This window comes from Melospiza melodia, chromosome 26, assembly GCF_035770615.1.
Source record: "Melospiza melodia melodia isolate bMelMel2 chromosome 26, bMelMel2.pri, whole genome shotgun sequence".
Lineage (NCBI taxonomy): Eukaryota > Metazoa > Chordata > Aves > Passeriformes > Passerellidae > Melospiza > Melospiza melodia.
This window is the reverse complement of record NC_086219.1, coordinates 7,337,585-7,400,521: the sequence shown is the minus strand read 5'-3', so window position 1 is coordinate 7,400,521 and position 62,937 is coordinate 7,337,585. Positions and strand designations below refer to the sequence as shown.

General features: G+C 50.6%; 3 protein-coding genes across 6 annotated transcripts; all 3 read left to right on the top strand.

Moving 5' to 3' along the window:
* Nucleotides 1–33,498: 33,498 nt before the first annotated feature.
* On the top strand, nucleotides 33,499–52,713 carry FHAD1 (forkhead associated phosphopeptide binding domain 1). 4 transcript variants are annotated; one of them, XM_063177077.1, is made up of 28 exons: nucleotides 33,499–33,772; nucleotides 34,184–34,390; nucleotides 36,309–36,579; nucleotides 37,581–37,672; nucleotides 37,940–38,164; nucleotides 39,465–39,588; nucleotides 39,939–40,069; nucleotides 40,783–40,848; nucleotides 41,246–41,338; nucleotides 41,748–41,855; nucleotides 42,238–42,321; nucleotides 43,054–43,206; nucleotides 43,539–43,734; nucleotides 44,054–44,124; nucleotides 44,426–44,563; nucleotides 45,387–45,494; nucleotides 45,669–45,758; nucleotides 45,930–46,155; nucleotides 46,644–46,725; nucleotides 47,124–47,239; nucleotides 47,869–48,028; nucleotides 48,356–48,464; nucleotides 49,646–49,781; nucleotides 50,050–50,177; nucleotides 50,504–50,599; nucleotides 51,193–51,413; nucleotides 51,819–51,984; nucleotides 52,261–52,713. In XM_063177077.1, the coding sequence occupies exons 1-28, from the start codon at nucleotides 33,677–33,679 to the stop codon at nucleotides 52,369–52,371; spliced, it is 3,804 nt and encodes a 1,267-aa protein (XP_063033147.1). In that variant the 5' UTR covers nucleotides 33,499–33,676; the 3' UTR covers nucleotides 52,372–52,713. The 4 variants fall into 4 exon arrangements, with proteins under 4 accessions (XP_063033147.1, XP_063033146.1, XP_063033148.1 ...); XM_063177076.1 differs by having other exon boundaries at nucleotides 37,937–38,164; XM_063177078.1 differs by lacking the exon at nucleotides 41,246–41,338 and having other exon boundaries at nucleotides 37,937–38,164.
* A 1,237-nt stretch (nucleotides 52,714–53,950) lies between these two features.
* EFHD2 (EF-hand domain family member D2) lies at nucleotides 53,951–58,563 on the top strand. Its single transcript, XM_063177080.1, has 4 exons — nucleotides 53,951–54,147; nucleotides 57,001–57,148; nucleotides 57,280–57,414; nucleotides 57,553–58,563. Exons 1-4 carry the CDS (start codon nucleotides 53,951–53,953, stop codon nucleotides 57,685–57,687), a joined length of 615 nt encoding a protein of 204 aa, XP_063033150.1. The 3' UTR covers nucleotides 57,688–58,563.
* An 88-nt stretch (nucleotides 58,564–58,651) lies between these two features.
* Nucleotides 58,652–60,862, top strand: LOC134429763 (chymotrypsin-C-like). The gene is made up of 7 exons (XM_063177081.1): nucleotides 58,652–59,500; nucleotides 59,589–59,686; nucleotides 59,768–59,893; nucleotides 60,012–60,148; nucleotides 60,232–60,377; nucleotides 60,545–60,697; nucleotides 60,791–60,862. The coding sequence occupies exons 2-7, from the start codon at nucleotides 59,664–59,666 to the stop codon at nucleotides 60,806–60,808; spliced, it is 603 nt and encodes a 200-aa protein (XP_063033151.1). The 5' UTR covers nucleotides 58,652–59,500; nucleotides 59,589–59,663; the 3' UTR covers nucleotides 60,809–60,862.
* The last annotated feature ends 2,075 nt before the right edge of the window (nucleotides 60,863–62,937 follow it).

The window sequence follows — 62,937 nt, the reverse complement described above, 5'->3', positions numbered from 1 at the left end:
GCAGCTTGAGGCTGTGTCCTCTGGTTCTGTCAGTGCTGCCTGGAGAAAGAGCCCAACCCCACCTGACCACAGCCACCTTTCAGGGAGTTATAGAGAGTGATAAGGTCACTCCTGAGTCTCCTTTTCTCCAGGCTGAGCACCCCCAGCTCCCTCAGTTGTTCCTCACAGGGCTTCTATCTATGGTCCATAGGATAAAAATGTGGTGATCACAGCAGAGCAGCACTTGAAAACCAAGGATTTTGGGATGTGTTTCCATGTTTATAAAGTGCAGAAGGGAAACAAAAAGGCTGATGGAAGTGGAGTTTACTTAAGCCAAAGGGCTTTGTTCAGAGATATCCCAGTCCAGGAGTTTGTGAGCTCAGGGGCTGCTGCAGCAAAGAAAACTCCATCATACCTAGTCCCCAAACTTCAGACAGTCTCATAAGCAAACAGGGGTGCAAATATTCCTTAGATAGCAGGGACACACACAGAGGATGTCTGGGACATCCTGAGCACAGCACTGTTAATATTTAATGGCTTTAAATTGTATTTGCTTTATTAATCTGACTAACTGCCCGTCTGTACCCTCACATCCATCTGGGTGACTGAGCTCTGTGTGGAACCCACAGATAAAAACCTGCCTGGTCATGGGTGTCATTGTCCAGAGGTGTTTCAGCCAAAGGAGAATCTCCCTGGGAATTTCCAGCCCTGGCAAAGTCAGGGCTTTCCAGCAGGGACTGGACAATTTCACAGCAAATGCAGCAACTTGTAACTGCCTGGGTCAGTGCTTACCCAAAGGGTTTGAAGAGTTATGGAATTCAACATTTAACCCCCTTCCATTAGGCACAGGAAGAGATCGTTAAAATGTCCAAATATCTCTTCCCATCTGCTTCTGCCTTTCCATAGACTTTCTTCAGCAAAACCCGTAATTAATGTGTGGAAAGGGAGTTTGTTCATGGGTTCACAGGCAGTGGAGCATCCTGTAGCACTCCCAGAGCTTCTCCAAGCTCCAGAAAATCTTCTGGAGCCCCAGACAGATGCAGCAGAGATGCTCCTTTCAGAGAACAGACAATTCCCTTGGGATGGAAGTGAAAGGAGGTGTGGGCTCGAGCTGCTGATGGGCAATGGATCCCCAAGGTCAACCTGCAGCTAATTCAGAGACCAACTCTGGATTCCCACTCTTTCTCCTGGCTCCAGCCATTTCTTTTACTCCACAATAATTATCACATTCCACATTTCCACCAACCATCCTTTAATTCCAAACTGATTTTAAAAATTAAGTGAAACTCAGCACAGCTATTTTCAGCCATAACTTGGCAAGAAATTTGCAGTTTCTGGTTAAGACTCAAAGAAGATGGTGAATTTTCAAAGCATTTCTCTTCTTTTTTCCAGTTTTATCAGTTGGTTTAATAAAATTACCTCACTCTGCAAATCTTCACTTGCTGGCACGGGGATAGAGAAAGTGTAAAACTTCTCAGGGTATATGATATTTTTCCAAATACCATTAATCATTAAACACCTTCTATATGATCCATTGCTAAATATTATTGAGTGCCAGAGGGTCTCTGAAGGAATTCTGGGGCACTGAGCTTGCAGGAGAAGAGTCAGGTGTGAGCACCCATTTATGGAATCATGGATTCATGGAATATCCTGAGCTGAGGGGGCCCCCATGGATCGAGTTCCACTCCCGGATGCTACAGTTGCATTGAACAGAAGCAGGAAAATCGAGTCAAATTAGGGGGGAAAAGGGAAATGATTAATCCAGAGCTCAAGGCAGCATCTGGGAAGCTCTGAACATGTCACAGGACCCCTTTCTGACACATCCACAGGGCTGTCTGGGGAATGTTGTTAAAAATGGGCTAAAATAACATTTCAGGGGTTGTTTGGCGTTCATGTGCTTTGTGATAGGAAATCTTTACCCTGGGCCCAGATAAGATGATGTTTAATGGCTTATTAACTAATAACTCCACAACTTCCTGGCAGGCTCTGCTTCCAGGGAACAAGGGGGATGAGAGGAAAACACCCTCAAGCTGTGCCAGGGGAGGTTTAGGTTGGGTATTGGGAAAATGTCGTCACAGAACAGCTGGTCAGGCACTGGCAGAGGCTGCCCAGGGCAGGGGTGGAGTCACCATCCCTGGAAGTGTCCATAAATCATGTGGATGTGGCACCTGGGGACAGGGGTCAGGGTGAACATGACAGAGGTGCTGGGTGATGGCTGGGCTTGATGATCTGAGAGGTTTTCCAGCCTAAATCACCCCATGATTCTGTGAGAAACAGACTTTGTGGACTAACCTGCCTGGTGTGAGGGCACAAACAATGCCGGGGGAATTCCTCACCCTTCCCTGCCAGAGATGGAAACCCTGCCTGGCTCTGGAGCTGCTGCTGCCCCTTCCCCATGCCCAGGGCAGCCACATGGATCATCCCTGCAGCGCCAGCCCAGCCTGCAGCTTTGCTTTGCCACATTCCCAGCAGCCTGGGGAGTGCCTCTCCAGGCACAGCTCCTCCACCCCAAAGCGCCACCGCTCCTCTCTCCCGGCCTCGGCCATGGCTTTGCCCTTTCCCACCATCCTCCATCCCCAGGTAGGAAGGATGCCACCCTGTCCCTTCCCACTGCTGCTCCACTGGAGAGGCTGCCCAGGGTGTGCAGGACACGGCTGGAGGGGAAATGTTTGGCCACTGCAGAAACTGAGAGAAGACAGGGAAGCGCCCCAGCAGGGACCCCAGAGCTGCTGAGGGAGTGACTGTAATTGTGCCCTGGAGGGCTGCAGCAAAGGTCCCACCACTGCTGAGGGGGAGGCAAAGTGTCTCCCCCCTTATTCCAAGGCTGCCAGAACTCTACAGGGTAAATAGAAGGTTCAAACCTGCTGTCAGGTGGTTGTTGGAATGCAAAGGGGTTGATCCCAGATTTTGAAAAGGAACATAAAAAGCTGTGAACGTGATGCAGCAGCTTCTGAGGGTGATCAGGCTGGAGAAGACCGACGCAAGGCTCAACTAAAGGTAAAAAAATAAAACACAAATTCAGAAATCCTGGTTAATGTGAAAACTGACCCCAGTGATGAATAAAAGAGGTTTGTAGAGATTTCAGCTGCCAAATCTGCTAGGTGCAGGGAGATCACCTTGAATGCACCTGCAGAACATTCTGATACTTCTGTAACCCCAACATTAACACAAAAGAAGCATTAACCTTAAACCTAATGTTGATCCTCACCAGAAAAATACCCCATAATGTAACCCATGAAACAAATCCTAACCCAAACATTGGCCCAGACCTTGGCAGAAGCACAACCCTAATACCAACCCTAGCTCTACCCCTAACCATAACCTTAACTCCACTCCTAACCCTCACTTGTCCTCCCAGAGGATGAGGGAGATGCCTGGGTTTAAGTTTGCTCAGTCCAAACCTCAGGCTACACTGAATGTTCACAGAAATCCTTTGGGGGACACGTCAGCAAAAATCCACCGAGCTGCCCATTAACCTCAAAAGCCAGGGGAAAAAAGGATTATCCCGTCAGAATATTAAAATCTGCTGTAATGGCATGGATCACTGTGCTATGAACCCTAAAAAAATGCTTCATCTCATGAAACATAAGGGAAAAAAAATTAGAACTTTAACAATTGGAATAAGGCAAAGAAATTTAAGGTGTGGACTAGGTTAGACAGTCCCAAAGCAGGTTTTGGGATCACTGAGATGCAGTTGATGGGCTTTTTATAACAAGCACAAAATAAGGAATACTAATAATGACCTTGGGCTAAAATTACATTTCACTTTTATTTAGAAAGATGTTCCACTCTGGGCACATGAATAAATCAGTGTGCAGCACATCTGCTTCACGTAAGTGTAACCTGACAGTTTGGAGTGGCAGCTTCCCCCAAATTAAGAGTTACTCCAAGCCCTGGTAATGGGTTCATCAACAGCCCATCGCCAGGTTGTGCATATTCAACCCACTGATTTTATGACAAACCATTTGTCAAGGTCTCCGAAGGTGAGAACAGATTCTGAGTTCTCAGCATTTCTGAAAATGTACACAGATGTCTTTTTTTTTTTTCCTTTAATAAGAAGAGTCTACTGGGGATGGTAATGATGTCACGGAAGTCAAAAAACAGTGAGCTGACAAGAGATGTTTAAAATTATTTTATCATGTGAATAACAACAAGCTCTGCCTCCAGAACTGGCAGCTGTGGAGTGGGTAAGCAGAGCAGGCACCACTGCCCTGCTCCCCAACACCCCCAGGGTCCCACGGCAGCAGTGGCTGGGTGCAATGGGAACCTTCTCCTCAGGGAGGACAAAAAGAGTTAAATTAATCCATGATCTCTCTGTGCCCAGCTGTAATGGGGCTGCATTCCAGGCACCCACCAAAGCCTCTCCATCACTGCCCTCCACAGCTGGACAGGGCAGAGAGAATAGGATCGAGGATTCCTGGGTTGAGATAAGGGCCAGGACAGACCCCTCAACCAACACCCTCATGGGCAGAACAGGCTGGAATTAGGGACATTAACTGAATGTATTGCTAACAAAATCAGAGCAGGATAGTGACAAGAATAAGCTGACCTTAAAAACACCTTTCTCCCACCCCTCCCTCCTTACCAGTTCTGCCTCCTCCCTCCATCAGCACAGGGAATGGAGCTTATGTTCAGTTCATTGCATGTTATTCCACTGCTGCTCTACCACAAGGACCCTCCCAGGGGAGACAGTTCTCCATGGACTCCTCCAGCTTGAGCCCAGCCCATGGGCAACAGCTCTCCACAAACTGCTGCCACGTGGGTCACTCTGGCACAGGGTCAGTCCTGCAGGAGCTGCTCCACTCTGGGTCCCCTGTGGGGTCACAGAAACCCAGGTACCAGGGCCACAGGTACTACCAGGAGCCTGCCCCAGCATGGGCTGCCCTCTCCATGGGTCTGCAGGTCCCTGCCAGGACCCAGCTCAGCACGGGTTTCCCACGGGCTCACAGCCCCTCTCAGGCACCCCCTGCTCGGGCCTGGGCTCCTCCAGTGGCTGCAGGTGCATCTCTGCTCCCCACAAGCCCTCCCCTGCAGGACGCGGAGGTTCAGGGACAACACACCATGATCCAGTGAAGCCAAATTTATTATCCTTAAAAAGACTATATTTATAATAAATCTCTACTGTCCACGTGTCTCTAGCTAATACATGATTGGTTAATCCTGGCTGTTCACGTGTCTAAATTAGAATGCTGATTGGATCACCTAATTTTTCACGCGTCTTGCTGTGCTTGTCAGGCCCACCCATGATTTACTTTTTTTTCCTGACTTTCCCAAACTTGCTGAGTCCTGATGATTCTTCTTCTTGTATCTCTTTCAAGGATATACCGACCCCATTTCTGAATATGTCCATTATTCATTGTTTGTGAATGTGTCCATTGCCCATTAGTACAAACAGGCTGGATTGTGCATTGGCTGAATATGGCCCTTGTCTAACAAAAACTCCTCAATCTGCGAAAAACTCTCAACACCCCATGGGCTGCAGGGGCACAGCTGGCTCCCCATGGGCTTCCCCAGGGAATCCCAGAGCAATCTCTGCCTAGAGCAGCTCCTGCCCTCCTCCTGCCCTGCTCTGGTGTCTGCAGAGCTGTTCCCCTCCCGTGGTTTCATCCTGCTCTTCTCTGGCCGCAATTCCAGCTGTGCAATAACCTGGGGGCTTTTTGCTCTCCGCTCAGTTATCCCCAGGGTGTCCCCACCATTTGTGCTGCCCTCTGCCTTGGTCAGTGGTGGCTCTGTCCTGGACACAGCTGGAATTGGCTCTGCCAGGCACGGGGGGAGCTTCTGGCAGCTGCTCACAGGAGCCACCTCTGCCACTGCCCTGGTACCCAAACCCAGCCAGGCCATCCCAACACCCCCTCACACACAGATGGCTGCAGAGTGACAGCTGAAGGGGCATGGAAAAGCCCAGGTGACAACCAAGCACAAGACACGCATTCACTCACTCCTCTCCCTGGGGAGATGGGGGAGACAATCAAGAAAAAAGGGTAAATCTCATGAGCTGAGATGAGAGCAGTTTAATGTCTGGAAGAAATAATAATAATAACAATAACAACAACAGCAACAAGAGACAGATAAATAAGCCCCAAATTAGATGTAATTTCAGCCCAATAAAGTTGCTCACCACCCATTAACTGTTGTCCAGCTAATCCTCAAGCAACAATGGATTCAATGGATCAGTGGATTCCAGCCCACTCTTCCCAGTTTATGTACTGGACATGACATTCTGTGCTCTGGAATATCCTTTGGCAGTTCAGGCAGCTGTCCTGGCCATGCCCCATCCCAGCTTCTTGTGCAGAGTATGGGACCCTGAAAAGTCCTTGAATTTAGGGAGCACAACTCAGCACCCACTGACACATCTGTGTGTGACCAACACTATTAGAGAGTCCCAGACTGGGCTTGAAGGAACCTGAAAGATCCCCTGGTCCAAGCTGCTGCCAAATGCTGGGACACTGCTCCCAGTCCCAGAGCCCTGTACCAGCTGCTCAGGAGAGGATTTAAACTCTACCCCAGCTGAAATCAGGGCTGAGTGTGAGTGGAACTCAGCTGTAGTGACCATCCTGCTCCCTTGCTGTGACAGCAAAATGCCCCAGCTGAAGGATCCCAGGCAGCTCTTGAGGGGCTCCTGGTGGAAAGGCAGTGATTGGAGCGGATCCCAGCGGAGCTGGTGCAGCCCTGGCGGCCCTGACACGGCACAGGGGCAGCCCTGCCCTGCTGAAACCTGTCCTCTGCCTGCAGGGAAGGCAGCCTGGCACTCCAGGAGCATCCTCTGAAGGGATTGGGAACTATTGATGACTTCAGAACACAACTGAAGGGCTTTTCCTATCAATTCAGGTTCCCTCCAAATGAGAGAAAGACAATGCGTTGAACAAATCCCTGTGAAAGCAGCTGAGCTTACAGCTACAACATTCCCTGCTCTTACAAGGGAAAATTCTGGTGGAGTTAAAACAACCTTAAGCATAAGGTTTGTGTTTCCCACCACCCACGGCAGCTTCTGCTCCTGTTCCCACATCACTGTGCAGGGTCCTTGGGCTTGTACTGACTCAGCCACCCCCTGAACTGGAACAGGAACTTTTCCTAAGATATTCAGACATATAAAGAGACATTTTGGACACAAAGTGTTCTCCAGCATGGACAGAGCACTGTGAGGCCCCACACCCACCATGTACCTTTGCTCCTGAGGCTTCTTCCCTGGCTTGTCAGGAAAACTGTCAGGTATTTATGGGGGGGTGTTCTGTTCTTTAGTCTTTGCCCAGTTAAGACTAAAATACTTTCAAAGTGTCCTACATATATTACTATATTTTAAAACTTTAAATTCTAAGGGTTTTTTTATTATGTAATACTACACATTTTAAATTAAATTACATATTTATATTTATAATTTAATTTTATTATTTAATTTTAAATGTTTGCTCCACAAGTTAAATGTAGTGGTTTTTTGAGAGTCTGTACCTTTCAGTATAGAAAGTCTAAAATTCTTAGTATCTAGAATTTTAACAGAAGTGTTTTAAAAGAGTCTTCTTAGAAGTTGGTTCATCACTGGCCCTTGTGTCATTAGTTTGTTCTATGCAAAACTTCATTTAGTGGGAAAGTCTCCTGTTCTAGGTCATTAGATGGTGATTTTTGGTTACCAGTTTAGTCCCCGGGGGTTTTTGCTTGTGTGGGTGGGCTTTTAGTTTGAGGCTTCTGTCCTTTTTGCCTTTTGGGTTTTTTGGGGGGTTGGAGCTTTTTCTTTTTGTTTTGGGGTCTGGGTTTTGTTTTGTGGAAAAGTTTTTTTTTGTGCCTGAATCACTTATGGATCTAAAGCTTTTGCTTTCGTGTACTCATATATACATAAAAAATGTGTGTGTGCATGTGAGTATACCCACACACACACATATATAGAGTTCTTATATATATATAAAGTTATAGAATAAGTTATTCTCTTGTAACTTCCTCTCAACCACTGCAGTAATGGGCAGAAACTCTCATCCTTGGGCCCTGCACTCTGCAGGATGAGCTGTTTTTCTGATACTGCTTTGCTGTTCCCTATTCCCTGGTATCAGTCCCCATTCAGTGCCATTGGAATGATGGTGGCTGATGTCTCAGCTGGTAGAAATACGGTTTGTGAAGGTTCAGCATGTTGGGAAACATTATTGAGGTGGGGCTGGAAACCATCTGATGCATCAAGAAAAGATAAAGAACAGTACAAATGTATGGGGTTGATCCTGAGATCATTCTGACCATGGAATGTGCATTTTTCTCAGTGGCCTTTCAAGGACTGGTCTTCCATGAGCTCTTCCATTCCTTTTTTAAACCCCTACAAATATCTGCCATCTGACCCTGCACATGACAGATCCACAGCTAATTATCATTTGTGGGAAGAGACAAATTCTTTAGTGTGTTCTGAACACACAGGTTTGTGTGGTGCTCTCCCATTCTTGTGTTAGAATTGAGACATCACATCCCATCAACGTTCCCCAAACTGATTTTTCTGCCTCTTTCCCAGACCCTCTGGCCTTCTCTGTTCCAGTGAGTTTGTGCCTGCCCAAAGCCCCACACAAAAATGCCATTTCATCTGTCAGTGTTTCATCTCCTGCTTGTTTTGTGAACCCTGGTTCCTCTGCTCTCTCAGTGCTTCTCAGTTAATGGCTGGACCCGATGATCTGAGAGGTCTTTCCAACCTCAGAGATTCCATGATTCCTGCACAGCACAGTCACCTTGTGCTCAGGAGTCTAAGCAGCAAAATCCTTTCTAACCGGTTGTAGTTTTTCCCCGCCTCTTCTAGTGGTTTTTCTTTTTCTTATCCCATCAAAACTAGGTCTTAACCAATTTCCCACACTTTCTGAAGGGACTCTGGATCAGGAGGGGCGGATCCTCACTGAACTGATTTTCCCTCTGGGACCAGAGATCTGGCAGAACATCTTTTTAAAAGCCTTGAGCTACATTCTGAGGACACAGCTCCTTCTTTGCCTGTGGGATTTCTCCTACAGAAAGAACAACACCCCAGCCCTGCCTCCCCTGCATGTGGGAGCTGAGCTCTCCTTGCTGCTCTAACGATTCAGCAAGGTGCCAATATTTTTGCAGTGATATTAATTAGAGCCCCTCAAGTGATATCAGTTCCCAGGGCTCATGAACAGCAGTTTAAGCTGTGGGTGCTCAGAACCAGGTGCTCAAGTGCTCCTGGAACTTTTACATCTGCAGGCACTCAACATCAGCCCCTGAGCTCTTTCTTGAGCACTTTGATGGCCTCAGGAGCCTGCGCTGAGCTTCTGCTTTAGATCCCTGCTATCATATCCCAGTTTCCTTCTTTATCCCAGCCTGTCAGAGCTGCTTTCTCAGCAGTGGCTGGGACTGGCACTAGACTGTCAATCTCCAGTGCAAGCAGACCTTACTTCAGCCACAAAGCTCTACATGGCACTGTTCAGTCTGGGCTGGAACTGGCCAAAAAACTCCTCCTGTGGGCACTGGATGCTGGGCAGGCACTGCTCAGGCTCCCCGGGGAATGGGCACAGCCCCGAGGCTGCCGGAGCTCCAGGAGCGCTCAGACAATGCTCCCAGGGATGCCCAGGGTGGGATTGTTGGGATGTCTGTGCAGGGCCAGGAGCTGGGCTCTGATCCTTGTGGGTCCCTTCCAGCTCAGGATATTCCATGATTCTAATTCCTTCCCATGAGTGAATCTCCTTCACTGCACATGGGGAGAAGGATCCACTACCCAACTCAGTGCTAACACCTGAAAAAGTTTGTCCAGCTGCTCCTCAGTGAGGTTTGTGGAATGAAGGAAGCCACTGATTGCATTTTCTTGCTGGCAGTGGACTATTATGGGCGGCATTTGCTGTCACAGAGGCTGGAAAGTTTCATTTGTTAAAGGATTGTTCACCCCTTTCACTCCCGTGAACAAATCTGGTCCCAGGAAAGGATGGGCTGAAGACCAACACAAGTGCAACACCTCATGGAACCATGGAACCATGGAACCATGGAATGGTTTGGGCTGGGAGGGACCTTAAAGCTCATCCAGTTCCACCCTGGGGACAACTTCCACTAAACCAAGTTGCTCCACCCTGGCCTTGGACACTCCCAGGAAAAATGGATTCTAAGGCTGCTCTTATAAAAGACAACCTCATTTAAGAGGAGGAGGCACTAAAAAATTCCTTTCTAAATCCAGACCAGAAGTGAGGCTCCTTCATACTCAGATCCCAGCAGATTTAGGCTCCATTGGCACCTTTCTCTGAGCATGGAATCATTGTGCTGCATCATCCAGTGGCCTCTGGAAATAAAATGAGCCTGTGTGTGAAACCACTTATTCCACAGTGTCAGAGGACATGGGGAAGGGTGAGGTGCTCCATGTGCTGGGCCCAGCTTTGCTGCTGAGCCTGCCCTGAACACTCCTGGCAGGATCTGTGGGAGTGCATCCCACAGTGGGGGAAGGCACAGCTGGGGATCTCCAGTGCCTGTGGGACACACAAGGCGCCGTGGGATGGACACACAGCTCCATGGGATGGACACACAGCTCCGTGAGATGGGACAGGATGGACACACAGCTCCATGGGATGGACACACAGCTCCATGGGATGGACACACAGCTCCATGGGATGGGACAGGATGGACACACAGCTCCATAGGATGGACACACAGCTCCATGGGATGGACACACAGCTCCATGGGATGGGACAGGATGGACACACAGCTCCATAGGATGGACACACAGCTCCATGGGATGGACACACAGCTCCATGGGATGGACACACAGCTCCATGGGATGGACACACAGCTCCGTGAGATGGGACAGGATGGACACACAGCTCCATGGGATGGACACACAGCTCCATGGGATGGGACAGGATGGACACACAGCTCCATGGGATGGACACACAGCTCCGTGAGATGGGACAGGATGGACACACAGCTCCATGGGATGGACACACAGCTCCGTGAGATGGGACAGACACATCCCAAGGCACAGGGAGAACCAGCTGGAATCATTGCAAGAATCTTTTCTGTCATTTTTGAAAGGTCACGGTGAAAAAGGAAGTTCCTGAAAAATGAACCGCAGCATCTCACTCATGTTCCAGAGGAAACTCAAGAGGAAGTTTGGGGACTACAAGCAAGTCAGCCTCACCTCAGTCTCTGGGAAAGTCCTGGAAAAGGATCCCCATGGAAGAATTTATAGCCATATACAGGAAAAGAAGGTGACTGGGGCAGCCAGCAGGGCTTTGTTAAGGAAACATGCAAGGGAAAGTGTAAAAAAAATCTTTTTTAATTATTTTCCTTTCAATTTTGAGTTCTGTTCTGCCCTTAAATGCATCTTAAGTCCAAGAGGAATGTTTCTGATTGCACTCTCTGGTAGGAAATAGCTCTTGAGAGCCTCTTTAACCTTTGTCAGGGAATTTCAGCTCATTTCCCACAAATGACAGGATAAGATTGCCCTCGTGTGGCTTACAAGAAAAAGAAAGGAATGGAAAAAATAAAATTAAAATTAAAATTAAATAAAATGCAATAAAATAAAATATTTATTAAATTAAATTAAATAGTTTGGCAAACTCTGGTTCCTGCTGTCCTTCTCACAGACATTACCCCTTCCATCATCTTATCCTTTTGTATTCATCAAGAGAGCTGCACCTCAGGGAAGACATACAACAGCTCCTGTGATTCCAGAGAGGACAAGGGTCCCTGGAGGGACAGACAAATAAGAAAGGACCAAAAAAAAAAAGCAGAAAATAGATATGATTGAGGTAAGGATGAAAGCAGTCCTTGGGTTTTAGGGAGTTGATAAAAGATAACACAGCTGCCCCATCCCTGAGGGTGTCCAGGGCCAGGTTTGGACGGGGCTTGGAGCAGCCTGGGACAGTGGAAGGTGTCCCTGCCCAGGACAGGGGTAGAACAAGATGGGCTTTAAGGTGTTCCTTTCTACCCACCCATCCTGGGATTCTATGAACTGCAGTAAAGGGTTGATTCAAAGAGAAAAGGTTTCAGTAACAGACATGGTGAAGCTTTGGACATTTATGAGGAAATTGCAGAATTTCCCAGGTCTGTCAGCCTTAAGAACAAGTCAGACAAGCACCTCCCAGGAATGACCTGGAAAGAAATGCTTCTTCTTTTATAGAAAATGTAAATCTGTAGTTCAGTGTAAATCTGTGTGGATCAAAAGAGCACACAGACCTATCAATGGATGGATCTACCTACCCATAGACAGATCTGTAGATCACCACAAATCTGGATCAATAGATCTGCAGCTCACCAAATGTGAATCATTAGGTCTTTATCTCACTATAAATCTGCTTGGATCAATAGATTTGCAGCTCACTATGGATCTGTCTGGATCAGATGTGTGGCCCAGCAGCAGTGTGAGCTGCTCTGGTTTCCTAGGGACACATCTCCTGTGGCTCCTGGTGGCACCTGCACCCTCTGTTTCTGCCCTTTCACTCCTAACGCACTGAACCAAGAAAGCAAAACCCACCCACAGAGCTGCACATTCCAAATGTGAGCTCTGGAGTCAGAGCAGAGGATCCCAGTCCACAGCAGGGGCAGGAATGAGATGGTCTTTAAGGTCCCTTCCAACCCAAAGCATTCCATGATTCTGTCTGCGTCCGGTGTACAAAGAATCACAGAATATCCTGAGCTGGAAGGGACCCACCAGGATCATCAGTCCCACTCCTGGCCCTGCACAGACACCCCAACAATCCCATCCTGTGCCTGAGAGCATTGTCCAAACACTCCTGGAGCTCTGGCAGCCTTGGGGCTGTGCCCATTCCCTGGGGAGCCTGGGCAGTGCCTGCACCCTCTGGGGGAAGAACCTTGCCCTGATCTCCAGCCTAAACCCCCCTGGCAGAGCTCCAGCCATTCCCTGGGTCCTGTCCCTGCTCACAGAGTAGAGACTGGAGCTGCCCCTCTCCACACTCCAATCTTTAATCTCACTGTGCAAATCTCTTCTTTCACTTTCCTCTGCCTTAGGTGCCTCTGTCACCAGCCCAGGGATTTTCTCTCCCAAGACTCCTTCTAGCTAGAGGCTCTTCTGATCCTCCCCTGACTTGTGTCCTGGAGAGACCCCTGTGACCCAGGTGTGGGACATGCCCTCCCACAGCAGGGAGGGATGGTGTCCATGGACTGCTGTGACCCACCTGGGGCAGCAGCACAGCTTCTGGAACACCCAGAGAGTATGTCACAGTCCTGTGCAGAGCTTTATCAGGCAATAAACATTAACATTCCCCAGCCCAACTGCCAGAGTGTTGCTGGAATGGATCTGTTATTTTTATGAAGGGAAGATGAAAGGCTGGTGGGAGAGAAGGCCCCAATAACCTGGATGCCACCTGACTGTACACCCATAAAACTTCACCACAAAGGAAAGTGTTTTGTACCTGGCCCTGTGTTGGTTTTGAATGACACAGTCTCAGTAACCAGGATCTGCAATTGCCCCTATTTCACAGAGAACAAACATCATTCCTGCCATAAACTCTTTGAGGCAGGGCTCCTGTTTCATTTGCATTCATCTGCCCAGGCCCTTTTCCAAGCCAGCTCCTGCCATCCTGTACTCACAAACCCCACAAGTGACTCTCAGAGACAGTCCCTGACTAATTTAACTGAGGGCTCTTTTCTGATGCTGCTTCTCATGGGGAGCTGCAAATCTGGGACCCCAACAGAGGCAAGGCTGCCACAGGCCCACCAGGCTCAGCAACACAGAGTGTGTGTCTCCAGTAGCTGCACATGAACCCAGCAGCTGCTCCTGGATCTTCCCCACTGACCCCTCCAGACCCAAGACCTCTCCAACAATTGGCCAGAGCCCTCTGAGCCTCTGGCAGCCAAATCCCCTGGTTTTCACACCCTCACACACCTGCAGACTGCTGGCCCCCAGGGCTCTTACCCAGCTGGTCACTCCCTGGGATCACATCTCCACACACCCACACAGCTCCAGCCCCTGGCACAGCAGCACTGCAGCCACTGTCCCACTCCAGGGGGCTCTCAGACCTCCCTGCAGAGGGAATAAACAGTCCCTGACCCAGGGAAGGATTTAGGAATGGAGGTTAATGAGAAGCCACGTCACAGTGGCTGATCAGGATCAGGATCACACTACCCAGTAAGCTCTTTATACAGCACTGGCCACTCTTGTCCCCTTAGCCTTATTTTTCTTCTCTGTGTTTGTTTCTCTCCAAATTCCATCAACCCCTCCATTTCCCCACCTTTGCTTCCTCCCCTGAACATCCTCCAGTAAATCAAAAGGGATCCTGAACGTGCCTTCCCAGGAACTTCAGAATGTTTCCTACATCTCTACACAGGGAGAGAAGAGAGAAAATTCTGTTGGACTCATGGCGATGGATTTCACACCTGGACTACAGAATAGTGGAATATCCTGAGCTGGAAGGGGCCCACAGGGACCATCCAGGCCATCTCCTGGTCCTGCACAGACCCCCCAGCAATCCCACCCTGTGTCTGAGAGCATTGTGCAAAGGATCTTACAGCTCATCCCATTCCACCCCTGCCATGGCAGGGACACCTTCCACTGTCCCAGGCTGCTCCCAGCCCTGCCCAGCCTGGCCTTGGGCACTGCCAGGGATCCAGGGGCAGCCACAGCTGCTCTGGGCACCCTGTGCCAGGGCCTGCCCAGCCTCACAGGGAACAATTCCTGCCCAATATCCCATCCATCCCTGCCCTCTGGCAGTGGAAGCCATTCCCTGTGTCCTGTCCTTACATCCCCTGTCCCCAGTCCCTCTCCAGCTCTCCTGGAGCCCCTTTAGGCCCTGGAAGGGGCACTGAGCTCTCCCTGGAGCCTTCTCCTCTCCAGGTGAGCACCCCCAGCTCTCCCAGCCTGGCTCCAGAGCAGAGGGGCTCCAGCCCTTGGAACATCCCCATGTCCCTCAGAGGCCTTTGTTGACTGGCGGTGACAAACAAGGTTTTGGTCACATCATCCACATGACACACCTGAGATGCCCAGAGTTACCATGCGACAGTCCCTTGGCACAATCTATTTTCTTCCTGGAACAAAGAAGATAATTCTCCATGTCATGTTCTGTGAATTCACCGCTCTCTGTGATGTTATCTCTGCTGTTGACTTATGAGGGTTCAGACCTTCCACCCTCCCCAAAATCAATCTGTTGGATTGCTGGAGTGGCGCCTTTGTTATTCCTGCAAGTTCCGTGTTGTTCTCTGTGCCTTTGTGTGCTCACTCAGCCACATCTGCTCCTGCTGACCTCATTCAGAGCCAGCACAAGAGCTCTGTCAAGGTCTGAGTCAACAAGAGATCAAAGAGAAGGAGCAGCTTTAGAGCACACAAAGGCAAATTACACCAGACAGGGGGAAATTAGCAAAATGATTGCGCAGCAGGTTCAGAATAATCATAAATATTTCTTTTTCACCTACAAATACGCACCACACTTGGTACAAACTTTTTACTTTTTCTTAAATCTTCCAGAAGTATTAATAACCAAGCAGTTCATAAGCAAACTGAGACATGGATCCTTGAAGGTGTCAGAGAAGTGTCACTGGATATACCTTTCTGAAGGATCTGGAAAAACCAGACCCTCCCATGATTAACCTGTCCCTCACAGTTGTCCTCTTCACCCTTTTCTTCTCCCCTTTCCCAGATTAAAGAAGTTCATCTCCCTCCACTGATGTGCCACAGTCCCCTCACCACCTCAGTCACTCTGCACTGGATTTTCCAGGTTTTTTTCCCCAGGTATCTCCCAGGAGAGGGGTTGGACTTCTATCATGAGTTACCAAAACTCAAAACTGCCTGGGCTAAATCACCTGAGTGACACTTCAGGCCCCTGCTGGGACACACCAAACTGTAGGGTATTTGCTATTTAAAGCAGCTGAATGCTAACAGGAATATTGGGATTCACTGTGTCACCTCATCCACTGGGAGAGCAAAGCAGAATATTTACTGATCTGGTCAAACAGGGTCTTATCATGACAGGACAGAAAACAGCAAGAAAATACCTTTATCATTAATTCTGATTAGTGAAATAGAGTGGAATATCCCTGACAGTGAAATATCCCAGGCAGAGGAGAACATAGGATTAGTCTCTCAGACTCATGGGAAAATTAAAAAAATTAAGATCCTGGAAAGATCTAAGAGTATTCCTATCCCATAATAGATATCCCTATCCTGTGATGATAGCTTTTATCAGAACATGGCAGAGATGCAAATTATTTAATGCAGATTTTCCTTGGCTCTGCCGTTGCTTTTATGGCCTTTTTATTGCTTTTAAACCAAATCACATCATCACTGGTACCTTCTCTGACCTTTTGGTTAAATGTTACCCCAAGGACAATCTCATCTTTGTGTGCTCAGTGCTTGCTGAGCACTCCAGGATCCCTGGATTTGCATGGGGTGGGACCAGAGCCCCACCCAGGGGTGACACCAACCCCATTAACAGTGCCTCCAATCCTGCTGCATTTTTTCCATGAAAAGCACTGAAATTTCCTGAAAATGAAAATAATAAAAAAAGCTTCATTTGAAAGAGCAAAAGCTTCTGTTCTTCTATCTCCTAGGTGGGGGCAAGTCAGAAATTTACTGATATTGAACAAAAAGAAGGGTGAGTGAGTGAGTGAGTGAGTGAGTGAGTGAGTGAGTGAGTGAGTGAGTGAGTGAGTGAGTGAGTGAGTGAGTGAGTGAGTGAGTGAGTGAGTGAGTGAGTGAGAACTGAAATGGGCTGCTCAGAGAGGTGGTGGAGTCTCCATCCCTGGAGACATCCAAAAGTCATCTGGAAACAGCCCTGGGCACTCAGGTCACAGAGAGGTGGGACAGGATCACCCCCAGTGTCCCTTCCAACCTCAACCACTCCAGGATTCTGTGAAGAAATGGGTTTGAGCCTCCACATTTTTGAGCATTTTAAAGGAGGGAAATGTTTTTGATGGTAAAACAAGTTCTTCTCCTGCTTGCCTCAAATTCTGGATTTTTCAATCTAGGGAAAACAAAAAAGACAAAAAAAGAGGGGGAAAAATTAAGACTACGACCAAAAAAGAAAATTTCTGGATAGAAGGGATACAGGAATGGGACTAGAGGGTAATGTGGGTGGGAATTGGAAAGAAACTATGGGATTAGGATTTTAAAAGGATCTAAAGCTGGTTGGTTGACAACACTGGTGACTAGAAGAGGAAGTCAAAACACAAAATATGAGAAATATGTAGAAATTATAACTTTTAAACTAAGAAAGAATTGTCAGTCCAGGGAATTTTGAGCTTCAGCAGAATAGAGGGAGATATGGGCATGGAAATCCCAAAAGGACCAAGAGAGTCATTGGGCAGGAGTGAAAGAATAATGAAAGCTGGGGAAAGAGCCACATTATAGAATCAAGGAGGGGAAGAAAAAGCAGCCCAAACTCCAAAATTAAAGGAAAGAGTCTGGGGGTGGTCGCAGTAGGAAGGACCAGAACTGGCAGACAATAACTGAATACAAGGATGCATCAGGCAAGGCCTGGATGAGGCAGAAATTAGGAAGAGCTTAGCAGAGTGAGGAGAAAGGGAAGAGAAATCTGGGGGGAAAGATGAGGCAGATTTAAGGGAGAACAGGCACAAAAGTCTGTGCATCCAAAATAAGTGAGAAAAGGGGAAATCCCACCTTCCTGATGACTGTGGACATCAAAACACAGAATGACACAAAGGGACAAGGGGAATCAGGGGCTGGGAGTGTCCAGTGCTGGACAGAGGGAAGAGCTGTCAGTCTCTGCATTATCCAGCATTTCAAGAAGGTCTTGGAATTACAGAACTGATGGAATTTGTCATCTCAGTGCTCAACAGCTGGGGAAAAACTCCAGTGTTGGGAGTTGGTAATAAAGGAGTGTTATTTCTGCTGAGGTTCAGGCCTGGAGGTGTCAGGGCAGTATAGACCACACTGCTGTTCCTATGGGTCAGAAGGAAAGAGGGAATGATTCAGAAAGAATCCATAGATTATAAAGGCTAAAATCACCCTCTGCATGTGCCCAGTGTGAACTGGGATTTGCCATGTGCTAGAGAAAGCTGTGCATGTGTTAAGGAGGAATTCCTGTGTGGTTAAAGGATGTGGATGTCAAGTCTGTGGTTAAGAAAGATAATTCAGGCAATATTTAATCAGCAGGTGTTCAATCTCCCTTCAAAGCTGCTCATTATTTAATCACACACTCTGAAAGGAAATGGTGTGTAAAACTCTGAATCTACCCACCCACCATTTTCTTAAACCCCTGACATAAAATCCACCTTCTCATCAATCAGCTTTCCCTCTGTGCATACTTCCCCCTGTGTCAGGGAGTTCTCTTGTCCTGGCTGAAGTAACTTGTGTGATTCCCACACACATTCCGTGGGCAGGATCACCCAAGGAAGAGCAGCTTTGGGCAGAGCTGCCAGCTGTGGCTGCTGTCCTCATGGACAGCCTCTTGCTCCTACCTCTGCTCAGTGCTTCTACTCCAGAATTTCCTCCAAAGATCCACTCTAAATTGCTGAAGGTCATCCCCCCTCACCCTGTCACCACCTGCTCTTGTAAAAAGTTCAAGCTCTTCATCAGAAGAGCAAAGGGCTTTGTTCCAAAAATGACTATTTGCCACCATGATCACGAAAAGCCTTTGAAATCTCTAAGCCATTTTTTTCTTTGAAAATCTGTGGAAACCCAGGGCACTGGGAATATTTCTGTGTCTGCTCTGGGGTGTCCTGACCCCCAGGGCAGCACTGACTCTGACCCTCATTCATGGAGAAAGTTTCCCAGACTTCAAGATAGACTGGAACCCACAAAAGTGTGAAACAGATAACAGAGAGCAGTGCAGGTGTATCACTGGGTGAGAAATTGAGGTTTTGGGATTTTTAGCATGTTGTGGATGGAGGCAAGATAGAGGGCCCAGGGTGTTGTCCTGGGTTTCTTCTTCATGCTTCTTCTTCCTCCTTCTCCATGGGTTTGGGTGGCATTTTGTAATTGGGCAGAAAAGTCTGCACTGAGGGCTCTGTGGGATCAGTTATTGGGTTAAAAGGGGAAAATAATCCAAGTGTCAGCTCTTAATTAGCAGCTTAGTCTTAAAAGACCTTGCAACAATAGATAGCCATTTGTGCCTTGCTGCTGAACTCATGGTTGTGAGACTCTTTTACTGATAAGAAATAATAAACACCTGAGTCTGACAGGAACTACTGTCTCAAGTGCCTTCAATTCAGACCCAGAGAAACTGACAGAAGTCTAAATCTCCTAAATCTCCTTTTAATTCCCCGCCACACCTCACTGCTGTACCCAGGAATGGGGCAGTTTTAGCACACAGCAGCAGGAGAGCAGAAAGTTTCTTTTTCTCCCTTGCCAGCTGTACAATCTCTCTCCTGCAGCCCTGAGTTATCACCTCATATCAACAGAACTGGTTTGCATATGTTCTCATGAGCAAAGGGTACAGATAAATTTGTGCTGCTCAGTAGGGGCACTGTTGTGCTACCAGAAGTACCCTATAAATTTCAGCAAATTCTCCCAAATAATTTAAAAAGACATCACAGAAAATTATACATTAGTGTTCTTTGTGGTTTTTCCCTATTAAAACCATGTTAGTCCCTTAAAGGAACAGAAATGTACAGAATACCAGGTATGGGCATGAACACGGGCAAGTCCTAAACTCCAAAATTACACTAAAACTGTCCTGGGTCAGCACAGCCTGTATGTGCTTAAAACCTGATTATGGAACTGCACATCTGGGCATTCCAGGACATTGGAAGAGAATTCAGAACCAAGGCCAGGACAGTTGGAGTGGTCAACAGACTCATGCAAGGAATCCCCTTCTACACCCTCACAGCAGTCCTGTCAAGTGAAATAGGGGTTTACACATTTAATGTTACTTTTCTAACATCAATTCTGGATTTAGGCACCAGAGTCCTGGGATAAGGGTGCAGCTTTGGAGCATTGGCAGCCTTGTAGAACTTGGTTGCTGAGTTGAGGGCCTCAGATGGAGATAATATTTCAAGAGTTACAAGTAGGAGGGAAAAACTTAAAATCTCTGATACAGACTTGTGTTCCTTACAGGGAGCTGGGAAGGGGCTCAGCCTGGAGCAAAGGAGGCTCAGGGGTACCTTGTGGCTCTGCACAGCTCCTGACAGGAGGGGACAGCCAGGGGGTTGGGCTGTGCTCCAGGGAACAGGGACAGGAGCAGAGGAACGGCCTCAGGCTGGGCCAGGGCCGCTCAGGGTGGATATCAGGAGGAATTTTCCCATGGAAAGGGTGCTCAGGCCTTGGAACTGCCCAGGGAGGGTTGGAGTGCCCATCCCTGCAGGTGTCCAAGGAACACCTGGAGGTGGCACTGAGTGCTCTGGGCTGGGGACAAAGTGGGAATCAGACAGAGGGTGAACTCAATGTTCCTGAGGGGCTTTTCCAGCCTCAGTAATTCTGGGATTCTGTGACCAAAAACTGGTTTTAGTTCAGGACACTATTAAATGATATCTTTTATTCAAGGAAGCCCCAGACATGAAACACCTTATATGAGCAAAAAGCAAGTAAGCAAGAAGAGTATCCTAAAACCAAATCTACCACAAAACCCAGGAATAACATTAAAAAAATCCACATTATTCCTAGCTTTTATTTCCTATCCAGTATGTAAACATGTGCAGATCCTTTCTTCATATTCTTGCCACCAAAAAATAAAAAAACAGGCAATGCTTTCATTTCAACATGATCCCAGCACTGTAGTTTGGAATTCCTTCCTCCTAAAGAGAGTTTAAAGAATCTCAATGCACAGTGAGGGAAGACTTCCTTTGCTCCACTACATCCATTCCCTAATCAGTACAAGGAACAGGCTGGTTTCTGGCTGTCAAAGTGTCCCTGAACACCAGGAATTCATCTTGAGTTACTTGCTGCAGTTCTGCTGCAAACTCAGAGGTGCCACCTGCAGACAGGTGGAGGGGAAAGGGATCCAACCCACTGGGAATGAGGGCTGAAAAAGGGGATAACCTGGTGCTGCTTTTGTATGTATGGGAGGCCAAATCACAGACAGGTATTAAATATTAATTCTTAATTGCTAGACATTAAATATTAGCTATTAATTATTAGATATTAAATATTAGGTATTGATATTGCCTACTAAAAGGCTGCAGGAGGTACTGAGTTTCACCCAGTGTGTTCAAACCCAGGCAAAATAGTGGGAAATGAAACCCAGGGCATTTCCATTCCAGTGTCACCCACCTCCTGCAGCACTGGAACCTCTCAGAGGAGTCCCAGCCTCTTTGCTGGCAGATCTGCTCTGCTGGTGGCAGTCCTGATCCAGGTGCTCAGGACTGCAGGAATGTCCCCATGAGCTGGCAGCTGCAGTTTGGCTGCAGTAGGAGATGGAGCCCAGAAAAACTGATGGGTGCAAGTACATGATCCTGCTATAGAAATGCACAAACTTCCCAGCTGGACATGCCTTGCGTGGGTTTTCCCACCTTCTCAGAAGCAGATGGTGCAGGCAGCATTGGCACAGATCTCACACAGGTTGTCCTCAGCAGCCAGGCCTGTCTGGGAGGAAGGAGGGATTCAGTCAGATGCCAGGAGAGCAGAGCCACCTGCCAAAGCATTTGGACACCCCTTTCCACTCCTGTTTTATTATTTTGAAGTCCCTTGAAGGTACCTCTGCTCTAAGTAAAATTAGCTCGTGCTAAAACTGGCTTAAGGAATTAAAGCAAAGCTGAATTCATTAGGATGGGAACATTTGAAGGCAAAAGGACAAGAAGACAGGGAGGATTTCTTCCTAAAGTATCCCTTATACTGGACAATAGATAAATGCAATATAATAATATAAAAAGCAAATACTGCAGCAGCAACAGGCCATGGCACTTTGGACAAGGAGGAATGTCTTCAGCTGAAGGAATGTAAATTTAGATGGGATATTGGGAGGAAATTCCTCCCTGTGGGGGTGGTGAGGCCCAAAGCAGCTCCCAAAATCTGCTTCCAAGTGCATAAAAATCTGCACCTACAAAAAGGTGCCAAGCACACTGGAGTTAAAGGTGCTTCAGGCACAGGCCCCCTGAGCTGCAGGGTAACTCTCCCAAGCCTGGCTTTGGGCTGCTCCCCCTGCACACTCTCTCCTGCACCCCAGCCATGCTGTGGGAAGGGTTTGGGAGCCCCTCTGGGACCCCCCAGCCCCAGTGCCAGCCAGCAATGACACTGCCAGTGCCCGCAGCCCCCACACCAATCCATGTCGCTCAGCAGGTGGCTCCTGAAGTGGCACTTGGGGACATTCAGGGGTGGCCTCGCCTGTGCTGGGGCAGCAGCTGGATGTGATGGTCTCAAAGGGCTTTTCCAACCTCAGGGATTCCATGGGGCATTCAGGGACTGACCCAGCCATCCAGACGGGCATGAGAAGCAGTTACACATTGTGAAAAACACGTTCACTCTCCTGGGAAAATTTAAACAGTTTAATAAAGGCCAATGGGAGAAAAAGATAGTAAAGCAAGGATTATGGCCCAAGAGCACACTGTTATCTTCAGGGATACCCCTTAAATACCTTTTCCCTTACATCAGCCTGTTGCATATTCATAGACTCTTATGCATAGTAAACTTTTCCTCAAACTAGTTTACATGTTCAAGAATTGTTTAGCATGGCTCCTCCTTGGATCCACCTTTTTAGAGCATGGGTATTCCTTGGGTGTGGTTTTAGTCCATTCTTATCACCTCCAGTTTTTGGGCCTTGGTCCACTCTGCCTTCAGACAGTGAGTGCTGATAGGTGGCAGATCTGTACAGGTGTCCTCATCCTGTGTGCATTGGATGTTATCCCATCCAAGCAGGTATTTTAACACAAGCATAGCTATTTCACTACTATGTCTAAGCTTAATTAACAACAGAAATAAAAACTATATCTTTATAGCAAAGTTATTTTAACACCACACTGTGGGATCTCAGCACCTCAGGACTGAGGTGCAGAGTGGCCGAGACCACCCTTGGGGGGCTCGGGAGTCCTGGAATGTTGCCAGCAGTGTCTGGTGGCTGCACTTTGATCCTGCACGGGAAACAACACCTGTATGAGGATGGGAGGATTTCACTGGGGTGAATGGTGAAGGGATAAGTTAGTTAGAGTGAAACACAGGGTTTAGGATTTCTGTACAGGGGGGTCTAGAGAAGTAAGATGGAGGAATTGGGGCGTGTCCTCTCCTTCTTCTTCTTCTTCTTCTTGGCCTCCATCTTCTGTGGTGATGTTGGCACTTTGGGATTGGTTATTACTAAAAGTGCACTGGTTAATAAGGGTAAAAGGTATTGGGGAAAAATGATAAATATTGTATACGTAATTTTGAGTATAAAGATAGGTGACCGCCCCGGGGGCTCTCAGTGTGCCCATGGCTGGCTGCTGTGCAGACCTCTGTCGGGCCGAGAGAAAATCTTTTAGATAAACAATTAATAAACACCAAGACCGAGAAAAGATCTGAAGCCTCTTCTCGTCCTTTGAAGCGCGGGCTGTCCAAGGCCACCCCGGGCCTTTCCAAGTCACCTAAACAGCCGAGAAACCGACACCACACCTATAAAATCCATTTTAATATTTGCAAAAAGCCAATATTATAATATGTATCTATGACACACATAGATTATACTGCCATGACCCAGAGCACCTCAGGGCATCATTAAGAGAGCACATAAAGCAGGAAAAACACACCCAGTTACACCACTCTGTGGCTTGCAAGTGGGGCATGAACACCACTTCATCCTGATCTTGGCAGCCCCAAGAAAAGCAACGAGTAAAGAGGCACTGACAATGCCATTTGTCTGACACTCCTGCCCCAGAGCCACAGCCCAGCAAGTCTCTGGTAGCCTGAAGTATTTATGTCATTCAGAAGCTGCACGCCCCTAAAGCAGTGCCTTGGGAACACACAGTTTCCCACGTGCCTTTTATAGCCCAAGCTGTACTTCCAGCACATTCCAAGATGGTTTAAATCAGAATGAGGTCACTGGGAGACAGCACAGCATTGGATCAGGCACATCAGGAGACTTGCCAGCCAACATTCTCTGTGGGCCCTTGATGCCCAAAATCTAGGCAAGAACACAGTAGCCCAGAGGAGGCCTACAGAGCAGGTATTTGTTTACTGGACACTGGGAGTGACAGGGATGGCTCCACCACAAACTCACTCCTCCGTTCTTCGCACAGCACTAGCTTTTATACTTTTTTACTTATGTGCACATTATACTTTCCTAACCTTCATGATGTAACATATTTTCTGATCATATGAATATTATGTAAGTCCTTGCAGCACATGAGCAGTTTCTGCACAAGATGGTTGTCAGCCTTCTGTGGTTGTTTTTGATGAAGGCTCAGAAGTCTTCCTTGGGCTTGAACTTTTCACCTCTGTTTCTATACATGCTCTACAAGACTGTCTGTTCAGATGGCCAGTGGTTAGCTTTTTGTAATTAGCTTGTTCTGCTAAATTTGCTGATTTCTAAAAGTGCTTCATTCACATACCCATTGTTATAAATACATATCATGTTGTCAGCTTTTTGCAAATATTAGGAGGAATGTTATATGCATAATGTTAAAATAACTTTGCTTTTATTTCTGCTATTAACAAAAACTTAGACATAGTAGTAGTGGTAGCTGACATAGTTCTGAGTGAACTGTCTGTGGTCAGGATAACATCCAGCAAACGTATTGAGAACCCTGCTATTGATATGCCAACTGTCAGCATCTGCCATCTGAAGACAGTGTGGACCAAGGCCTAAACTGGAAATGATAGAGACCAAAACCACAGCCAGGAAACACGCAAGCTCTAAAAAGGCAGACCCAAGGAGAGGCCAGGTAAAAGAGGTCCTGGAATATGTAAACTAGTTTATGAACATGCATAAGGGTCTATGAACATGCAACAGGCTGATGGATTCGAAAAGGTATTTAAGGGGTATCCCCAAAGGTGAAGGTGTGCTCTTGGCTGAGTGACAAGATGCACCCGGCCATAATCTTTGCTTTTACAGTCTTTGTTTCCTATTATCCTTTATTAAACTGTTTAAATTTTCACAGGAGAGTGAACATGTTTTATAGACCTGTTACAAAATAACTTCTTTCTGCATAGCTACAGCTTTTTGCATAGCTCAAGCATTATCTTGTTGCCTCGACATCGCTCTCCATTCCCATCACTCTGTCTGCAGAACCCTTGTTTCTTGCAAGCCTCGTTCTGTTCCATTTCTGCTCCCGTTAGAAATGGATCGCTGTGCCCAGGATAAATCCCATTCGCCTTTGGCCTGCAGGCCACACCACCGAGCAGCAGGGCTGTGGCCCCGCCACTGCCTGTCACCGCCTGTCACTGCCTGTCACGGCGTGTCACCCCCTGCCACTGGCTGAGCCATCGCCCTTAGCCCCAGGTCGGGAAGCACAGCAGCAAGACTGCGCTCCAAGATGGGGTCGGGGCTAGGTTCAAGGGAAAAGACTCCTTTCTGAGGAGAGAGGCTCCTTTCTGAGAGGGTCCCTTCTGAGGAGACAGGCTCCTTTCTCAGAAGAGAGGCTCCTTTCTGAAGAGAGAAACTCCCTTCTGAGGAAAGAGGCTCCTTTCTGAGGAGAGAAGCTCCTTTCTGAGGAGGGAGGCTCCTTTCTGAGGAGGCAGGTTCTACCACGATTCTTTCGCCTCCCCGAAGACCAAGGCTTCCCTGCCGCCATCTTGGGAAAGACAGCTTGGTTCGGCCGCCCGGGCCGCCATCCTGAGAGTGGTGTGGCGTCATTTCCTGTACACTGTCACCATCTTGAGTGTGGCGCCACGAGGGTTTTGGTTTGTTTTTTTTTCTGATCCGCCATATTGAGTGCTGTGACATGTGATTGGTCTCGGGGTCGCCATCTTGAGAGTGGAATGACGCCAGTTCCATCCTGAGTGACTTTTTACGTGACTTCTGGCAGCCGCAGCCCAATGCCACCTGGCAACCGCGGCTCCGTGGGCTCCCTGCAATCCTCGCCCGACACTGCCACCACAGCCGGAACCCGCGCCTGGTGCTCCTCGGGGAGATGCGGCGGCAGGCACGGAAAGCGCCACGGCGGCGGCCCGACGAGTCACTGCGCGTGCGCGCGTTTCGGAGTTGCTGTGCTGCTTTTGATCTGCGGGTGGGGCCAGAGAGCCGTTTGAGGCAGTGCGCATGCGCGCCGGCCTTGCGGCAATACCGCCTTTGGCCTGCAGGTGGCGCGCCCCAACCGTCGAACGCGCCGCGCGTGCGCAATGACCCGCACCCGGCGCAGGCGGCCGCGCTCCAGGCCCAGCCGAGATCCCGGAGCTGGTGATGCACAAAAAACTTCTGAGCACGCAGAGCTGCTTCTGTTGCCTTCATAGAAGTCATCTTTTCTCCTTTTTCAGTCCCTGTAGTGTTTCATTTATATATACAAAGGTTATATTTGTATTTTCAAATCTTAAGTCTATCCGTGTTCAGAATGCCTTATGCTCTGAGATCCTTCATATAAAACGGCAGATACGGGATTGTTAAAAATAGGTTAGAAACTTTGATAGGTTGTTAAGCATGTACTGTTAGTTCGGTTGTTATATTGTAAAAGGAGTTAAAATGGTAGTTATAGGAAATCCAGTACTTAATGTACCATAACACACCTCAGTGAAGTGCAGCACGAGCCAGCCTGGACAGAACTGTCATGGCAAACCAAGCACCTTAAACCCTCATGGAAATGAAGGATATAAAAAGAAACCAATCCAAAGGGACTAAAAACAGGATAAAAAGGGGCATCTGACCCAGGGAAGCTGTGCTGTTCCCCTGGAGCATCGGGCACATCACTGCTGAGCAGCCCCAGCACCAGTGCTGCTCCATCCTCCATGGGAATGCTCCTGCCCAGCCCGGGCCCCCTTGCTTTGGGCCTTTCTTTTTCTTATAATAAATGCTGAAATCACTTTAGTACCGGGAGCCTGCTCTCGTTTTTAACAGGATTGTACCTGGAAATCAATTTTTATACTTTTTTTTTCTGCATATATATAAAGAGATAGGAAAAGTTACCACTTTTATTATTTTTTTGCGCAGAATTTGAGACAAACACCCACAGACAAACACGCTGTGCACAGACAAAACCAGTGGTGTGACCCAGAGACATAAAACCCCTGTCTGAGCTGTGAGGGCAGCACTAGAGATGCTACTGGGGCCAGCAGGGACTGGGATCACCCATCTCTGCTGGGCAAACGCTGCCAGGAAGGATTAATTCTGTCACACGGGAGAAGTTCCTGCTGCTCTGTCACCTGGGGACACTGCAGCTGGGACAAAGGAGAAGGAGGAGGAGGAGAAGGAGAAGGAGAAGGAGAAGGAGAAGGAGAAGGAGAAGGAGAAGGAGAAGGAGAAGGAGAAGGAGAAGGAGAAGGAGAAGGAGAAGGAGAAGGAGAAGGAGAAGGGGGATGCCAGCTGGATAAGAAAGTGCAGTGAGAAATCACAAGTCTGGGAATGAGACAGAGAAAGGTAGAAAAGACAAGGACAAGAAAAAGGAGAGAGGAACAGCAGTGAAAGGGAAGGGAAGGGAGTAGGAATGAGATAAAGAACCACAGAACCATTTAGGTTGAGGAAGACCTCTGAGATGATCCAAGTCCAAGCATTAACTCAGCACTGCCAAGTCCACCACCAAACCAGCTCACATGAAGGCTGGTTTGCACAGGAGGGAACAGGAAAGGCAGAAAGAGGGAGTGGGAGCTGGCCAGAGAAAGGAAAATGAGGACAGGCTGCCAGGATGGAGATTAAGAAAATAAAATGAAAGGGCAGCACAACAGAGGGATTAAAAACAATAGGGGCAGGAAACAGGACAGAAAGATACAGTAAGAAAAAATGGTACAGAGAGCAGGACAGAGCAACAGAGAATAAAAAAGAGGGATCATGAAAGGGGCATGGAGGACAGGCAAAAGGGCAGAGCAGAAAAGAAGGACAGACAGATAAAAGGACAGAGCAACAGGGAGAGGGTGTCAGGGAGGAGGACCCTGAGCCAGAATGAGAACGTCAGGGGCAGTGAGCAGGCCAGAGTGGTAAACACACACTATTTTTATTTCCTTCATATAGGTTATCTCTTACATTTTCAAGGCTTTTATTATTTAGTTTATATAAAGAAAAGTTATGTTTATATTTCCCAACCCTATCTAATCACATTGATAATTTCTTTAATTTCTTATATTCTAAAATATTGTATATAGTAGACATATTCTTATTTTGAAATCAATTAGTTTATAAATTAATGGTACTTTTCTCTATATACAAAAATGAGAAACTTTACAGTTTTTAATGCATAAATTAATATGAGCAGAAATTTCATATTTTTTTAGGGCCTGATGATGTCCACAGCTACACAAGCATAGTGTGACAGTAGTATTTCATACTAGGTATTTATTACTAGTAAGTATTTAATACTAGGTAATTAGTAGTATTAGTATTAAATTAGTGTTAGTAATTCATATTAACTAGTATTAATTTCTTAGTTATTTTGTATTAAATATTAAATATATATTGAATATTAAATGAATAATAAATTATTTAATTATTTTTGAATTTAAATTTAATATTAATATTAAATACCCTAGTATTTAATACTAGGTATTAACAGTAGTAGTATTTAATACTAGGATTCTCTAAATGGCAACGTGCACCAAACCAAGTGTGTCTCATAATCTGCTGTTCAAAGATCAATAGGAAGCCTATAACATGCAGTCTGGGATCTATCTGTGGTTAGCATACTCCTGGTTAAATTGCAGCTCTAAAACCTCTGATAAATCACAGCCTTAAAGAAATTATTCCTCAGGCTGCAATAATTGTGGCAACATAATAGCATTCTCATTAAAATTATGTCCTTGCATATAGATGACACAGAACATTTTCAAATACCAAAATGTCTTGAAAAATCTATTTAGCTTGGTTTTGGGTATTCTGTGAAGTTACCATACTGTACTGGTGCTAAAATATAATTTTAATGTGTCCAGTTTCTAGAGAATATTTATGGGATAAGAACAAATACTCGCAAAGGTCTGGTTTCACTTCTGACCTCTTGCAAACAGTTGTCTCTGCTCAACTGCCTGTATTTTATTATTTTGAAGTGCTCATGTAAAAGTACATTTTTATTTGTACCTGCAGATTACTTGCTTCAATAAAATATTAAAAAAAACTTTGCTTTTAATTCCTCAGAAAAAGGATTTTGTGAAGAACAGCTGTGTTACTTTCATATGACCGTGAGACATGGGGTTAGGAATTACAGGGGTATTGATTAGAAATAGATATTTAGATGAAATGTTGTTTAATCAACTGTTCTGTATGATAATGTGTGTTTCAAGTGATTACAGAAGAATTTGTCTGTATTTATTGCAAGGCTGAGAGTTTCACACATATCTTGCATATCTTTAGTAAATGTATTTCCACAGAATGTTTTTTTGATAGTTTTGAAATGGGTCTGTAATTCAGCACCAAAGAAAATTTGAGGGAGCACCTGCAAAGTTTTCAGCACATGCCATCACTATTTTCAGGTCTCATTGTTATAAATCACAAAACATCCTACAACTTCAAAAAGCAACAAGTAACACATATTAGTTCATTTTCTCTAATAATGCAGCACATAAAAACTCTCTGAGGGTCAATGCCACCCTGTAAGTGCTGTTTACTTCTTTTTTTTTTTTCTTTTTTGGTGTTGAGAGATTAGGAAAAATGGCTTTCCTACAGAAGAAAAAAACAAATAAAAAAGAAAACAAAACAAGCCCTAGGCCATAGTAAACACACCACTATGCACACAAAGAACTGTACTGTTGAGACATAAACTTTAAGGAATTTAGAGATTTTAGAGGAGCTAAGATTTTAGTTAGAGATAAGCTTTATTTGAGTTAATTAAAATAAATGGGTAGGCCTTGATGAAGTTGAGTTAGTAGTTAACTAATAATTGATTGCTTGTCAGCACAATGTTTGGTTAGCTAGGTTTATAATGAAGAATATAGAAACTGATAAATAGCTTTTAGGAACATAAGAATTGTAGGACTCTTCTGTTCTGAAATCAATTGAAGATGGGGAATGAGAGTTCTACCAAGGGTTCATTTGTCATATTTGCATTGAAAAGGCAGAAAGGTCAGAATGAGGAAGACTTCATTTACTTCCTCATTTTGGGACTCCTCCCCATGAAAGGGACCACCAACCCATTTCAAGGAACAAACTACCCATGCTTAATGGCTTTTGAACTAATTACCATGGGAAGTGGGATGTACCAAAATTATGAATATGCATTTGTATTTTATATATATAATAATATAGTATTCAATAATACATTTATATATACAATAGTACAGTATTCAATACTTGTATAGATAAAAGGACTCTGTAATCACCTGTAAATCACAGGGTGTATTTGGGAGCTATCCCACAATAAACATTCACTTTCTGACTTTAAACTGTTAGAGAGTTTTTGTCCATCACAGTTGAATATCGGTACTAGGTCAATATCCATATTTTTAATAAATCACTGTGACAGGCAACACAAACGATGCTTCCATTTCAGGGTAAAAAATGTAACATAGCTGCATGTGGGCAGCACAGTGGGGTCCAAGCTGGTTTCTTGTCAAAATTTTTGCTGCAATGTTTCCTATGCATCACGTGCCTGGGAGAAAAATGTCCATAATACAAGAAGTAATTATTTTTTTAAGTTAACAACAGAAAAGCAAATTCAAAGGCTCTAAAGATGCAGATAACCTCTAATTTTAGGCATAGCAATGCATGTAATATCAATTTAAATCTTCTCCCTACTTATCCTACCTTCTAATTAACATCTCTTCTTGTTTGTCTTAATGTAGATTTTTAGGAATGGTACTGTTGCTTGTGTGAAGTCAGAAGCCTTTTTGGAGTTGTATAAATGGAACACATTTTAAATCTTAAATTTATAATTTAATGTCAAGAGACATCAAAAACAATCAAAATTTAGTACAGCTACTTGGGTGCTCTTGTCAATGTGAGGGGAAGGAAAGGACAACAAACAATTTAAGGGAGGGAACACCTCTGCTATAGAAGCAGGACCAGAGAGTTGGGGTTGTTTAGCCTGGAGAAGGGAACACTCCAGGACTTCTAATTGTGGCCTTCAAGTGCCCCATGGGGCTGTGAGAGAGTTGGAGAAGAGCTTCCAACGAGGGCAGTTAGTGATAAAACAAGGGAAATGGCTTTGGGACAAAGAGAATTAGTTTCCATTAGATATTGGGAAGAAATCCTTTGGTGTGGTAGTGGTGAGGCACTGGCACAGGCTACCCAGGGAAGTGTGGCAAGAGAAACCCTGGAAGAGTTCAAGGCAAGGTTAGATGGGGCTTTGAGCAGCGTGGTCTAGTGGAAGCTGGAAATAGGCATAGTTCAGGTCCCTTCCAACCCAGGGATTCTCATGTGAAAAACACGTTCGCTCTCCTGTGAAAATTTTAAAAGTTTAATAAAGGCCAACAGGAGACAAAGATAGTAAAGCAAGGATTATGGCCCAAGAGCACACTGTTATCTTCAGGGATACCCCTTAAATACCTTTCCCCTTACATCAGCCTGTTGCATATTCATAGACCCTTATGCATAATAAACTTTTCCCCAAACTAGTTTACATGTTCAAGAATTGTTTAGCATGGCTCCTCCTTGGATCCACTTTTTTAGAGCATGGGTATTCCTTGGGTGTGGTTTTAGTCCATTCTTATCACCTCCAGCTTTTGGGCCTTGCTCCACTCTGCCTTCAGACAGTGAGTGCTGATAGTTGGCAGATCTGTACAGGTGTCCTCATCCTGTGTGCATTGGATGTTATCCCATCCAGGCAGGCAGTTTAACACAAGCAGCTATTTCACTGAGCTTAATTAACAACAGAAATAAACACTATATCTTTATAGCAAAGTCACTTTAACACTACACATATAAAATCCATTTTAATATTTGCGAAAAGCCAATATTAAAATATGTATCTATAATACAGAATTTGCTGAATCTCTGACTGCCACCTGATGCTTAGATGCTGTCCAGGTGCACTACACACCTGCAGCTGGTGGCAAGCCTCTACTTCTGTGTGTGTGGATTTAACATTTGGAAAAGGTACAGGACAGAGTATCTGAGAGGGAGGGAAGAGAGCAAATGAGCAGAGAGACAAGAAAGAAGAGACAAAAGGGAGAGTAAAAGGGGCAAAGCAAAGAGGAAAGAGAAGAAAAGAGAGAGAGGTGGAGAGAGAGCAGGACAAAGATGGCCAAGAGAGAGGGAGAGAGACTGAGAGGCAGGGGAGTGAGCAAAAGAGAGACAGGGAGAGACCCACACAAAGTCAACACAAAACACAAACAAAAAAGAGTAAATCACACCAAAGAAAGAAGGAACAAAAGGAAAAATCTTTATTACAACTTCACAGCATTACTTACTTTGTTACGCTTCCTCAGATACACTTCTGTGCAGCTTAGTCACGTGAGGAACAGTTCACCATTTAAAAATTTTGTAAAAGTTTATTAAGGGATAAAAGGGATAAAATCCAACGTTGGGGTACTTGGCTATTTGCCAAATGCATATGGTTAACTTAGCACCATGTTCTCTATGTACTGTTACATTGCAGGGGGTACAAGCATATTCATTAAAGAATTTATACATATTCAAATATTCTTTAGAGTTTAGATATTCTTCTGCTTGGTTTTAACCTTTGACTTGTCTTCATGCCATTTTGGAGATTAAACCAATATATTTTATTTCTTCTTGTGGTTCCGTCCTGTTGTATTTTCACTGCCTGATAACAAGGGTCAATAAGTTCTTTTTTTCAGTGCTCTGGTTTCTGTTATCTTGTCTTTTAGATTTCCTGAGTGTGAGAAATCACCCAATTATTTCACACCATATTCTGAGTTAGTTACATGGAAAAGCATTTTAACATTTCACAGTCTCTATTATACTACAGTCTAAGATAGTACATATTACACTACTATTTATAAAAGCTCTACAGTGTAAACATAAACTGACAGATTGTACTATATCAAAAGCAGTAATTACAAGTTGTACTATATCAGGATTTTTGTGATCAATAATACCTTGCAAAAGTTGATACACAAATGAGAAAGCCAATAACTATATTTGTTATTTATATCAGTCATTTGAGAGTAAAATTTGACATCAGTTTCAACACAGATTAATACAAGAGCACAGAGTGACAGGACAAAAGGGAATGGCTTCAAACTGGTAGAAGTTTTCAGGGAAGCTCTGATTTGCCAAATGTGCCACTTCTACCTCAAAAAGGAGCACAATGAAATCTTGCAGGACTGGTGGGGGCAAACTGGGGGGAATTGGTGAGAAGCGGGTTTTTTTCCTTTCTGCTCTGTTGAAAAAGGGAGTGTGGCAGCCCGGGACCAAGGAATGTTGATGGCAAAGTGCTGAAGGGTGACAGCATCCACCCGACAGCAATGTTTATCCCCTTCCCTCAGGTTGCAAGACCTGTTTCTGTGTGTGTGTTAGCATGACATGAAATAAAATATGAGTAAAATGAGGGCAAAAGGTCCTAGCAGGTGGCCGGGCCCCTGTGGGGTTTGGGATACACATTCCCACGAGTGTCCCCAGCTGATGGGATCGGAGGCCACGCCGGCGCAGAGCTGTGTTGTGCTGCCGGGACAGTTGCTTGGAAAAAGAAGGTTAAAAAAAAAAAAAAAACCCTAAACAAATCGAAGAGGAAAAACTCACCCAGGCAGGCAGCAGCAGGCTCCGGCGTGGCCGAGGTTTCCAAGGCTACTGCAGCACACTGCCAGCTGGGACACGGCCGCTTTTGGAGTCATTTTGTACAATTTTTACTGTTTGAGCTGGTGGAGCGACTCGTGGCTCAGGTTGTGTGTTGGGCGGGGGGAAATTGCTGAGTGAGGATTTATTTGTTAGGTGCAAGCCTTTGCAAGGGGGGTTGGGCCATGCGAGCTTTCCTAAAGAGCTCTGAGGGGTGTTTCCAGCTGAAATCCTACACCACGACCATCGGGAGCCACAGAGGGGCCGACATCGTCCTGCAGGTAGGGCTGAGGCAGCTGAGCATCCTAAAATGGGAAGGGGAAGGGGAAGGGGAAGGGGAAGGGAAGGGAAGGGAAGGGAAGGGAAGGGAAGGGAAGGGAAGGGAAGGGAAGGGAAGGGAAGGGAAGGGAAGGGAAGGGAAGGGAAGGGAAGGGAAGGGAAGGGAAGGGAAGGGAAGGGAAGGGAAGGGAAGGGAAAGGAAAGGGGAAGGGAAAGGGGAAGGGAAAGGGGAAGGGAAAGGGGAAGGGAAAGGGGAAGGGAAAGGGGAAGGGGAGGTGATGGAGCCCTCCATGCAAAGTGTGGAGGTACCAGTTTGTGCAGGAATTGATGGCCAGAAAAGGGGCTTGGCAAAGCAGGGATGAACCTGGAGCCACCTCCAGCAGCATTCCCTGTCTGTCCCTTGCCTGTCCCAGTCTGCAGGGGTAGCAGAGCGCCATGCAGCCCTGGAATTCTCCGCCTCAGACAACAGCTTCATCCTTCAGGACTTCAACTCCCCCCACGGCACCTTTGTCAACAGCTGCCAGGTGCAGAACGCGGCTGTCAGGGTGAGGCCGGGGGACATCCTGAGCTTCGGCACCGCCGGAGCCTCCTTCGAGCTGGTGCTGGATGGGGCTGCCCAGGTAGGGCTGGGGGTGCCCGGGGAAGGGTGGGTGCTATGGCCCATGGAAGGATGCCCATGGGCAAGGGTGGGTGGGGATGTCCAGGGAAAGGTGCCCGGGGAAATTGGTTGGGTAGGTGCTGCTGTCCAGGGAAGGCTTCAGAAGCAGGAACTCACTCCCAGCTCATCTGGAGATCCTGAGGAAAGGTGCCAAAGGTGAGTGTCAGGAAAATCCACAAACGCCAGAGGGTTTTGTCCAAAAAGGAGACAGAGGAGTCCTTCACCTTTATTCAGGTAAATAATTCTCCCAATTTATCTCCCAGATAAATTATTCTCCCAGTAAAGGGAGAGAGTCCACTGGGGCACATGCTCCTGGGGTTTTCTCTCTCTCAGGGTTTCGGAGGGCACAGCCTCCTCTTATCCTCACTCCTGGCCACATGGTGCCTGTTCCCTTTTCCCCCTGCCTATCTCAGGAGCCAAGCTATCTGGGCTCTACAACAAACCTGCTGCCCAAAGTCAGTAGAGACATTAAGACCCATTTCAAAGACATCAACACCCATACCTTGACCCATCAAATTATTTGTAAAGACAGTAGCTCACATCTTTCCTATCACGGGGGAGGAGGAAATGAAAAGCTGGAGCTCCCTCTGCTGAAAAAACTCGGGCAGTTCGGTAGGAAAATGGAAAAGCGCGGGACAGAGATGCATTAGCAAAGGAAGACCTGGAAAATGTCCTTTCCCTCTGTTTGCATTTTATGTTTCCTCCCAAGCCACTTAACAAGAGAGAAGCTGGGTTTCAAATAAAGCATAGAGCAACTGATAATCCTCAGTAATATTTTTATTATTTTGGCTCTTGAAGAATCCAAGATGCTGCCTAGGTAAAGCTAGATTGTGCTGGAGCAGTGAGCAGTTGGATTCCCAAGGACAGGTGAGCGGTTGGATTCCCAAGGACAGGTGAGGGGCTGAATTCCCAAGGACAGGTGAGGGGCTCAATTCCCAAGGGCAGGTGAGCACAGGAGCGGATCTGCACAGCCTTGCAGAGCCTGTCCATGGGGTGCCTTTTCCTCGCTCTGGGATCCTCCTTTGGAGGGGCAGCTTTGGAGCCTGACCCTGCTGCCTGCAGGGAGGGAACCCCCTCGCTGTGAAGTGTCTGACGAGGGAAGGGATCTCTGCTCTGAGTCTGAGAGGAGGTGCTGTGCAGAGGAGCACACCTGATGGGAATCATGTCCTGCCATGCCCACACAGGGACCCTGTCAGGTTTTTGTGCCATCTCGCTGGGAGCCAGCGCTGTGGGCAGCAGCAGGAGCAAAGCAGCAGGGCTGGGATGTGCCCTGGGAGAAGGGAAGGTGCTGGAGGTGCAGGGAGCCTGCACTGGGGTCTGGGGCTCTGTTAACAGCCGGGGGTTGAAAGACCCACACCCAGGTCTGACCCCCTGGCAGATGTTTAATGCAGCCCTTGTCACTGAGACCTTAGTGGTGGCTTGTCCCCACTGCCCTGGAAAGCTCTGCTCTTTAGGAGAGCAGCACACAGTGTCCTAATTCCCAGTCTGACAGGCCCAGCTGATAGGAAATCAGGAACACAATGAGAGGCTTTGGTTTGCCTGGGAGAATGGGAGAAACAAATGGGATAGGACCATGTGTGAGCCAGGAGAGCTGTGAAAGGAGTGCTCCTGGATTGTGCAAATGATGTGCAGAATTAGGGCAGTCAGATGCAGAGGGAAAAGCTCAAAGAGCAGAAAACCCCAATAATTTCCTTCTGTTTCAGCAAAGCATCTGGATGCCCTGATTAAAATCTGATCCTCACATAATGGAAATGGGAAAAAACTAAAATTGTGCTTCTGCTTAGATCTGTGCCTGGGTTTTCCATGACACAGTGCATGTGAGTCCAGGGCTAAAATACTTCCTAAAATCTTGCAGATAACTTGGTGCTTTCCCACCGTAGGTGTCCTGTCCCCCCTTGAAACGTCACGTGGGGTGGAGTGGGCAGCTCCAGGCTGTTGCAGAGCCCAAACTCCAGACTCCTGCATCTCCTCTGTGCCTGCCCTCGCTGCAGGGACAGCTTCCCCCCGACTCCCTGGGCAGAGGGGCCCCCAGAGCCCCTGGCCACGTGCCCCATCTGGTGCTGCCAAGGCGACCTGCGAGTGCCCGGGACAGGAGCACAGCCAGTGCCACCTCTATGGACACCTCCAGCAGGACCTCTGCCCTGAGGCCAGGTACTCCATGGTGCCAAAAACAGCCATTTCTGTCCTGGTGTCCTCACAGAGCCACTTGATTGATTGGAGCAGAGCAGTGACAAGCGTTGAGCAACTGGGTGCGAGTCATTGTCCCCTGGAGGTGATCAAAATCCATGTGTGGTGCTGGGTGGCATTTGGGTCAGGGAAGAAATGAGCTGTGCCATCGCAAGGGGAATGCTGTTGCCCTTGCAGAGAGACATTTCCTCTTCCTTTTTCCTGGTGTGGGACCCAGAAGGGCCATGACTGACTTTATCTGCACTACCAACTCCTGTGCCTGTTTCTGACTCCTGTGTAAAGTGGGTTTTTTTCCACCCTTGAAGTGGCTGTCTCAAGTGAAAGCACTTGAAAATAGGTCTGTATCCAGTGCACCTCTGGAAATAAAGTATGTGATAGAGCAGGGCAGAGGTGAGGGTTTGGGCTGGAGAAGGTGACATTTGCCATGGATGTTGTGGCCTGGTGCACAGTGCTGGCTTTTCCTGCTGTGGGCTTGGGATTTTTGAGCTGTCATAAGCAACACAAAGTGAGCAGTGAGGCAGCACCATGCACCTCAGTGTGGGCAAAAGCAGGGACAAACACAGCCAGGGTAGCACAAACTCCTTTTTTTGAGAACAACCCAAAGGATCTCCATGCCCTAATGGCAGTGAGCAGCGCTGATCCCATGAGGAAAGACAAAAAAGCAGAGCTTTCTGGGGGGCTGGCCAGTGCTGAAAAATAAGGGCAGCCTCTCTCTGCTGTGTCTCTGCTGCTTTTAGGCTGTTTTGGTTTCCAGAGGTGAATTAACCCTCTCTTCTGTGCAGACTGTTTGCAGTCTAAGTTTTTTGCAGTCGTTTTTTTTTTTCTCTGCTGGTTGGGAGGTGAGCTCATGCCCTGAATAGTGGCCACTGCCTTGGAGTAGTTTTGGGACAAGGGAAAAGGGTGCTGCAGGGAGCATTTTTTCTGCCTGCAGCCACCTCTCGTGCTGATGATTTGCTCTCTTCCAGTCTCAGCCAGCTTCTCAGGTGATGGTGCAAGCAGTGTGGGGGGAGCCCCTTCCCTGGGGCCTCACAAGGTGGATCTCCTACTGCAGGGGAAGGTAATGCTGGGGAGGGAGCAGGGAGGGAGGACCCTGTCCTGGTCCTTGGAGGAGCAGGTGAATCCTGCCCCATGTCTGTGTCCCACCAGGAGTACCAGCAGGGTGTGGGGGGCTGCCACCAGAGTGGGTGGATGGGGACAGGGGGTGGCTGGAGGATGTGCCAAGCCAGGGACAGAGGGTCCCTTGCTGATGGTTGGTACCCCTGGGCAGGGGGTCTGGAGCTTCTGTGGCTGCAGAGTGACCAGTGGAACCTGGATCTGCCAGCAGGGTGAGAAGCTGCTGGAGAAGGAAGTGGGCCACCTTTTTGGTTTGGAAACAGAGTTAAAGGGGAAGGATGTGGTGATGAGAGACCTACAGGAGGAGATCGCAGCCATGGCAAAGAAACTGGCCCAGGCAGCCGTGAGGAACGAGGCTGAGCTGACCCAGAAGCTGCTCACCTTCAACCAAGAGCTGGGAGCCCAAACAGAGGAGATCAAAGCCCTGAGGGAACAGGTACTGGAGGCACCAAGCAGGGAAAACACCTCTCAGGTACAGGTGTGTTTGTGGGCTAACAGCCGTGTTTGAGCAGGAGAGGTTTGTGGGTCTGAAATCAAGGGAAATGAGGGGGAGAGCCTTCCTTCCTTCCTTCCTCACTTCCGCCACTTCCTTCCTTCCGCCACTTCCTTCCTTCCACCACTTCCTTCCTTCCACCACTTCCTTCCTTCTGCCACTTCCTTCCTTCCTTCCTTCCTTCCTTCCTTCCTTCCTTCCTTCCTTCCTTCCTTCCTTCCTTCCTTCCTTCCTTCCTTCCTTCCTTCCTTCCTTCCTTCCTTCCTTCCTTCCTTCCGCCACTTCCTTCCTTCCGCCACTTCCTTCCTTCCTTCCTTCCTTCCTTCCTTCCTTCCTTCCTTCCTTCCTTCCTTCCGCCACTTCCTTCCTTCCGCCACTTCCTTCCTTCCGCCACTTCCTTCCTTCCGCCACTTCCTTCCTTCCGCCACTTCCTTCCTTCCGCCACTTCCTTCCTTCCTTCCGCCACTTCCTTCCTTCCTTCCGCCACTTCCTTCCTTCCTTCCTTCCGCCACTTCCTTCCTTCCTTCCACCACTTCCTTCCTTCCTTCCGCCACTTCCTTCCTTCCTTCCTTCCGCCACTTCCTTCCTTCCTTCCTTCCTTCCTTCCTTCCTTCCTTCCTTCCTTCCTTCCTTCCTTCCTTCCTTCCTTCCTTCCTTCCTTCCTTCCTTCCTTCCTTCCTTCCTTCCTTCCTTCCTTCCTTCCTTCCTTCCTTCCTTCCTTCCTTCCTTCCGCCACTTCCTTCCTTCCTTCCGCCACTTCCTTCCGCCACTTCCTTCCGCCACTTCCTTCCGCCACTTCCTTCCGCCACTTCCTTCCGCCACTTCCTTCCGCCACTTCCTTCCGCCACTTCCTTCCGCCACTTCCTTCTGCCACTTCCTTCCTTCCTTCCGCCACTTCCTTCCTTCCTTCCGCCACTTCCTTCCACCACTTCTTTCCTTCTGCCACTTCCTTCCTTCCTTCCGCCACTTCCTTCCTTCTGCCACTTCCTTCCTTCCGTCCGCCACTTCCTTCCTTCCGCCACTTTCTTCCTGCCTTCCCTCCTTCCTCCCTTCCCCCCTTCCTCGCTTGGCATTGGGATTTCAGCAGGAGCAGCCAGAGCACATTTAAGATGGTATTTGAAGATGCTAAAGAGCAGTCCAACCAAACCACAAGTGCCAGCTGACCCTCTCTGAAGAGGTAGCAGTCAGTGAACGTTCTGGTGAGGAGCACAGGTAAAAACACAGGTAAATCTGTGTTTTGCAGATCAGTGACCTGCAGAAAGGCTCAAACCAAGTTTTTAGCTATTCCCTCCACGAGAGAGACCTGGAGATTGGGAGGCTGCGGAGGGAAAGTGAGAAGTTGAAGAAGGACCAGGCTTTGACTGCAGGTGTTGTATCCCTGGAGCTTTGAGTCAGGGCATGAAGCAGATTGGGACTGGCTCTGGATAAGGAGCAAGCATTGGCCAAAGTGTACAGGCAACAAATTATTCCTAGTGCCTTGTGGGAAGGGACCCTAAAGAGCACCTCATTCCACCCCTGCCATGGGCAGGGACACCTTCCACCACCCCAGGCTGCTCCAAGCCCTGTCCAACCTGGCCTTAGGCACTTCCAGAGATGGGGCAGCCCCAGCTGCTCTGGGCACCCTGTGCCAGAACCTCCTCACATGGAAGATTTTCCTCCCAATATCCCATCTAAATGTCACACCTGGGTGACCTCTGACCAGAGTTGTTTTCCTCAGGTCTGGTGAGCAACATGCAAAGAGAACTCCTGCAAAAGGAGCAGAAAATCCAGCAGCTCCAGCAAGAGACTGAAAAACTGAGTAAGGAAAACCGAGAGAAGGACAAGCAGCTGGCTGTGGTTTCAGCCAAGGTTGGTAGCACTAATTAGGGGCTCAGTAATTTATGACCCCCTGCTTGACATGGGGATAAGGTGGGAAAGCAGGTGAGAAGGGTGGTGCTTCTCTCTGGTGAGGATGGTAGCAGTTGTATCACTGGGTGATGGTCCATGACCATGTCTGGGTGTAGCAGGATGCCCATGGATCAGGGTCTCCTTCCCCTTCTCCTTGCTCTGCATCAGGTACAGTGTGCCCTGGGCTTCTGTGAGCACAGCAGCTGTTTGTACACACAAAATATTCCTGCCAAGGTCCTCCCGAGTAGCCATGGCACTGTGCCATGGGGCTCTCTGTGGCCCAGCCTGGATCTGTCCTTAAAGAAGGTGGCTTGTGCAGTAGCAGGTTGTTCCTCTGCATGGGCAGCTCCTCCTCGACTGGCAGAGCTGCACTGGGAGCATGCTAAGGGCAGAGACTGTGTTGGCTGCAATGTACCTACCAGGAGATCACAAGGATTGACTTGTGAATACCAGAATTGCTGAGGTTGGAAATGACCTAAGGATCACTGAGTCCAGCCATTACCCTAGCACCACCAAGGCCACCACTAAACCATGTCCCCAAGTGTCTACTAAATTCCTGCAGGGATGTCAACTCAACCACTGCCCTGGGCTGCCTGTGCCAGTGTCCCATTCACAGCAGGAGCAATGGTATCACTGCCCTCATGGTTATTTTCCTTGGTTGCCATTCCTTCTAGTGCTCAAGAATTAAAGAAGAAACAAAGCACAAATTCAGAGAGCAAGAACTAATCTCCTGCAGAAATGTGAGTTAAAAGTCACTTTGGGTAAGCAGTGGCTGCAGGAACACATCAGTGAGGGAATAATTAACTGGGCACTGTAAGGGAGCTGTTTGGAACTCAGCTCCCGTCCTGAAAGGCACATAATGGGCATAAGACCTGGGGCAGTCCTGGATCTGCAGCTCTGGTTTACACTGTGAAGGAGAGGGTGGGGAGAGGGGGCTTGGCGGGGGAAGGTGATCAGAAATCAGATTGACTTCCACTTGTAAGCTGATAGAACCACAGTAAATGCAGGTTAGAAGAGAATTCCAGTAAACAGAGTGAGTTAGATGGGCAGAAAATCTTGCTGATCAGTGGAGGTCATCCAGAGGGGCAGTGCCCAGCTGCCCTGGTGAGACCCCCCACCCTCGCTGGGCTCTTACAGCGCATCAAGGAGCTGCAGCGGGACCTGCAGGGGCTGCAGGGGGAGATCAAGAAGCATGAGAGTGTCCAGAAGCAACTGGCTGAGAAAGCCAAGGTACTGCAGGGGACACACTGAATGCAGAGGACACACAGAGGGCAGGTGCCATCATCCCAGGGGGGTGGGATGGGGACCAGCAATCCCTGGGAGGACAGGCTGGGTGAGCAGGGCATCCAACTGTCCTGAGCTCTACCATGGACCCTGATGGAAGAATTAAAATATATGACAGAGTGTCCTGTGTGGGTGTTGGGTGAGGAAGCCAAGGCTGGACAATGTCCCAGGGATGAAACCCAGACAAAAAGTGCCGTGAAGGGTCCATGCTGCAACCCCACTCCCTGCACCAGGACTGCTGTCTGTCTCCTGGTGTTCCAAAGGCACATTTGGATTTGTCTGACGGGAACAGTGGTTGGAATGCCCATGGCGTGGTTTTGGATGTCACTCTGAGGTGCCAAAGCTCTCGTTGCAGGCAGAGGAGGAGCTGAAGGCAGCGTGGTCCCAGCAGGCGCAGCAGCTGCGGGAGATGGAGCGCAGGGAGCGCCTGCTGCAGTCTGACACGCAGAGAGCTGGGGAGCAGGTAGGGATGGGAACATCACCACTGGGCCGTGGGCAGCACAGGGATACAGCTTCCCATGGGGAAGATGTGCTGTGGAAACAGAAACCCAGAGCCCTGAGCACCAAACCCTGGCACAGGACTTACCTTGTCATTGGGTGAATATATAATGCTTATCCAGAATTGGTGTGGGCAGCGTAGACAATGTAGCAGTCTATTAGCATACAGAAAAGGAATCTCTGAGCTTAGTTGTGCTGTCTGGGAGCCACACCAACCTTCCTCAGTGCCTGGGTAATGCTGCTCTGGGCAGGGACAGCCCTTTGCAGATAACATCACCATCAGTGATCAGCAGAGTGGCTGTCAATGATTGGTGGTGTTTGTTTCCATGTGTGGGTCCCTGCTGCAGCTGGAGTCCTTCAAGACCCGAGTGATGCAAGCCTGTTCTCCATCAGCAGCTGGCAGCACAGGGAAAGCTGTGACAGAGCAGCAGGTGAGTTTGGGCAGCAGCTCACAGAGACGTTCAGAGCCTGCAGAGCCCGAGTGGCCCACGGCAGCTGCTGCAGAACAGCTGTGGTGCCTGCTCCATGTGCAGCTGGGCTGCAGCACCCAGCCTTCTCCAGAGGAGGATTTGGGCTGTGGCTGTCCCAGGTCAATGGCACTGCTCCACTGTGAGAGCAAACCAGCCCCTGGCCAGGTAATAATTGGCACAGACTCCATGAATTCACAGAAGACTGATCAATAATCTTTATTAAGAAACCCATTGCTCTTTTTATATCCTAGTTCCCTGCAGGTAGAATTGATTGGTCTTTAATTAAAACACCATCACCACTGCTAATTAAGAAACTCCCCTTTGGTAACAAATCTCCATAACACATTCCACGTGTTCACAATACCAGGTGCAGCAGGTTAAGATAAGAATTGTTTCTCATTCTTTTCTCTGATCTTCTCCCAGACTTTCCCAGAATGATGCCTGGGAAAGTTGTGTGTTTCTCTCTGTGGCCAGAGCTGCTGCCACACTCCATGACATGAAGGGGACACAGTTCTTTTTGTCTCCTAAAGCTTGGAGGGAGTCAGTGGTCTGTGACAGGGACAAGCCCAGGAGTCTGATGTGGCTGCCAGATTGCAGCAAGCCTCAGATGTTGCTCTCTGAGACAATCCCTGGCCCCTCAGCTGGAAAACAGCATGAGCCTTATCCTCCTCTTTCTCCACCCACTTTTGCCAGGTGATAGAGAAGGTCAGGCAGATCTCTGATGAGAACCAACAAAGTCATGAGAGAGAGAAGAGTCTGCAGAAGGAATTAAGCTCCAGGCTTGCAAAGGAGAGGGAGGTGTCTGCAAACATCGAGGTGTTCAAGAATTCCCTGCAGAAGCTCCAGGTCAGCCCTTTAAATACTGAGGACCAAATAGCAGCTGGGAGATAGTGGCACAGGGTGTTTTGTTGGTCTGAGGAAGGGTCAGAGTAAAGATACACCCCTGAAACAAAGCATCATCCCTAAGTGTTCATGTTCCCTGGAGTTTGTCACAGATTCTCCATAAAGCCCATCCTGTTCCACCCCTTGCAATGTGCTGAGACACCTTCCACTGGACAAGGCTGCTCCAAGCCCCATCCAGCCTGGCCTGGGATGTTCAGAAATGTGTCATTTGCCAGTCCCTGAAGGCCACTGACAGTGGACACTGCCTTGTTCCCCTCTGGTTCCATTTGTTCCAGGCGTGCCTGAGGAGCCCCTGCAGCAGTGCCAGCCTGCGGGGGGAGCTGGGGCAGCTGGAGCTGGTGTGCCTGGATCCCTCTGTCTCAGCCATCAGGACAGCAGTGCTGGACATGGCACGTGGTCCCCTGTCCTGGCTGGAGGGTGCAGAGCAGCTCCTGGACAGCGTGGGGATGGACCTGCACACCTCTGGCAAAGGTCTGTGTCCCTGGGAATGTGGGATGTCCTGGCAAGGCAGATGTAGAGGAGAAATTCCAGCGTGAGCCACTCCTTGGGGAGAAAAATCACAGAATCATGGAAATTTTAAGGCTGGAAAATATCTCCAAGGCACCAAGTACAACCATTAAGCCAGCACAGTTCCCAAGTGCCACCGCCTCACACTTTTTTGAACACTTACAAGGATGTGTTCAGGCCCATTCCAAAGCCTGACCATCCTTTTCATGAAGAAATTGTCCTGGATATCCCTAATATGGTGTTATGAGCACCCCACACAGTGAGGCTCCATTGACTTTTGCAGGGCTGTTGGCTGCTCTCGGGAGCTTGTTGGAAAAGAGCCAAGAGATGGCACAGAGGAATCAGATGTTGCAGGTACAGAAATATTTATGCACATAAACCAGGTGGATTTGGACTCTTTTCTATGGGTAAATATGATGGCAGTCCCAAGCAAGCCAGTGCAGCACCTGGACTGGGGATGTGCAGTGTCTGAGGTCCCTGAGTGTACAGGAAATGTAAGGTAAGGAAGACAGAGCCCACTTTCAGTGTGTCCTTATCCTAATGCAGCAGGATGGAGAGGAGATCTCTTTTGTGAATTTTTTGTGAGTTTTTGTGAGGTTTATTTCTTGCCCTGCTGCTGACACACTTCCTTTAATACCTCCATGTCTCCCTGCAGGAGCAATTAGAGAAGCTCCAGGAGCTGCAGGCAGAGCTGCTGCAGGAGCACACAAAGGAGCTGGAAGCAAAGCATGAGCAAGACTTACAGATAAAAATCCAGCAAATTGTCCTGGAAAAGGACAAGGAGAGCAAACAGGTACAGTGGCATGGTTGGTGTTTCAGAAGAGGAATGTTATGCAGGAAAAATGGATGTCTATAGGAGTGTTGGATAACAGGAGGAGGAGCCTCTAACTCCAAACTGAATGCCAGTCCCAAGGGACTGGATATCCTCCCATATGGATCCAGGAGGTGTAAACTCACAAAAATATCCATGGTGGAATGGGGAAGCACCTGCAGGTAACATCAGGATGCACAGCCTCCAGTCAGTCACCAGGGGACAGCGGAAAGCAAGGAGCATGGTGATCCACGAGCTTAGGGAAACAGTGCACTGCTGCTTCTCAAGCCTTCTCTGCCTCCCTCCCCCTGCTGGGGTCCTGTGGGCTCCTTTTTGGCAGGAAAAGGATATTGCTGTGGAGCAAGGGGCAGCAGTCCCCCTCAGCCCCAGGGAGCCCCAGGCCATTGCATCAGTGGCTCTGGTGTGGGGTGCAGTGTCAGTCAGGGCGTGAATGGGTGTTTTGCCATGTGTGTGTTGTGATCATGGTGGCCTTGTGGGACAGTTTCCAGTCTGCTTCTGTGCCTGGCACCTTGGGAGTGGTGGTTTCCTGGTGTTCAGTTTTCTGAGGATTCAGTCAAGGAGCAGCCAAACAGCTCCTACTCTGTCTCTCAGCTGTGCTTTTCCCCAGGTGCTCTCATCCTCTCCTTCACTGAGTTACCTCGTGTCCTGGCAAGCTTTTCTCCCATCATCTGCCCCTGCTCTGGAGCAATGACCCTCCCTGGAGCAATGACCCTCCCTGCTGCTTTCCTCCTTGGAGCTGAGGTCTTTTTTTCCTGAAGTGAACCTGTGGTCTCTTGATTCACAGATTCTGGAAAGCGCCGTCACTGAGGAGAAGGAAAAGTGCAAGAAATCTGTGGAGGAAGAACAGAGGAAGATCCAAGAGTTGGAAAGCCACCTTAGAAGCATGGCTGAGGTGAGCATGGGAGGTGAAGCAGAACAGTTCATTCTTGGAATGAAGAAAAGGGAAAGTGTAGTGTGATGCTCCAGGGGCTCAAATCAGTGGAAGAAGGGGTTTCCCTGCCCTCCTAAATACACAGAGAGCAGCTCTGCACAAAGAAAGGTAATTACTGCTAATTTCCTCTGGTAGGAAACAGCAAAGAGGGCAGAGGAGCAGGAACTGACAGAGGGAAAGCTGAGAGAAGCTTTGCACGAGCTGAAGAAAATCACTGCACAAGAGGTACTTGCACCGACCTGTGCAGGTGGAGGATGCAGGGCTGGAGAAGAAGGCTTCCCCCATCCCTGAAATCCTTCCCTTCCTCCATTCTTGTGATCACCATCCAGGAGAGATGATGGTGATCCTGAAAGAAACCCAGTGCTCCCAACCAAGCTCCCACGTCTTGTTTCCCAGGCTGTGTTACAGCAGCAGGTGCTCCAGCAGAGCCAACAGCTCAGGGCTGTGCAGGAGGAAAATGAGCTGCAGAGGCAGAAACTGCAAGAAGAGGTGGCAGGATATAGGGAGCAAAGCAGGCAGCATTCCCTGACCATCCTGGCTTTAGAGGACAGGCTGCTCGAGGCCACTCAGCAGCAGAAGGTGCTGGAGGAGGAAAAGGCAGCGCTTGTGGAAAAGATGGAAGGTTGGTGAGGGTTGTATGGGATGTGCCTGTACCAGGAACTGACTGGGTTAACATGAAATGTGTGTGGAGATGGAACAGTGAACAGCTGCTGTAGAAAACATTGGGAAGATGTTGAATGAAGGTTATTTCCCTGCAGGACAAGCTGTGTGAGGCCCTGCAGAAGCCATTTCATTGTCTGGTGGTTTTGGAGAACATTTTTTCATTGTTTGGTGGTTTTGTCAGGGCTTTGCCACTGGAGAAGGGCTCTTGGCCCTCTAAAATTACAGACTGGTATGCTTTGGGCTTCTCCAAGACAGAAGCAACCCCAATCAAGGCTGGATGTCAAGAATTGTCCAGTTGGCCTTGGAACTGGGCTCTCAGGGACATGGTTTCCCAAACAGACAGTCCTCAGAGCTGCCACATGAAGGAAATTATTTGTGTAGCAGAAGCAACAAGCATGTAAGTGTTTCAAAGAAGTAATAGGCCTTTTTTGTGTGTGTGTCCTTTAGGACTTCAGTGTGATGCCCACAGCTCAGCACCGGGAGCTTGGCTGGAGATTTGTCCTGCCATGGAGTCTCATGCTTGTCTGAGGTGAGCAGCAGTTGCTGATGGTGATCAGAGATGCTTAGAGAAGGGCAGGGACCACTTGGGAGAGCCTAAGGAAGTCCAACGCCGCCTGTCCCAAGATCTTTTCAGTCTGGGACAGGACTTGAGTCCCTTTGCTAGGCTGAAGTGATCCTAAGGGCAAAGAGCATCAAAGTGATGCCAAACAGCACATGACAATCTGCCATCCCCTCTGGATGGCTCCAGGTGACAGCAAGTGGTGTGGCCAATCCCACACCACAGGGTGACCCCCGGGGACCAAAAGGCAGGTAAAAAAATAATGAAATAATAAAATATTAAGCAGGAATGCAGCACAGGAAGGCATGCATGGGCTCCCTGCAATGAGGTTTCCCGATGGCTGAGAGATCTGCACTGATCTTTCCCAGGAAACTGCGGGAGGAGCTGGCAGTGGTGCAGGGCACACTCCTGGAAAAGAAGGCAGTCATCAGCAGGCTCAGCAGGGAGCTGTCAGAAACCAGAGCCAGGATGTCGGACATGAGAGGTGGGTGATGTGCACTGTGTGCCTGCCATCGTCCCCATCCTCCTCCAAGCATGCACAGATCACACGAAATTGATGTCACAACTCTAAGGCAATGCTTTGTCCTGCTGGGGGCAAAGCAGGCAGTCTGTTCCCTTTGGGAAGGTGAATTTCTCCCCATCCTTGGCTAAGTAATAGCAGTGACAATGAGAGAGCAGAGTAATCAGGGGGAGAGCAGGTAGACAAAAGTGAGCTCGAAATCACACTGGTGAACTTCTTGGAGCTGAAGATGTTCTAAGCCAGTGGACTGGGAAAGCCTTGCCTGAAATTCCTCTATGAGCAGGGCTGTGAACACGAGGAATATGTGGAGTCAAAAACTGCAAGTCAGAAAATGCTGGTGACGTGTCCTCCTTCAATCTGAAGGAAAATTGCCACAGCAAGGAATTGTCCTGGCTGGTACCTCCACAAAGAGACTGGGATTTAGTAAAGCAGGATGTCCTGTTGGCATGGCCCAGGATCGGAGGGCAGCTGCCAAGGGCAGGACTCTGCAGGGATGAGCCCCATTGTTGCTCCCATGAGGGTGCACCAGCTGCAGATCCCCCAGGACTGGGTGGTGAGTCAGCCAGCATCCCACGAGGCTGTTCTGTGCTTAGGGGAGCTGAGTGAAGAGCAGAAGGTGGAGCTGGAGCACAGCCAGAGGCAGCTGAAACACCGGGAGTGGGAAGTCAACCAGCTCCGGGAGAAGCTCTCCGAGATGTCCAACCTTGTGGAGGAGAAGGATCAGGCCCTGAGAGCAGCAGCTGAAGAATTAAGGTACACCCTGACATCACCCAAGGCTTCACAGATGCCACTCTGTGTGTCCCCAGCAGCTGATGGTGTTTAGGGTTCTCCTCAGAGCAAAAGGCATGTGTGAGAGTATCAGGATGGAGCTCAGCTCTGAATCCATGACACATGAACTGAAATGGGGGTTTAGTGGAGCTCATGCCAGTAGATCTGTTACTCAGGCACTTGTATCTAAGCAAGTGTTCCCACCCACACCATGGTAGTCATCAGTGGGTGCCCAGGGTGCTGCTCTCCACGAGCTGTTTGGGTCACCTTCCTCCATTGTGAGGTCCCACAACTTCTTGTCTCTGCACACAGCCAAGCCCAAAGGCGCTGCCAGGTGCTGAGGGATGCCTCCCAACAAACGCGGGAGAACGCAGAGGATGCTCCAAGGACACCAGTGCAGCTGAGTGAAGCCTCCCAGAGGGTGAGTGCTCATGGAGAGCACGAGGTGTGGGTTTGCCAAGAGCACTGATGGGATCATGGTGGGAGCCAGGGCTGGAGCTGCCCTGCACTGGTCCGAGGCTGGGATGGCCGGGCACCCTCCCCGAGCCAGGGCTGCCTGTGCTGCCTCTAATCCAGGGAACCCTCAGCCCCCACCAGGCTGCTGCTGGTTAATGAGCTGATGTTTGCACAGCACTTTGGAACCACCAAGTGTTGTGCGCGCTAATGGCTGCGTTAATTGCCAATTAGAGGGAATAGCAACATGCAAGCATTCCTTCCTTTTCCCAGCTTGCCAGGCTGTGGATGCTGGCTGTGCAGGTAGTGCAGAACCAGTTCTAGGGTTGGATGTGCAGAAGTAGGGGCAGCTTGTTGCACAGGACAGGAAGAAATGCTCCTCATTCTCCTGTGCCAAATCCCTGTTTGATTTTCCCGAGGCTGGAAAAGGGAAGAAGTGGCAGGTGGTGGCGGCAGCAGATGGAGGGGCTGTGGGAATTGAACATTCTGTACAGCGAAGGTGGCAGCCAGCAGCGTGCCAGCGGGGCCGGCTGGCTGCGGGGGCACGGTGACTCACTGCCAGCTGAGGAGGGGCGGGAGGCACTGCCCGTCCTGCTCCGCATGCCCTGATGGGGAGGGAGAGCCCAGTGCTGGGGGTGCCACTCGGGAGCGGGATGGGCTGAGATGTGGGGTGACAGCAGCCAGACGGGAGCTGGGGGTCTGCAGCCATCATCAGCCCTGTGGCCCTAGCCCCATCGCAGGGTTTTGGATGTTTGTCATAATGTGGCGATCTGGATGGGGCTGGGAGAGGCAAGCACATGTAGAGAGTGATGTCCAAGTCTGTGTAGGGACAATCTCTGAAGTGCACCAGTGTTTGTGTGTCGATGGCAAATGCTCTCTGGTGGTGCAAAGGACAAGGGGAAAACGCCAACGTGGCTGTTCAGAGCTGTGCACCAGCCTCTCCTGGCTCTCCAGAGCATTTGCAGGGTTCATATCCTGACCATAGCAGGAAGGAGGTCTCTGACAAGTTGTCTATCCACCCCCAATCCATGGAGATGCTCCCCAGGCTTTGCTCTTGTGCCAAGTGCCCGGTGTCTGGCAGCGGGGCTGTGTTTGCATTGAGCCTGTGCTGTGCCAGCTGCAGACTGGGCAGAAGCTGTCTTCTTTCAGGAGCCACCATCAGCCTTGGCTGAGCTTGGTGCCAAGTGCCGAGGCCTCAGGCACGAGGAAACAATCCAGCGCCAGAAAGAAGGTTTGGCTGAGCTCCGGGACAGAGTGAAGATGCTGGAGAAGAGACAGTGCTCAGGTGAGCAGGGCTCTCCTAGAACTATGGAATGCTTTGGGTTGGAAGAGACTTTAAGGACCATCTTGTTCTGCTCCCTGCCATGGGACACCTGCCACTGTCCCAGGTTTCTCCCAGCCCCATCCAGCCTGGCCCTGGGCACTTCCAGGGATGATGCAGCCACAGCTGCTCTGAGCAACCTGTGCCAGGGCCTGCCCACCCTCACAGGGAGGCTGGGAAAGCTGGGCAGCCTCAAAGTTGTGTGGAGAGTGGAACAATTTGTCACCTCCAGGTGCTGTGAAGAGCAATTCAGAGCCACTGGTGGTCTGCATGGAAGACTTACCAGAGAAAATAGTCCAACAAAGAGGTCTTGAGCTGGAACCTGTTCCTGTGTTGGGAGAAAAGCTGAGGGCTGGCAAGGTAGGGAGGCAGTGTGTGTTTGTAATGCCTGTGACTTTGTTTGGAAAGTACACTCTGGGAAAGGGAGAAATAGGTTTTCAGAGCTGCTACAAAAGGAGTCAGAGTAGGAGATACAGCTGATGGATGGCAGGCAGTGCTCCTGCAGGGGTGGCAGCTCCATCAGGACCAGCACATTGCCTGGGATGCCATGGGCTGAGCAGGGTGGGAGGCTTGGCACCACAGCAATACTGGAGTGGTTTTCCCATGGGGCGAAAGGGAGGCACAAGGCCCCTTGACCAAAAACCAGGCCCAACATGGGCTCCATGGGTCTTTCCCTGTCTTTGCAGGTTCCTGACCATGTTCCTAATGGGAGCTCATTCAGGATCACCAACAGCACAGTGAGCTTGGAAATGGCTGAGGCGACAGACTTGGGTGAGAAGATGGTATGTCAGGGATAGATGTGGTAAATGGTGTAGAGTGTGTGTACATGCCCAGAGTGTGTAGAGTTTAGATGTTTTTTGAAAACATTTCAGAGGTATGTCACATCAGGATGCTGCAGGAATTTGAAGATTAACTGCTCTGTGGTCCAGTTAAAGACACCCCTGTCCATGGCAGGGGGGATTGGTTGATGACCTTTAAATTTCCTTTCCAATCTAAACTATTCTATGGCCCAGAGCACATTGTGTGTCTGCCAGGACATCCTGGGACCCCAGAGCATGCCACGGTACATCAGAGAGGCTGGGGAGCAGTGGAGGGAGCTGCCAGGGAAGGGGTCCATGGGTAGCACAACTGGTGGGTTGTGCAAGGGGTTCCTTCCCTCCAAAAAATGCAGGGAAACACCCAGCAGGGAAAACTATAATCTTAGGAAAGGAAGCAATCCAATTCCAGTGAGCTGTGCAGGTGTGAATGAGATGCAAACCTACTTTCCTTGGGACACTGTCATGTCCTCAGGAAAGCAGACAGAAAGCAGATGGCTGAGCAGCGTGATGGAATGCAGCAGACCTGGTAAATAATGCATTGCCTCTTCTTCCCACAGTACCTTGATGTAATCGGTGCTCTGGGAAGCCTGGTGGAGATGAAGGAGCTGTCAGGAATGCAGCCTCTGCAGCACCTTCCTCAGGAGAGAAGGGCAGAAGTGGGACTGCAGAGACAGAAGGCCCTGGAGCTGTTGTACAAAAAGATCAGGAACCTCCAGGTTCGCCTGGAAAGGAAAGAAAAAGTGCTGAAAGATTATGAGGGAAGTGTGGAGCAGCTCAGGTATGGAAAGCCAGGGTTCTGAAAAAGACCTGGTCTTTAGATGCCAAGTGACAGGGAGCCTGGGGCAAGAACTGACATGGCACTGCTGAGTCCTGTCTCTGTCTGGGACCAGTCTGTGTCTATGGCCGCGGTACAAAAGTCAAATGTCAAGAGGAGTGGGGAAACATCCTCCCCACTCTGCAGTGCTACCTTCTGCAGCCTCACACAGTTGAGCAGTGTCAGAGCCAGGAAAGCCTTGACAGGTTCCCTTGTCCTGGGTGGCTGGAGCAGCAGTGGCAGTGGCAGCAGCTGGGACAGAGGGACGGTGTCAGCAGGACCAAGGAAGGCATGGGAGAGCACAACTGAGGGTCAGGGCGTTGATAAGGGCAAAAGACCAACAGAATCCTCCCCTCCTGTTTGGCACAGGCAGAGCCAAGCTTCCCTGCGAAGGTGCCAGGAGGAGATGTCCAACCTGGAAGATGAGGCCCACAGGGAAGCAGAAGAAAAGGCCCTGCTGAGAGAGGCTCTGCAGAGGATGCAGCTCCAGCTGGACCGGGAGAAGAGGCTGCGACAAGCGGCCAAAAGGCACAAGGTGAGAAGGCAACACCCAACTCCTGCTCTTTGTACAACAGGCGACTCCACCTGTTGGGAACCATCCACAGAGTGGTCGGTCAGACCATCCCAAGAGGCTGGAGGTTCCAGGCCCCCAGTGCTCAGCCGCAGCATCGTGGCCACATCCCTTGATGAGGCTGGAGGAGGTGCTGACACCTGTAGCGATGGGTTTGCACCATGTATGAGAGCGAGGGAGAGGACCAGGTCATGCTGAGCTCACGAGGTCAACGCTGTGTCTGTTGTCTCTGTTCTGCAGCCTGGAGCCACAAAGACTCTCTGCTCGGGCAAGCTGAAGGCCAAGGGGTGCATGGCAGGTGCTGCCAGATTGGGAAGATCATGGGAGCAGCACCACAGGGACCTTCACTAGGCGGTGGTCTGCAGTAGGAACAGTCATTGCTGTGGACTCTGTCAGGGTGGGGGTGGCACGAGGTGAGGGTGTATTTTGAGGAGCTCCAGTTTGTATCCTGTAGCTCCTGGGCACACTGATGTGACTGTAAAATGTAGGACCTGACTTTCCCACAGTCTGTGTCCCATAGAGTGTGGTGGGTTTTCTGGCAATGGAAAAGGTGGTGAGGATATATCCAGTGTACATGTGTGTGTGTGAATGCAGCCCAGTGACGTGTGAAGTCAGTTGTGGGGGGCATGTCCTGTCCTTGCTGAAGTGGCCTCAAGCACATGAAGCCAACATGGCTTGAAATATCCCTTGCAATCCTGTGTCCTCCAGTCTCCATCGTGTCACGGGGAAACGGGAACATAAGGCACGATGCAGTACGGAATTCTGGAGTTCCTGGAACTCCCCAGGAATGCTGGACCTGCCACCTGGGAAGGGGGAAGAAGAGGACCTGTGCCAGCCACACCAGTACTGCAGCAGCATGAGGCCGAGCTGGGGAGATGAGAGCAACACGCCGGTGGGGTGGGGTGATGGCACAGGCACTCACTGATTCTGATCCTTAGCAAAGGTGAGAACAGACCCTGGATTTTGTGGGGCAGCAGTGTTTTGGGGAGGGGGTCCCTGCAGGCAATAGGCAGCTCCAGCACATCATCCCTGCAGCTGCTGTGCCTCAGCACCACTCGGAGCAGTCCCTGTGCCGAGTCCTCTGCAGACCCCTTCGGCTGAGGATAATTTGGATATGAGCAAAGCCCCACTGCGGTTTCTTGGTCTTTATTTTTTAATAGGATAAAAAAGGTCTGGAAGCAGAGGGCTGCAGCAGGCTGATGCAGGGCTGCATTGTCTCTGGGCATGCAAAGCACCCATGTGTGCTCAGTGGCCAATCCCTAGTGGGGCTCTGTGCATTGGTGTGGCCTGGTTTTCCTGCTCCCTGTGCTGGGAGAAGCTGGATGCTTCCTTGTCTGAATGCCTGGGTTTACTTCGGGACAGAGCATGACCTTGTGCCCTTGAGTAGGTTAAAGGTGCTGCAGTGGGGAACGTCTGCAGGTGTATCTGGAGATGCTGGGCTGCTCCATGAGTCTCTGTGTCCTCTCCATGCCACCCTTGGCAAACTCTGGGTCAGGAATGGATGGAGATGGCAAGAGCACGGGTGTTTGTGAGTGCACCAGACTCCCCATACCCTCCTTCGAGCCTACGGACTCATAGAATCATGGGTTGGTTTGGGTTGAAAGGGACCCTAAAGATGGTCCGGGGGGATCCCACCGGGGTATGGTGATGCCAGGCCCCAAGGATCATCCCAGGCCGGTCCCGCCGGGGGATTGATGAGCCCTGCGGCTGCTGCCGGTGGAGGGGAGGGGGTTTGAAGGGCCGGTGATGGCTGATGGAGGGCTGCGGGGAGGGGACCCCCGGGGCCGGTGCGGAGCGGGCGCAGCGGGGCCGGCTGTGCTGGCGGGGGCGGGCAGCCGGAGCCCCCCGGGGCGGGCGCGGAGCCGGGGGGCCGCAGCCCGGCCCCGGGGCGGAGCGGGGCGGAGCGGCGCGGCCATCCGGGCACCGCACCATGGCGGCGGCGGCGGAGGAGCCGGAGGGGCGGCGGGGCCGGGGGCCGCGGCCGGGGCCGGCGCCGGGCAGCCCCGCGGGGCGGGCGGTGGGCGAGGGCTCGCCCGGGGGCGGCGGCCGCCGCGTCTTCAGCCCGGCCGGGGAGTTCCGCGAGTTCTCCCGGCGGCAGCTCCGCGACATGGAACGGCTCTTCCGACAGTGAGTGTGGGGCACAGGGAGAAGGGGCTCCCCGGATGGCAGCGCCGGGGGGGACGGGGAACCCAGGGCATCCCGGTTCCTGCATCCCGGCATCCCGGCTTCTGGCAGGGTGGATGTCCCAGCGCCTCCCGCCCCGTGCTTGCGGGCGGGACCCCCCTATTCCTTTTGAGAGGGACCCCCATGCACCCCAGCCTCTTGCGGGAGGGATCCCCCGGCTCCTTGTCGGAGACTCCCCCCGCCCCAGCTCTGTGCAGCAGGGATGCCAAGGCACCTCCAATTCCTTGCCGGAGGGATCCCCCTCCTGCCCCTCTCAGGAGGGATGCCAGGGACACCCCTCTCCTCCCAAAACCCCTGCAGGACTGGTGCCGGGGACACCTTCCACAGCTCCTTGCCGGATGCGTTCCTGTGCGCCCCGAAATTCTCGCAGAAGGAGCTCCTGTCCCCCATGGAGGGGTGCACTGGTGCTGAGGCCAGAGAAAGGGGTCTGAAAGAGGGGACCGGGGACCTTCACATTCCTTCTGCCGCATCACCGAGGGATCCCACATCCCTGCAGCTGCAGAGGCCAGGCTGGCGTGTCCTCAGCATCCCTGCCCGCGCTGCGTGCCACCACGCGTGGCGGAGCGTGACTCGGAGCACGAGCTCGGCCCCTGGGAACGGGGGGAGCTGGCAGCGAGCCTCCAGCCCTGGAAATTTCCAGGGGAAGGCAGAAATCGGGGTGACTCCAGCCGTGGTCACGCTGGAATGCGCGGGAGTAGCCAGGGGCGAACGGGACAGCCCGGAGCATCCCCGTGGATCCCGCGCTGGGTGCTTTGTGCAGGAGGCGTGGACACAGCGCGACTCCGGGAAGGCGCGGAGATACAGCACAGGCGATGGCATGGCTGCGACATGCCAGTACCCTCAGCCCGTCTGGCACCGCGGGAGGATCCGCATCCGCGTCCGGGGTGGTCTCACTCGGACCCGAGCGGGGAGCCGGAGGCGGTGACCCCCGTAACACAGGGCTGGGGGCTGCGTGGGCTGCGGGCACACCCTGTCAGCAGCCTGGCGGGGCGCGGAGCCTCCCCGTGCCCTCCTGGGGGGCTCTCGCCGCCGGCGGCTCACGGCAGCGAGCCCAGCGCTGCAGCAGGGCAGGAGGGAGCCTGCCTGCGGGGCACAGCGCGCTCGGGGCCCGCGGGGACACAGGGCCGGGGCGATGGTGGCCGTGCCCGTGCTCCGGGCGCAGATGGCGGGGCGGGAGCGGCGGTCGGAGCCGACTGCTCGGTGTGTGCTCTGACAGCTGCGGCGTCTCGCTGCAGCGAAAGGAGCAGCGCCGGGGCTGCGAGCCACTGGGAGGTTCGGGAGCTGGGGCTTTCCCAAGGGAAGGATGCTCTGGAGCAGAGCCCTGCCACGCTGTCCTCGCTGCTGCTGTCCTCGGGATGTGACAATCCGGCTGTAGAGGATAAAGTGAGGCAGGGAAGGGTTTTGGTTCTCCACAGGGGAGATGGTGCCCTTTGGGAGATGCAGGATGCTGGTATCCCAAAAAAATAGAGAAGGGGATTGAGAAAAAGGAAGGGCCCTGCATCTGGGGAGGTGGCATGCGTGGGATGAAGTGGCAAAGTCAGGCCAGCTGACCCACCCCTTGCAGAAAAACTCTGTGTGATGCAGGATGGAGAGGGACTTTGGACAAGGCCATGGAGTGATAGGACAAGGAGGAAAGTCTTCAAAAGTGACAGAGGGCAGGATTATTTTGGATACCAGGAGGACATTCATCCCTATGAGGGTGGTGAGGCCCTGGCTCAGGTTGTCCAGAGAAGCTGTAGCTGCCCTATCCATGGAAGTGTCCAAGGCCCAGTTGAACAGGGCTTGGAACAATCTGGGAAGGTGTCCCTGCCCATGGCACGGGGTTGGAATGAGGTGGCCTTTAAAGTCTGTTCTAACCCAAACCACTCCATGATTCTATGATCCTGTGCTCCAGGTGGGGTACTAGAGGCAAAAATCATGTGGGATCTGTACCCACAGCGTCACTCTGAGGGTGCTGGCATCAGTAGGCAGAGATGAGCAGGACCAGCCCCATTCTGGGGCCCCTGGCAGATCAGGAGGGTGCTGCTGGAGACACGGACGGAGCCGGCAGCAGCAGAGGAGGTACAGATGAGTCACGGACCTGCAGCATGGGGAGTCGGGGCTCTGCGTGGCTGCTGCAGTGACAAGATACCAAAAAAAAGCCTTGTCACAACGGGTGCAGTGTGTAGCTGCCCACCTACAGCGTGTGGAGCTGTACAAAGCGTGGCTGTGTGCTGGCTCCCCATGGAGATCCTGCTGTGCCATGCCAGCACGCTGCTGGCACAGCCCACGGTGCACAGGCAGTGGGCAGGGAGGGAACAGCAGGGTGGCTGCGGGGAAGCCAGGGGGGACTGTGGCATGGCCACAGGAAGGAGTCTGAGAAGGGGCATTCCTGACAGGTCTGTAGATAGCATCAGTGAGCAGAGCTCACTGTGACCTGGGGAGCAGTGCCCAGTGAGCTAAGCCCCAGGGCTTGTTATCCCATGCTGCAGCCAAGGGGAGCGTGTGCTCAGGCTCCTGGCACAGGGAGTGGGCAGCAGGCTTGGCAGCATCCTGGCAGGTTCTCCTGCCAAGTGCCACGTGGAAGCAGGCACGATCCTGGATAATGCTCCAGGGGGTTGTTAGCAGTTCAGAGGCAGCTCCCTGTGGTCTGGAGAGCTGCCGGAGACCGTCAGTGCCCAAGTCCTTGCTCAGCCCTCTTTGCTTCCCAGCCAGTGTGAGAGCACACAGGGGTCTGCTGCTGGGGGGTCAGTATGGGGGGCTGCGTGGGCTCTGCACCCCGTGGTGATGTGTCAGGATTGTGCCACCGTCCTGCAGGTATGACGCAGGGAAAGACGGCTTCATTGACCTGATGGAGCTGAAGCTGATGATGGAGAAGCTGGGGGCTCCACAGACACACCTGGGACTGAAGAACATGATCAAGGAGGTGGATGAAGACCTAGACAGCAAGCTCAGTTTTCGAGAGGTGAGGTGTTAGGAGACTCCACACTGGCCCAGAGATGTCCCCAGCCACTGTTCAGGCTGGTGAGAACTTGGGCAGTGGCTGTGGTGTCTTTGAGGTCTTCAGGGAGCCAATGCTGCCATCTCCCCTCACAGTTCCTGCTGATTTTCCGGAAGGCAGCAGCAGGTGAGCTGCAGGAGGACAGCGGGCTGCATGCCCTGGCCCGGCTCTCCGAGATTGATGTCTCCACAGAGGGGGTGAAAGGTGCCAAGAACTTCTTTGAGGCCAAGGTGAGACAGGGCTCAGGAGGTCCCATTGCAAGATGGCAATTCACCAGGGCAGTTTGGTGATGGGTAGGCAGGAGATGGAGATGTTGGGGTGGGCAGGAAAGCTTGGTGGAGATCACAGCTGAACATTTCCATCCACAGGCACAAGCCATCAACGAAGCCAGCAGGTTTGAGGAGGAGATCAAAGCAGAGCAGGAGGAGAAGAAGAAGCAGGCAGAGGAGCTGAAGCAGAGGAAGGCAGCCTTCAAGGAGCTGCAGTCCACCTTCACGCAGTGACAGGGCCAGGCAGGACTGGTCAGCGGTGCCCAGAGTGGCAGCGCTGCCTGTGCCAGGTGCCAGCCATGCCAGGGGTGATGCCCGAGCCGTGCGCCGCCCCGGCTGCCGGCAGGATCCCGGCGCGGGCTCGGCACGGTGCCCACCTTGCTGGCAGAGCCCGGCCAGCCCCGGCTCCCCCCTCCCCTCTTGCTGTGGTGTCTGTAGGTGTTGTTTGTGCCCCCACATCCCCAGCGTGCCCCCACCCTGAACAGCACCCTGTTCTCTGCCTGCAGCTGCACTGGGGGTTGCTGCTGCTGAGTCCCAGGGGAGCTATGTCCTGAATGTCTGTCCCTGGGACACCTATGCCCAGACTGTTTTATGTTGTGAGTGCATTGGGAGATTTGCAGGATGGGGCTTGTGCAGGTGGCCGTGGTGGGTGTTTTGGTGGCCATGCTGGCCCAGTGTCTGTTGGTATTCCTATGTCTGACACCAGTGACAAAAGCCGTGGCAAGGGCCAGGTTCTGGTAGAGGGGCTCTGTGTTTGTGTGTGTGTGTGTGTGTGTGTGTGTGTGTGTGTGTGTGTGTGATGCTGGGGATGTGTGCCCACCCAGCTGAAATGGAGCCCCTCAGGAGCTGTGTCTCTTTTTATTTTGGTCAAAGACGTACAGAAAGGCAGCTGCTGGCTCATGGGGCTGTATTATGTTTTTTTTTTATGTTGTATTCAGCCTGGCAGGATGAGTGTGGTGGCCACAAGTGGTTGCCATTGGTCACTGAGACTCTCGTGTTTGTGGGTGGCTGTAAAAACCCACATCTGTCCCAGTGTCCCCCGAGTGGCGGTATAGGGGGTGTGTTATGTTTTTTTTTAATTTAATCCCAAATAAATATTATATTTCTAAAGTGCTGGTTGCTGGTTGCTGGTTCGGTGGGGGAAGGAATCTGGGGATTGGGGTGTGACTGTGGGCATGCAGTTCCCACTGGAGGTGGTGGCAATGAACAGGAATGAGCCATGGCTCATTGTGCCAATGGTTTGGGAAGCAGCAGGGGCCCAAAGCAGGTGTGGGGTGTGTACTGAAGGCCATCAGCAGCGCTGCTGCTATCTGCGCCCGTCCCACCCTACGGCACCTGTGGGGTTGTGGCTGTTCTTGACCATATCAAGAGTGAGATAAGGAGACCTTGTGCCTAGGGAGTGGTGGGGTGAGAGGGCAGTATCCTGGGGAAGTGAGTGCTTAGGGGTGGGGGACAGCAGGGCTGCCCAGCCCCTCATTGAGAGCATTATGGGTGGGGGGCTGCCCCAGGAGGGAGTGACCCTGTGCCCCAGCAGGGACCCTGCCCCTTCCCAGAGCAGGGCCAGGTGTCCCCACCATGTCCCAGCATGGTGCCAACACATGAGGGGCAGATGCGGCCATTCCCAGGCAGGACCATGAGTGTGATAACAGCAGGTGATGAGGCTGAGGAGCCCCTGTGCCCTCAGGGTGGGACAGTCTCCATGTGTCAGCAGCAGGCAGGGACACTCCAAGGTCCCCAGCAGTCCAGACACTATAAGAGGGGTGAGCAGCCCCACCACTTCTTCTTCCCTCTGCACAACCATGCTGGGAGCCATCTGTCTCGTCGTGCTGCTGGGCTACGGTAGGTGCAGGGCATGGGGAAGGGTCAGGGCAGGGAGAACAGGACCGTGGCTCCTGCCCTGGCCCTGGGCACGGTCACAGGCAGCCTCTGATGTCCCTTTGCCGGGTGTCCCACAGCCTACGGATGCGGTCAGCCGGCCGTGCCACCACAGCTGAGCTCCCGCGTGGTGGGCGGTGAAGACGCTGTAGCCCACAGCTGGCCATGGCAGGTGAGGGGCACAGGGACAGCGATGGGGACAGGGATGGGGACAGGGATGGGGACATTCCTGCCCTGACCCTGTGCCTCTGCCCTCACAGATCTCGCTGCAGTACAGTCGCTCTGGATCCTGGAACCACTATTGTGGTGGGAGCCTCATTGCCCCCCGGTGGGTGATGACAGCTGCCCACTGCATCAGGTGCGTATTGGGGTGCTGGGGGCATCTGTGCCATGCAGGTAAGATATCTGTGGGAACTGACACTCCCTCTCTCCCTGGCAGCTCTTCCTTGAACTACCGTGTGGCGCTGGGCAGGCAGGACGTGTCAGAGGCTGACGAGCCTGGTTCTGTGGCCGTGGCTGTGGAGAAGATCATCGTCCATGAGGACTGGGACGACTACTACGTTCGGTAGGGGTTGGGTGCATTAGGACTGAGTCATGGGTGGTGTGGCCATGGTACATTGTTGCCCTGCCCAGGGACCCTCTTCCCATGGACAGGGACCACCATGTTTCATGTCTCCTTGCAGCAACGACATTGCCCTGATCAAGCTGGCAGAGGAGGTGCAGGAGACTGACACCATCCGTATTGCCTGCCTGCCGGCTGCTGACAAGATCCTGCCCAACGACTACCCCTGCTATGTCACCGGCTGGGGAAGCATGAGGAGTAAGTGGGATGTACCTGGGAGAGTCTCCAGAAAGGGGAAGCAGGCAGAGGGTGTGAGGTACAAGCTTTGTCTCTCATTGCAGCCAACGGGCCCCTGGCCACCATCCTGCAGCAGGCTCTGCTGCCCGTGGTGGATTATGAGACCTGCTCCCAGTGGGACTGGTGGGGCAGCACTGTGAAGAAGACCATGGTGTGCGCCGGCGGCGATGATGTCAGATCTGCATGCAACGTGAGTGTGGGCACTGCATGTGGTGGGAGCCCCAATTGTGTGGTACCATGAGCACTGGGAGGAGAGGGGATGGAGCCATGGTGGTGGATGGCCAGGAGGGATGAGGGGAGTGTTGGCAGGGTGCCCAGGAGCAATAGCACAGCGTGTCTCTCTGTCTCTCCGCACAGGGTGATTCTGGGGGCCCCCTGAACTGCCAGCGCGACGATGGGATCTGGGAGGTCGAGGGCATCGCCAGCTTTGTCTCCGCCCGGGGCTGCAACACGAACAAGAAGCCGACAGTCTTCACCCGGGTGTCCGCCTACATCGACTGGATCAACGAGGTGGGTGCCTCTTCCTCTGCTCCCCACTCCCACACAGGGGCTGTTCTTGTCCCACTGAGGGTCTTACCATGCCCCCCTGTGTCTTTTTGGCAGAAAATGAGCACAAACTGAGGATGCAGCATTGTGGAGATACCACTGTTGATCAAAATAAAAGCAAAAAACGCTGAGCTGGTCTTGCTGGTTTTTGGCGGAGGGGATTTGGTGGAGCTGGGGACACACATGCAGGGCTGGGTCTGCTGATGCCAAGGCCCTGCTTGTGTGCTGGGGAAGGTGTCCCTGTTGTGCATTGGGGCTGGGCAGGACTCTGCAGAGGCTGTTGGGCACATCCTGCAAGATGCTTCCAGTCATCAAGCTGTGGCTGAGGCATGGCCCTTGAGGGTTGGCAATTATTTTGATGGGAGAGGGGCTGGGCTTTGTCCAGGTTATTCAGGGGAGCTCCAGGGAACCCAGCTGGCCCTTGTGGACGATCTGGAACACTTGGTAGCTCCCAGGGTGCTTTCGGGGACCTCACTGGCACTGCCTAGATGAGGTCTGACTTTCAAATGGGGCTCTTGAGGGAACTGGGTTGGCCTTGGGGAGCTTGAGAGAGTCTGACTGGTTTGGGAGGCGTCAGGGGTGCCTGCAGGAGCTCTCTTGGAGATGGAGCCCTTGGCAGCTGCATGGCACTGCCGGCTACAACAACAGGACCTGTGACATGGCCCAGGAGCAGAGCCTCTAACCACGGATCTCCTTCTGTGCTGGCTGGAGGAACAAGGTGGGTGATGGGCAGAACACAGAAACCCCAGCTGTGGGGTTCCCAGGAGGAGCCCGGGCTGCCCTGGAGGAGACAGGGATGTTTTCCAGGAGGAGGGCAACGTGTTGCTGGGAGCAGCTGTGAAGGAGTTGTCCAGGAATTGGAGGTGGGTGTCACCATCAGCCCCTGAGCAGAGCCATCCATCACACCATCATCCCATCACGGCTGCTGGAGCCCAGCCAGTATCCTCTTGGGATGAGGAGGAGGAGCAGAGCGAGCAGGGATGGACGGCAGCAGCTCAGGCTGGGTGGGGACGTGGTGGACGGTGCCGGGTTTAGGAGCCATGGTGCCACTGGACCATTGAGCGGCACCATCACCAGCCCACAGAGCAGCACTGGCACCTGTTCCAGGGCCCAAGAGCACTGGCATGAGCCCTGGCACCGTGGGAACCACCTGGGGACTCTCCAGAGATCCCTGGCACTTGTCAGCCTGACCAAAGCTTTAGCAGGTGAAGCGGATGCAGGGTGGGAAATGGTTTGGATGGATAGTAAATGTCCTATGACAAAGGAACTGTAGGGATCACCCCAAAGGCGATTAAAGGCCTGCCAGTCAGATGATGTGTGGAGGTGGCTACTCTGCACAACAGGATGGGGCCAGGTGCTTGGGACACTGGCGTGGCATTGGCAGCATGATCTGCTGGCTTGGATGGAGATCTGTAGGCTGTCCATGGGAAGCTGGGCAATGTGGGGTCCCCTGTCCCCTCTGTGTGTACCCACATGTGCCATGAGGACAGTTGTTTGGGCTGGGAGTGCAGAACACTGGGGTCCTGGGGACATTACCACTACAGGTTAACCTAAAGTGTAAATTTTATTTTTATTAAATGGCTAATATCTAATGTACACTCTATAGTATGTGTCCATTATTAAGTATTTAACAATATGAGAGAATAAGGGGAAGTTTAAAAGAATACCACAAAACTTTGTGAAGTTCATTACTTTTATTTCACTGTTGAAATATAAGTACTCATACAATCCCTTTCATAAAAGTTTCATGTTATTAGTGATCTTTACACACTCCTGGGAATGAGAGCTCGGGACACCCAGGGACACGTGAACAAACTCCCCTGACACTGAGCAGCATCCCAATGCTGATGGCACAGAGCATAGGGAAGCACTGCCCTGACACATGGTGCCAGTCCACATCCTGGGCTCCCCTCAGGGGCATTGTCTTAGGTTGGAAATGGGTGGGTGTATTCTATTCCTATCTGTGGAGCAGTTCTGTTAAATGGGCAGTTTTCTTTATCTCTTCCACAACCAATCCTCCCTCTGGGGAGATAGCTTCTGTTAACGGGCCAATGAATCTCACCACATGTCTGGTAAAATTCCATCATCCCATTGTGAGGCGCTCTGCCCAGAGGGAAGGGCCAAGCATTCCTACCTGGATAGAATCTGACATTTGGAACACCAGGGCAGCCTTTGCCCACTGCATTCCCAGAGGAGCAGCTGTC

Coding starts and splice junctions, on each gene's coding strand:
- EFHD2 (XM_063177080.1), top strand. CDS start 53,951: ATGGCGGCGGCGGCGGAGGAGCCGGAGGGGCGGCGGGGCCGGGGGCCG. Junction 54,148..57,000: donor ATGGAACGGCTCTTCCGACA/GTGAGTGTGGGG, acceptor ACCGTCCTGCAG/GTATGACGCAGGGAAAGACG. Junction 57,415..57,552: donor AGAACTTCTTTGAGGCCAAG/GTGAGACAGGGC, acceptor TTCCATCCACAG/GCACAAGCCATCAACGAAGC.
- LOC134429763 (XM_063177081.1), top strand. CDS start 59,664: ATGACAGCTGCCCACTGCATCAG. Junction 59,687..59,767: donor ACAGCTGCCCACTGCATCAG/GTGCGTATTGGG, acceptor TCTCCCTGGCAG/CTCTTCCTTGAACTACCGTG. Junction 59,894..60,011: donor TGGGACGACTACTACGTTCG/GTAGGGGTTGGG, acceptor GTCTCCTTGCAG/CAACGACATTGCCCTGATCA.
- FHAD1 (XM_063177076.1), top strand. CDS start 33,677: ATGCGAGCTTTCCTAAAGAGCTCTGAGGGGTGTTTCCAGCTGAAATCC. Junction 34,391..36,308: donor TGCTGGATGGGGCTGCCCAG/GTAGGGCTGGGG, acceptor TTCCCACCGTAG/GTGTCCTGTCCCCCCTTGAA. Junction 40,849..41,245: donor AACTAATCTCCTGCAGAAAT/GTGAGTTAAAAG, acceptor GGGCTCTTACAG/CGCATCAAGGAGCTGCAGCG.